Genomic DNA, 71,334 nt, shown 5'->3' with positions numbered 1-71,334 from the left:
AATGACTGACTGTACCAGCAAAAGCTTTGGCAGTGGGGACACACGGGCGCGAGTCCTAGCCCTTGCGTTCGTGAACCCAATGAACTTGCCTTCTGAGCTTCAGATGTCTTACTTGTAAAATAGGAATAACGAGGGTAATCTACCATCGTGTGGGAATTAAATGAGGTCACGCATGTTTGACACGAAGCACGGTCCCTGGTACACAGTAAATGCACAATAAACGTGAGTACTCATTAGTTAACGTCACGAGTCAACTTCCAACCCCAGAGCATGGATCTGCACACTTTTCTCCAAGAGGAGCAGAGATGAATCGTCCCAGCTGAAACACAGACGTGGGGCGGGGCACGGGGAGAGAAGGAGGCAGAAGCTTCCTCTCTGCACGGATCCCGATGTCAACTCCTTCACGAGGGAGTACGTGGCTCCAGATCTGGCAACATTACAAGGTAACATACATAGGTGCTTCTGATGGCAGCCTCCTCCAGCCGGGGACGCGGAAAACGGCACGCCTCTTCCGTTCTAGAACCATCCGGCCCCGCCTCAGTTAGCCTGGTTTATTCATGCAACAAAGAGGTACCAAGCCGGTGCCAGAATTTGAGTCGAGCGTGTAAAAAGACAAAGCTTACAGCGTCGAGAGCAGGAGGCGATACACGCTGGAGACAACCGAGATCCAGGAGGGGTTTTCTGAGAAGGTGATCGTGGAGCTCTTCCTTCAGGAAAAGAACAAGAGCTCCAGGCATGCTCAACACAAGACCCAGAGGCTGAAAAGGGCACTGGCAGGAAGCAGGAAAAGTCGATCGGCCACAGCGAAACACTTAGGGGTGGCTCACCCGGCATCCATGGTCAAGGGCACCTCCTTCCAGAATCTTCCATACGGAGATCATTATGTCACCCTTCCACAGAGCTCTGAGGGGCACAAGCAGCCAGCAACTTTCAGAAGCTTCTCGGCTCTTTATTGGTTTCATTAAGATACTCTCTGTAATTACACTTGAGGTAGATCAGACCCGAATCCTAAGAGGTCTCAGAAGTTTGCACAGCTGGCAAATTACCACCAGGGTGAGCTTCCTGTGCATCGGTTCAGAAAATGAGAAGCTGGTGGGGGGCCGGGGCCGGGGGGTTTCACGCACCTTTTTGCTTGCCCTGTCCCCAGCCCTTGTCCCTGTGCAGTTCTGCCCTTGGAATTCAAGCAGTAGGTGCCGAAAGTCTAAGTTGTACACTCATCACAGTGACGCAATAAAGAAATTTGATCCTAGTAATCCTTTTCACTTGGCATGGGTTAAGACCAAAACCAAAAAATGGTATCTTTAGCAAGCTACTGTTTATTCTGCCGACTGAGCCAGCCAGCACACGTCTGCGTCTCCATGCACAAGTCTGTCTGTCCTTCGGGCCGCCCTGTCCTCTCCATGAGGGAGCATATAGGGAGCACCTGTTCCTGCGGCATTTCCAGACCAGCAGGACAGGACACGCACGTCAATCATGTATGCAACTGGCAACGGCCACCAGGACTGCCATGGGCCAGCACGACCAGGATCTTGTCCAAGCGTTAGGCAAGGGGGCTTACAACTGATCTCTCCCTGAAACCATCCCCCTTCCGCTATGACTCCTCGCGCATCCGTTCTCTCTTCCCTGAGGCTGTAAGCTCCGGGAGAGGCTGCTCAGGGGAAAGACGGTGCGTTTGATTGCGGGTGCAGTTTGCCACCATCCCAGAGGCAATGCTCAGTGGCCACAGAGAGGGATGTAGATTTGGGGGGGGGGCGCTCCAAAAACAAGGCATTTTCTCAGAACCGTCCTTGCTTCCTGAGCTCTCCTGCTCGTCTTAAAGTCCATCCAAGACTTGACCGGGATTTCACTCCGGTTAGATTTTCCTGCAGCTAGTCCTCTTTCCCCTGGACACGTCTATCTTTCTTCCACTTCTTACCCCAAACCACTTCCTCTGAGATGCGTCAGCTCCAAGAATGTCATGAGCTGGGTTTTAATCTCCTTTCGTTTCCTTCTGCTTAATTTTTTTTTTTTTCTAGGAACTTTTTGCATCGGTAACCATCGGACTGACTCATGATCTTTCAAATCCCTCTAACGTAGATCTCTTCACTTGTGGACATGTCTGCTCTCTTCTCTAACAAGTGCTGACTGCTTGACCTAAATTCCGGACTGAGACCCTTCTGAGTTCCCGTCTCCCCAGTCAGCACGTCCCCCGCCCCCAGAAGTCGTTCACGTTACTGGCCTCAGTCTAACATTACTGACATTCCTCAGCTATCGTCTTAAACACCGGCACCCACTTTGTTGGTAGAAAGCAACGACTATAACCCACTCTCCATATCTAAAGTCAACGGGTACGTTGTGCAAATGAGAAAAAGACCCCCTGTCCTAGAGATGCTTTGCTGAAAAACTGTTAAGATAAATGTACGAAATCTACCATGTCCACAACACGAACAATGTTCTGGTGCAGTGCGCAACCTGCAGAACCATACGCAGCAGCACTGCCAAAGAAAGAAAGGGACTCCTCGCTAAAGGTGATGGGAAAGATCACCCTCAAGGTGTTAGGCCCTTTAGTTCGCCATTGACAGCAATTAGATGAGAAGGACATCCCTATTTCATGCTCAAGGTGTTAGGCCCTTTAGTTCGCCATTGACAGCAATTAGATGAGAAGGACATCCTATTTGGTTCACCACCATATCCTTAGCAGGACTGACTTGTAATCTGTACAATAACCCTCTTACCACCACTATAATTCAGGACTCCAGAGAGAGCGGCTGTATTTCAAAGAAGGTCTATTAAATTATTTTACAACGGGTATTTACACAGACTCAAAGTACGTCTCTACAGGGTATTTATTGTTTTCAAAGAGAAAATTTACGGTGGAGAAACCTGGCCGACACCACCGTAACCAACTGATCAAGACACAATATCGTGTGCCTTCTGATGTGATGATCTGAGTACAACTCGGCCTCACTTCTCGGGTTGTCCTATATTTAATCATGAGAAAACATCAGAGAAGCCCGTCTGGAAGAACATTCTACAAAACAACTGGCCTGGACCCACCCCAAATGTCAATGGCATGAAAAAATTTTAAAGGCGTTTCCAGGTTGAAGAACACCGAACAGTCATGACAACCAATGAGAAGGGTGATCCTCCATTGGATTCCACGCTGGGGGGCGGGGGGAATATTTTTAAAACCATATCGGGATAATTAGTGAACTTTGCATAGGAACGGAACATGCCAGAGCAGCGTTGTACTCCTGTTAACTTCCCTGAATTTGATCGTTGTCCTGTGAAAGTAAGAATTCATCGCACTAGCCTCGCAAATTTCCCATCAGTTTGAAAATGTTCAAAACAAATGCTTAAACCACGTTTTATGCTGCTTGAATAAGTCTATCTGGTAGGGAATAGCAATCATGGCCGACTTCTGCTTCAAGATGATGAACTTGCGGTTTCCATTGGAGAACAAAATAAGCAAACGCGTCTCCCACAGCGCCGTAGGCAAGAAAGGAGCCGTGGACAAATCAGACGTTAAAGGAAGCTCTGGATGATGGGGGGCAACTAGTTGAGAATGAACTCCAAAGATTTGCCCCTGTTTCCTAGAATCCCCTAAAGGTATTACAAAGCAATAAAAAGGGCGTAAGTGTAGACGGAAAAAGGGAATGGATGAAAACATGACTGCATAAAAGGCATCGAAACCATTTTAAAGGACATCACAACTTTTAGAAAGCAGAAATGGGTGAAGTCATAAACTGGCTTTATTATCTTTTTTTTAAATTTTTTTTAATATTTATTTATTTTTGAGACAGAGAGAGACAGAGCATGAGCGGGGGAGGGTCAGAGAGAGAGGGAGACACAGAATCCTTAGCAGGATCCAGGCTCTGAGCTGTCGGCACAGAGCCCGACGTGGGGCTCGATCTCACGAGCTGTGAGATCATGACCTGAGCCGAAGTCAGATGCTTAACCGATTGAGCCACCCAGGTGGCCCCATAAACTGGCTTTAAAGAGTAAAGGCAGCTAGAGGTGTCTGGGTGGCTCAGTCAGCGAAGCGTCCGACCCTTGATCTCGGCTTAGGTCGTGATCTCACGGTTTGTGAGTTTGAGCCCCCTGTTGGGCTCCGTGCTGATGATGCAGAGCCTGCCTGGGATTCTCTCTGCCCCTCCCGCTCTCTCTCTTTGTCTCTCTCCAAAGAAATAAACTTAAAGAAAAAAGATCAAAGGCAAAAGAAGCTAAATTTTGCAGAGGGGAGCAATAATGAGAAAGAATCCTGTGGCATGAAAAGGCTTAGGAACAGGAGGAACCAGGTATGGTGGGGGGTGGGGGTAGGGGCTGACAAGGAGCAAGGTCTGGAAGTCTGTGTATGCAGTGGTCAGGCTCCCAGATGTCCTCCTCTCTTCTGTGCATCCAGGCCAACTGTGTGGGGCAGGGGAAATTAAACGAGAGGCTCCAGACTTACACATACAAGGCTTACAGAAGGGCTAGATCAAGGCACGGGGCTTGGAAAGGAAGCACCCTGAATGAAGAACTCCCTGGCCCCTTCTTCCTCCCTGACTCCAGAATGCCACATCCAGAAGTTCAAGGGTGCCCCCATACCCAAGATTGGCTTGCCACTTGATCATCTGGAAGTGAAATTCATCCACCGACAAGCTCCCTAAATGTACACAGGGCTTCCAGTCTGCTTTTCAGTAACTTCATTTAAAGTATTATAGCTAATGACCACAAGACATTGGAGGAGATCCTCCAACATGGAAGAAAAATACCTATGTGAACAAAACTAGGATCTGGAGGAAACTGAGACCTGCGGAGAACAAAAGAAAATAGTATTTAAAATCAAATTATTAACACAAGTCAAAGGAATGAAAGCAGCCGCCAGAAGCTGGAAGAGGCGAGAACAGATTGTCCCCTGGAGCCTCGAAAAGAAACCATCCCGGGGCGCCTGGGTGGCTCAGGCAGTTAAGCGTCTGATTTTGGCTCAGGTCATGATCTCATGGTTCGTGGGTTCAAGCCCTGCGTCGGATTCTGGGCTGACAGCTCAGAGCCTGGATCCTGCTTCAGATTCTGTGCCTCCCTCTCTCTCTGTCCCTCCCCCATTTTCACTCTGTCTCTGTCTCTCTCAAAAACAAATAAACATTTAAAAAAAAAATTTTTTTTTTTAAAGAACTAATGTCATTCATGAGTTATCAGTTTCAAAAACTTCCCCAGCTGGCTAGAAAAAGAGAAAATCCTTCCTAATGACTCCCCAGATGTATTGGAAGGCAGGTAAAATGAGATGGCACTTGGTGACAGGCCTATATTCAAATTCTGGCTCTCCCAGAATTTGTCAAATTTGAAGTGTGGACAATAATAGTCATATATATTTGTTGTCAGGATTTATCCCAGATGCTACCAAATTAAAAATAAGGCAAAAAAATTCTATCAAATTATTAATAACCTCAGAGAAATAAGAGAAGTTTCTGTATCTATGAAACAAGAACAGGCTGTTACAAAACAGGAATCAACAGAGTATAAAATAGAGCTTTTGGAAAAGTGTGATACCTACAGTAAAAACACTTTCAGACAAAAATGTTTTACTTCCACACATATTTCCTTAGAAAGCTGTGGAAGGATGTGATCCATGAAAATGAGAAGCAAGAAAGAGGAGGCCATAGAACCAAGAAAACGGAGTCCAACACACAAAAAAGCACAAAGATAATCCTTGACTCATAGCCCCATTCTTTCAACTGCAGAGCCAGCAATCAGCAAAGCTCAGCTGAGTCTGTCTCATATTGTATCACCCTGACGCTGACCTTTCTGCCTCCCTTTTGCACATTTAAAGTCCTTTGGGATTACACCGGCCCACCTGGATAATCCAGGATAATCTCCCTATTTAAGGTCAGTTGATTAGTGATTTCATTCCATCTGCAACCTTAATTCCCCCTTTGCCATGTAATGGAACATAATCACAGGTTCTGAAAATTAGGGCATAGACATCTCTCTCTACCACAACTTTACACCTTTCGAAACTATTTGCATTGGTTAACATAAATCTGCACTGCCTTTATAATTTAAGATTAAGAGTATTTGATAGAGATGGGGACGCCTGGCTGATTGTCAACAGTGTGCAACTCTTGATCTTGGGGTGATGATTCCAAGCCCCGTGTTGGGTGTGAAACTTACGTTAAAAAGAGAAAAAGAGTGATGCGTATTTGATAGAGTTTTTTTTTTTTTTTTTTGTATTTTAAAAAGGATTTAGACTTTCTTTCATGTTCTAATGGTAAAAAGTGACGTGGCAGGATTAGACAAATGGAATATTCCAAAGAACTGGCAAACTGAAGACATATAGAGGTGGGATATAGCATTAGGCAAGTGTCATATATCAAACTATGGAGAAAAAAGAATGGACAGTTAAAAAAGGAACCTGTGGTCGTTACCAGGAGCAAAAGCTTTGATCTTTATCTCACACGACACACCCAAATAAATCCCACATGGGTTAAAGGTCAAAGCTTCAAAAAACTTACAAGTGGTAGAAGAAAATGCAGGAAACCGTACTTGTAATCTTGACGTATCGAAAGGCTCTCTTACACCTCAATCCATAAAGCGAAACTTGGTAATATTAAAATAAAACAAAGGAAAATACAAGCAACAGGCTTAGAAACAAAATTTAATGAAGTATAGCAAGGAGTCAATAGCCGTTCTCAATAGCGGTCATCTATAATTTGATAAGAAGACAACACTACAGGAAAACATGCAAAGGACATGAACAGGTCACCTCTCCAAAGGAGAAATGTAATGGCAATAAATACACGTAACTGCTTTCAAACACACTAACAAGGAAAGGCATGTTATAAGGAAAAAACACAAATTATTTCTGCAGGCACGTTGTATTGCTTAAGAACTCATACTCTGGTGTGCCAGACCTCCAGGGTTTAAAGCCTAGCTCTGCTGGTTACTGCACTGGCAGCCTTGGGCAACTTCCTAACCTCTCTGTGCCTCAGTTTCCCTCTATGTAAAATAGGGATAAGGATAACAATATATCTTTTTTTTTTTTTTAGTTTCTTTATTTTGATAGAAAGAGAGCACAAGCTGGGGAGGGGCAGAGAGAGGGAGAGACAGAATCCCAGTGTGGGACTCGAACTCAGAAACTGTGAGATCAGGACCTAAGCCAAGCTCAAAAGTCAGACACTTAACCGACTGCGCCACCCAGGGATAATTATGCATCTTAACACTTTATTATAAAGATGAAATGAGTTAATATATGTAAAGTGCTTTGAACAATGCCTGGCACAGAGTAATCACTCACTAAACATTAGTTCAATATTTTATCATGACACATCCACAAAGGTATACCCACATATGCCGCAAACATACACACAACTAGGCACACTCCAAAGTTCACTGTAACATCATTTTGCCCTAATAAAAATCTGGAGATGACTTTACTTTTTTTTTTTTTTTAATTTTTTTTTTTCCAACGTTTATTTATTTTTGCGACAGAGAGAGACAGAGCATGAATGGGGGAGGGGCAGAGAGAGAAGGAGACACAGAATCGGAAACAGGCTCCAGGCTCTGAGCCATCAGCCCAGAGCCTGACGCGGGGCTCGAACTCCCGGACCGCGAGATCGTGACCTGGCTGAAGTCGGACGCTTAACCGACTGCGCCACCCAGGCGCCCCTGGAGATGACTTTAAATGACATCAACAGGCAGTAGATAAATTTTCTACCTCCAGAATTTAGAATGGCGATTAGCGGTTAAAAAGAACAAGGAAGATCCAGGCACCAATATAAGCAGATGTCCATGATAAATTAAGTGGGAAAAAGCAAGTCACAGATGTATACAGAATGACCCAAATTGTGTTCTTTAAATATATTATATGTAGTGTCTACGCAAATACATACCTGTATGTGCACATGTATACTATGCGCAGAAAGTGTTACGAAGGCTTGATATGTTATCAGACTGTTAGCAAAGGTGACCATCAAGGAGGTGAGTAGGATCAGGGGTGAAGGTGAAAGGGAGAGCTTAGCAAATAACCTTCTACACTTTGCTTGTCTCCCTTTTGTGTTAAAACAGCATGTGCTTTTATCAAAATTACAAAAAATAAAATAGATAAACATCACGATCCGTGAGGGTACATTCTGACACAGAGACAATGGCACGCAAAAGAAAATTATGAAATCAAGTCATTTTGCAACCTTTTTTTTTCAAGAAAAGATAGAACGAGCGGCAGAAGAATTAGTCTGGTTGTGCTTCAGAGAGTGTCAGTTTCGCTGTGGTTTTGCAAATGCTTTGAATGTGGGCTAAACATGTCAAAGTCCTAGTCTTTCAAGGACAAAGACTCCACAACAAATAGCCTCCATTAATTGTTTCCACTGTCCGTACTATTTTGTGAGTTTCTCGTCGGGGGGGGGGGGGGGGGGGGGGGGGGGGGGGGGGGGGTGATGTTTGCAAAATTCAAACCGTGGGCCTTCAATATTACTTAGATGACACAAACAAATTAAAATAAGGCCAACCTAAGCCAGTTGTGTTTATCAACCTGATCCCCTCTGAAAATGAGAAATGAAGTCAAATACCCTTTAATGCTATTTATTAGTGGAGTAATATAATACATTTTGACAAGATGAACAGTTGTAACAGGCAGCTGTTAAAGTCTCTACAGGGCCTGTTTAGAATGAAAACAGGCGGGAGAGACAGCTCTATAACTGGGTTTTAAGAACAGCTCAGCCATCAACTATATCCTAACCAAGTACTTTTATCCAGTTAATTTACGGAAGGAATCCCTTAGGGTCTCCAGCCGTCTACCAGCACAGCTCATTAGAGCCCAGTATCCAACTTTTCTCATTGTAACACTGAAAGCATTTATGCTTAAAATGTAATTAAACTTAAAACAAACAAGATCTTGATTCCCTGACAGTCCTGCTATTTTGAAATCGACAAGAGGCACGAACTTATATAGGATTATTTAGAAAGCACTATACATTTCAGCCACTTATGGCAAGACATCTTGCCCAACTGTTCATCCTGCATGCAATTAGGAATCTAAATACTTGGGTAACGGGTTTCCACTGGGAATTAAACTTGCAGATCTCTTACAAACGGGTAATGTGGTAAGACTTGCTGTCCAATGAGGTGTCTTATTGAAATATCCCTGGCTGGTTTCACTTGTCGAGGCTGTCGTCTTAGCCGCTCGCACACACAGTGTATAGCTTTCATTACGAAAATAGAAATTTGTGTCCTAAGTGCTGTTACATTACTAATGCTAAATATTTAATTCCCTGGGGTTCCAATTATGGTTGAGCACCAGCAACACTGATTCTACTCTTTAATAACAACTGTAAAAGCAATTTGAGCATTTTTCAATTAATTAAATACATAGTGAACGAGTAACCTCTTGTCATTTTGCCCTCCAGGACCTGAGCTAATTGGTGTAGAATAAAATGTTTTGAAAATTAACTGATATTCCGGTCGGCACAGTTATACCATTAAATTACAGTTTGCAGAATGAAGTTTGTCTTCTCATAGTTACACTCAATAGAGTCTGCAGATGTGAGAAGAAAGCACCTACATTTTATGTACTTAACGGTGCCGCTAATTAGAGCAGAGCTGAAAGTCGAGTGTAGTTTCTCTAAACACCAGTCAGTATCAATAACGCTTTGCATTGTTCACAGATAAATGCAACAGATTTCAACAGAGGAAGGTTTCCCGGATTTCATTCCGTGTATTCACAATTTAGCTTAGCCATTTCAAAAGCTTGCCCAGAAGAATTCCTATTATTAATTGTAGTCGCACCAAAAAAAAAAAAAAAAAAAAAAAAGCCCCCAAAATAGATTCTGACAATTTCTGTCACAAGAGAAAGTTCCAAACCAAACGTCTGGGAAAGTCCTTCCTTTTTCAGCCCTCTGGTGTGGTTTCTCCTCGTGCCACAGAACAATGCCATAAAGTAAGTTCTAAATTGGTTTCTCAGCTTTAAAAGTTTGGCGGGGATGAATCATAAAAGCAGATGCTGTTTTACCCACATTTTTAAATGAACCTTTCTCTGAAGTGCAATGAAATCTGATTAAAGAGACCATCTCCTTGTAGAAAAACGTCTCTGACAGGTGTTCATCCAGCTCCGAGTCTTGATTGGCCATAATCTAAAATCCATGCTCAGAAATCGAATGCCTTTTCAGCAGCTGTCTTTCTAACGGAGATGATCCCCTAAACAGGTTTCACTGAATTAGGAATCTCAGCAAAAGCATTATGGCTCAAGGAATGAGACACGGAGAGTGAAATTAATCACTCTGGGAGAGAGGGGAAAAATAATAGGGAAGATGTAATCATTTCCATACCAATTTTTAGGGTTTAAGTCTTTAATATTTTGAAGATTTTTAGTAACATCTTGGAGAAATGAACTTTAATTACAGGATTAACTTGATAGTACCCATCTGTTAATATAAATGGATCAGCCCAAATTGCTGATTATTGGAACTAAAGTCGAGAATGAGAGTATTTTAGAGGCTGGGGGGGAGGGGGGCTGGGGTGACTCTTCACAAAGCATTTCCAGTCTGTCAGCAGATACCCGCCCACATGGAAAAAAGAAAAAGTACACATCGGCTTAAAGCTTATTTCAATATTATTCTACATAGAAGGGAACAGCTTCCTTTTGTAAGTTTATTTATTTATTTGGAAAGAGGGATGGAGAGTGAGTGGGGGGAGGGGTAGATAGAGGGAGAGAGAGAATCCCAAGCAGGCTCCGTGCTGTCCCTGCAGACCTGAGCCGAAGTCAGATTCTCAACCGACTGAGCCACCAGGGGTGCCCCTAGAAGGTAACATTGTATCAGACCTTCGAAAACGTTGGCTTACCATGGCCTGTCATCAACCGTGCTGAAAACAAAAAGCCACAGAATTTGTAAATGACATCTTCAATCCAGTATTGCAAATTATCTTATTTCCAGCCCAAAGAACCGCTTAAATTTTAAGACTTAAAAATAAATATAAAAATACAAGGGATAAAGATACTGGGTTGTTTTTTTCTTTTTAAGATTATTTATGCATAGGAAATTATTCTAAAATAATTTACTTAGCTCTGAAAAATAAGGATTTTATGAACAGACCAGACCACTAGTTTGTGTCTGAAACACAACTAAATAAAACAATATGTGGCTCCCTAAAACACTGCACAGTTATGTACATTAAGAACTAAAACTGCTACGTTTCACCCCAGGGTCCTTAAATTATCACACCCGGCTGACCAGTTGGCCCTCGGATCCCCAAAAGGCGGGAGCAGGATCACAGCCAGTTGAAGAGAGGGGACTTCTTCCCGCTCAGGATCACATGCCCCTTCTCTTGCTTTGGCTGATCTGACACTTCCTCTACCCGGAACGCTCAGCACCCCCACTCTGCACACGGAGAACTAAGTCCCACCTGGTATTCACCGACACAATCACTTAGGAGTTGGGGGTGGGGGAGCTCCCCGGTCTGGGAACCAGAGGATCCGGGCTCGGTCCCGAAAGCAGGGACACTAGTATGACCTTGGGCAAGTCACCGGCTGCCCCTACGCCTCTGGTCGCCCGGTTCTCCCAGGGGGGACAATATAAACCCTGGGCTCTTCTGAAGACTGCATAAGAAAGCACGTTGAAAACACTGGAGAGGCTGGAAAGTGCCTGGAAATGTACGATAACCAGGACTTCCGGTCGACGGTCACCTACCGGCACTTTCAACAAGGAGGTTTTCCTCCCGCTGTTGTGCAAAGAGCCTAAGGTTAAGCACGTATGTAAGGCATCCATAATCACGTGCATTTAAAAGTTAGAACAATTAAGGGCTCCACAGTTTTCACTAGAGATTGTCTTAGAATTAAGGCTTCAGCTTTAGTCCCGATAAATTACAAGCCTAAAGAACGGATGTTGAGCATCTTCCTAAAAAAAGAAAAAGAAGGGGCTCCTGGGTGGCTCAGGCGGTTGAGCGTCCGTCTTCGGCTCAGGTCCTGATCTCACGGTTTGTGAGTTCGAGCCCCGCGTGGGGCTCTGTGCTGACGGCTCAGAGCCTGGAGCCTGCTTGGGATTCTGTGTCTCCCTCTCTCTCTGAGCCTCCCGCACTCACGCTCTGTGTGCGTCTCTCTCTCAAAGATAAATAAACACTAAAAAAAGTTGTTTTTAAAGAAAAAGAAGCAATAGGGCAAAGATGAAAAGGAGAATTAGCAGGATGTTATCACAACACACGCCTCATGTAATTAACTATGAACTTAAAATGAGGTCCTCTTTAAACCTGATTTTCTTTTCTAAGGAGTGTTCAACTAGCTGCCTTACTTTGCAGACGCGAGGCCCAGGGCTCCTCCTACCCTGTAGGGGACAGTCAGCTTCTGCACAGCCCTGCCAGGGAGAGAAGCGTGTTGAGGGAAGGAGTTAGAGCAGACGCCCCCCCAGTTGGCTAAAACACACAGAAAACAGACATGTTAGGGAACAAGGGTTTTCACGGGGACAAGAGCTGCCTGCACGTGAATATACCGCTGTGGTATCTGAGCCGCCAGTGGGGCTAGAAATCCTTTCCCAGGTCTGCCTGTATTCTAACCAACGCCATCACCGGTCCCCAAGTCCACAGAAGCATCAGCGATCTCAAGGGCAGAGGAGGGACCACAGGCAGGCCTGGTGAAAACTACAGCAGCCTGCAAATAAAGAACCAGTTCTAACAAATGGCAAGGAGAACGGAAGAACAAGCCCAAACTCCCACGGCCTTTAGTGAGAGCGGAGTCTTCCGGTACGATCTGGAATGATGACCACGAGTTGCCGTCGGAGTTCACCAGACGCAGCTTTCAAAGCTTCATGGGAAAGGCATGATCCATTTGTAAGAGGTTTCCAACACAAATAGTTAATGTGAATTCTTACAACTTGGCCGTCTTGTGTAACCCACTCCGGGAGGGTTCCAGATTATCGTGGTTTCACTGTAGTTAGATAGTTTATGGTTAATGTACTGCGGTATAAATAAATATAGCTTAGCCTGAGCGTCTCCACTGAAAATGTGTATGTCATAAAAGGACAAATAAAATAGGTCAATAACCAAGACCATAGTGAATAATTGAAGCAATAAAGGACGTAACATTAGAATCAGCTAGAACTAATCCTTTTCAAACTTAACAGTACGTGTATTCCAAATTCACTTCAAAAGGTAAAACTACATGTCCAAAGATAAATGGTGAGAAAGGGGGTATAAAATCACTAACTTACACCATCTCGATAAAGTCTAAATAATTACAGCGCACCCCCCCATGAGAAGAGTCTATAGGAAAACAAACCCAACTGACGTATCTGTGTGATGAGCAAGTAACATTCTACACCGTCCTTATTTGATTTTCTATCATAAAGGTATACTAGGTGCTCAATAAATTGACGTTGAACTGAAATATCATTGACAAGTGGTTTGGATGTCCTATAAATAAGGTAGGAACGGCACCTAGATGGCTCAGTCGGTTAAGCGTCTGACTTCAGCTCAGGTCAGGAGCTCATGGTTCGTGAGTTCAAGCCCCACATCGGGCTCTGTGCTGACAGCTTGGAACCTGGAGCCTGCCACGGATTCTGTGTCTCTCTGCCCCTCCCCTGCTCATGCTCTGTCTGTCTGTCTGTCTGTCTCTCTTTCTAAAAAATAAGTAAACATTTTACATAAATAAATAAAATCGGGGCGCCTGGGTGGCTCAGTCAGTGGAGTGTCTGACTTCGGCTCGGGCCATGATCTCACGGCTCGTGAGTTCAAGCCCCGCGTCGGGCTCCGTGCTAACAGCTTGGAGCCTGGAGCCCACTTCGGATTCTGTGTCTCCCTCTCTCTGTGCCCCCCCCCACTTGTGCTCGGTCTCTCTCTCTCTCTCTCAAAAATAAATAAACATTAACAACAAATATAAAATAAAAGAAAGAAATAAACAAATAAATAAATACATAAATAAAAGATAGGAGTCATCAGGAAGATCATCCACGTTTCCTGGGTGTGGTTAGATAGCTACCACACAAGAAAACAGACCGAGAAAAGTCTTAGATCTTAAAGGACATTGATCCACTGACAGCTACAAAGGACACACTGACTTCAAAAGCTGCTGGGTGAACCATGTCCTGCTCTGGTTACCTTTCAGAGTAGGGGACTGCGGCCAATCTGAAGACGTCACAGTAGTGTCAGGAGATGATGAGGACAAAGTCAGGGTTCCAGCCACACAGCTCCCCCGGCACTAACATCGTTACTAGGCGGTCCTGTTCGGTCAGGATAACAAAACACGCCCCGATTTGTGACTTCGAGGGAAGAGGGAGGCAGGGGGACTTCCACAGAGCCCCTTTGGGGGCACAGAGCAGTGACAAAGGCCATACATGGTATTTCTGTAAGCTTCCTTCACACCCCTACCTGATCTGGCTATGTCAGGGTTTCAGTAACCTCATTGTTGTAGATTTTAATTGACGTAGCTATTTGGTTTGGGCATTTTACAGATTTTGCAACGGTGGAAACATACATGCTTGCCTTTAACGTCCACTGGCTTCATTTATGCGTTGCTCGACTGTCTCCCCCTCTATTAGCTCAAAGGATGAATTTTACAAACACTTAGACGGTGTTCGGTGCTTGCCAGGCCTCTTTCACTTTACCGGTAAAGGACGTTTCAAGCCTCTGCCACGGATCGGCAAGTCGAGGCAGATGACTCACTGTTTGTGCTATTTGGAAAGGAAAAAAAAACAAAAAACAAAACCCCAAAAAACAAAACTCCAGGGATTGGGAAACTCTAAAGGTCAACCCAGAGATGCCTCTGAATTGCTGTTTAGAGATGAGGCCGAAGAAGGGGGATACTGTCTCTCCTTCGAGCAGGGCTGGACAAACTACCACCGTGGGCTAACTCCAGCCTGCAGCCTGTTTTTGCAACTGTTGTCGGGACGTTTTTGGAAAAGTGTCGTTGGAACGCAGCCATACCCACTTATCCACGGCTGCGTTTGCTTTGCAGTGACAAAACGGTCATGACGGACGTTGCCTGGCCCACAAGCCTAAAGGATTCACTGTGTGGCTCCCCAGAGGAGACGTTCGCGAAGCCCTGCTTCATCGGGCCCGTCTCTTAGAAGGATGGGAATCCCGGAAAAGCTGCGCCCATCCTAGAAAGCTACTTCTCCTACCACCGACCTCAGCTGGCCTCATCCCTGCTCTCCCCCCGAGCTGTGAGATGTCCAGACGCTGGTTCCGGAGTTGTCTGGTAACTACTCCTACCTGATGGCCTAAAATTCGTTGCCCTCTCCGGTTGCGAGATGCCCAATGAAGAGCCTGGGCCATGGAGTTATCAGAGGTGTGGCTGAACTTGCAAGTCTCCTTCCCAGCCCCACGCTCTCTCAGTACCCCCTGAGCACCTGGGCCCGGCCTGTGCACTTGACATCGAGTACAGGAGAGCCTCAGAGAATCTGAAAGATGAAACGGGAAGGGGTGTGTGGGATTTCACCAGAAGAGAGGTGAGAGGAGGAAGGGCCTTGTGAACAGAAGAGGTGACAGGTGCATCGGCATGGAGGTGGCAGGGCCTGCTGGGGTCTCTACTCCAGGAAAGCCAGCCCCCCCTGGGAGGGGTGTAGAAGACCGTGCTAAAAAAGTCCACCGGTCAGGGGCGAGCAGCCTCGTGAATGGCGCTGAGGGGCTGAGGGGCATTAGGCAGGAGAGTGTCTGCCTTAAGGATTTAAGCAAGGATGTGACATGACCAGATCTCCATTTCTGGAGGATCACTGTGACAGCAGGGGTGATGTGGAAGGGGGGTGGGGATGTCCGGGTTCTCCCCGATGCTGCTGCACCATCCAAACCGTGTCCACTCTGCAATCCCCTAATCGTCCTTTTCTACATACTCCAGGCAGTTCGACCTTCTTCCCTGGGCACTCAGGGCACCTTCAGCTGCAAAAGTATATAGTTTCCACCCTAAATCATCATTTTTCTCATTTTGTCTGACTGTCCGGAAACAATTGCAAGGCATACCGAAAGGCAAAAAACACAACTTAGAGAGACAGTACAAGCATCAGAACCAGACAAGACAGAGATGTTGAAATTATCAGAATGGGAATTTAAAACAACTATAATAGGGGCGCCTGGGTGGCGCAGTCGGTTGAGCGTCCGACTTCAGCCAGGTCACGATCTCGCGGTCCGTGAGTTCGAGCCCTGCGTCGGGCTCTGGGCTGATGGCTCGGAGCCTGGAGCCTGTTTCCGATTCTGTGTCTCCCTCTCTCTCTGCCCCTCGCCCGTTCATGCTCTGTCTCTCTCTGTCCCAAAAATAAATAAACGTTGAAAAAAAAAATTAAAAAAAATAATAATAATAAATAAATAAATAAAACAACTATAATCAACATGCTAAGACTGCCAATGGATGAAGTAGATAGCACACAAGAACAGATGGGCAAGGTAAGCGCAAAGATGGAAATTCTATGAAAGAATCGAAAAGAAATGCTAGAAATATACAATACCGTAACAGACATGAAAAATGTCTTTGATGGGCTTACAAGTAGACTGGACATGTGCCTGAGGAAAGAATCTTGAGGATCTCTCAATAGAAAGCTCCAAAATTAAAGACAGAAAAATGACTGGAAAAAAAAAAAACACTGGAACAGAATATTCAGGAACTGTGGGACAACTATGAAAGGTGTACATGTGTTTACTGGGAATGCCAGAAGGAAAAGGAAGAAATAGGAGAAATATTTAAAGTAATAATAACTGGGGCACCTGGGTGACTCAGTCAATTAAGCGTCCAACTTTGGCTCAGGTCATGATCTCACGGCTTGTGAATTCGAGCCCCGTGTCGGGCTCTGTGCTGACAGCTCAGAGCCTGGAGCCTCTTCAGATTCTGTGTCTTTCTCCCTCTCTCTCTCTCTCTGCCCCTCCCTCGCTCACACTCTGTCTCTCTCTGTCTCTCAAAAATAAATAAACATTAAAAAAAAAGAGTTGACAGAAAAAAAAAACCCATCAACCTAGAATTCTGTACCCTAAGAAATTGTCCTTCAAAAGTAAAGAAGAAACAAAGACTTCCTTAGACACAAACTGAGGTAATTAGTTGCCAATAAACCTGCCTTGCAAGAAATGTTCTAAAGAACTTTAGCGAGAAGGAAACGATATAGTCAGAAACTCAGATCTACATAAAGAAAGAGCATTGGAAAAGGAATAAGTGAAGTAAAATAAAAACTTTAATTTTTCTATTCTTTTTTTAAATAAATGTTTATTTTTGAGGGGGGCGGAGAGGGAGAGAGAGGATGGACGGGGGAGGGGCAGAGAAAGAGGGAGACAGAGGATCTGAAGCAGGCTCCTCGCTGACAGCGGAGAGCCCGATGCGGGGCTCCAACTCACCAACAGCAAGATTATGACCTGAGCAGAAGTCAGACACCTAACCAACTGAGCCATCCAGGCGCCCCTATTTTCCTATTCTTACTTGACATAACAGATAACAGTTTGTTCAAAATAATAATAAAAATTATGTACGCACATATATGCTTATGTATGCATATGTATAAGTGAGCTGATACATATGCATACATAAGCATGCATGATACAAGCGACAAGAGGGGGGATTAGGATTATTTTGTTATAAGAAGATACTGGCACTACCTGTGAGGTGCTATAGTGTTATTTGAAAGTGGACTCGTATTAGTTGTAAATGTACTTTGCAGACTCTAAGGCAACCGCTAAAAAAATTTTTTTTAAAGAGGTATAACTGATACACTAAGAAAGGAGGGAAAAGGAAATAAAATAAAATGGTCGATTGAAACCATAAAAGGCAGGGGGAAAAAAGCAGAAGACAAAAACAGGGACGAAGACCAAAAGCAACAAATAGAAAACGGTGACGAGTACAGCAGATACGAATTCAACAATATCAAGAATTAGTCTCAACATCAAGGTCTAACTATACCAATTAAAAGGCAAATACAGTAGGCATGGATTAAAAAAATAGTAAATTGAAAAGAAAAAACACAAGACCTAAGCTTATATTGTCTATAAGAAACCCACTTTAAATGTAAAGATACATACAGATTAAAGGCAAAGAGATGGAGAAAGATATACCATGCAAACACTTCTTAAAAAAAAGCAGGAGTAGCTATATTAATTTCAGACACAGCAGATTTCAAAGCATGGGATGTTGTCAGAGATAAAGAGGGACATGACATAAAGATAAAGGGGTTAATCCTTCAAGAACGCATAATAATCCTTAAGATGTATGCATTTAACAATAGAGTCAAAACATGTGAGGCATAAACCGATAGAACTACAAAGAGAAATAAATAAATCCACTATTATTGTGGAAGACTTTACCTTCTATCATAAGTGAACAGACCCAGCAGGTAGAGAATCAGTAATGACATAGCTGAACTCCATCACCATCAACCAACTAGATATAATGGACATCTATTGATTATTTCATCCAACAACCACAGAATACTCATTCTTCTCAAGCTCACATGGAACAGTCACTAAAGTAGACCACATTCTGGGCCATTAAACACACCTTAACAAAATTAAAAGAATAAGACTCATACAATAGATGTGCCCAAACCACAATGGAATTAAACTAGGAACCAATAACAGAGAGTTGGAAAAATCAAATACTTCAATATTAAACAACACACTTCTTTTTTTTTTTTTTAATTTTTTTTCAACGTTTTTTATTTATTTTTGGGACAGAGAGAGACAGAGCATGAACGGGGGAGGGGCAGAGAGAGAGGGAGACACAGAATCGGAAACAGGCTCCAGGCTCCGAGCCATCAGCCCAGAGCCTGACGCGGGGCTCGAACCCACAGACCGCGAGATCATGACCTGGCTGAAGTTGGACGCTTAACCGACTGCGCCACTCAGGCGCCCCAACAACACACTTCTAAATAACACATGGGTCAAAGAAGAAATCACAGAGGAAATTTCAAAACATTTTTAACCAAAGGAAAATGAAAATACAACTTATCAAAATTTGTGGGGTGGAGGGAAAGTAGTGCTTAGAGGAAAATTCATAGCTTTTGAATACACATATTAGAAAAAACAAAAACTCTAAAATCAGTAGTCTAAGTTTTCAACTTGGGACATTAGAGAAAGAAGAGCAAATTAACTCCAAAGTAAACAAAAGAAAAGAAATAATAAAAATTAGAGCAGAATCAATGAAATTAAAACCAAGAAATCAATAGAGAAAATCAATGAAACCAAAAGCTGGTGCTGTGAAGAGATTAATGAAATGGATAATCGTCTAGCCAAGCTAATTATGAAAAAAACAGAGTGGATACAAATTACTAATATCATAAACGAAAAGGGGATATCCGTATAGATACATGACACTAAAAGGGTAATAAACATCATGAACGTCACGTTCACAGATTTAATAACCTAGAGGACACAGACCAATCCCTTAACAGATACAATCTGCCAAAATTTACAGAAGAATAAACAGACAATCTGAATAGTCCTATATCTATTCAAGAAATTGAATCAATAAATAATAATCTTCCAAAACAGAAAGCACTAGGGCCAGATGGGTTCATAGGTGAATTCTACCAAACATTTAAGAAAGAAATGATACCAGGGGTGCCTGGGTGGCTCAGTCGGTTGAGTGTCCAACTTCGGCTCAGGTCATGATCTCGCGGTTTGTGAGTTCGAGCCCGCGCCAGGCTCTGTGCTGACAGCTCGGGGCCTGGAGCCTGCTTTGGATTCTGTGTCTCCCTCTCTCTCTGCCCCTCCCCTGCTCATGCTCTGTCTCTCTCTGCCTCTCAATAATAAATAATCGTTAAAAAAATTATAAAAAAAACTGGAAGAAATGATACCAATTCTCTACAGTCTCTTTTGAAAGACAGAAGCAGACGGAAAACTTCCTAATTCATTCTATGAAATATTACCATAATACCCAAGGAAAAAAAGACCTTTAGACACTACAGAAAAAAATAATAAAAACAAAAACGAAAAAATTACAGAAAAAAATCTCTCTCATGAACACCGATGCAAAAATCCTCAACAAAATATTGGCAAATTGAATCTAACAATGTGTAAAAAGAATTACGTAACACGGGTGCAGAATTATACACCATGGCTGTATAAATGGAATTTATGCCAGGTGAGCAAGGCTGGTTCCACATCAGAAAATCAAGTAATGTAATCTGTTACATCAACAGGCTAAAAAAGAAAAAAATCGCATGATCCTATCGATATATGCGGAAAAAGCATTTGATGAAATCCAACTCATTCATGATAAAAACTCTCAGTAAACTGACAGAGTAGAATTTCCTCAACTTGAAAAAACATGTCAACAAAAACCCCTGCAGCTAACATCATACTTCGTGGTGAAAAAATAGAAGCTTTCCCACTGAGATTAGGAGAAGGCAAGGGTGTCCCTAATTGCCACTCCTTCTCAGCCTTGTACTAGAAGTCCTAACTAATGTAATAAGACAGGAAAAAATAAATACAAGGTATACAGACTGGGAAAGAAGAAATAAAACTGCGTATGCAGATAACATGATGGTCTATGTAGAAAACTGGAAAGAACCGACAACAAAAAAAAACTGGAATTAATATACAATTACAGCAAGATAGCAGGATATAAGTTCAATATGGAAAAGTTAATTGCTTTCTTATACACCAGCAACAAGTAAGTGGAATTTGAAACTATAATGAAATAGGTATAAATCTAACTTGTACGTATTGTACAAGTTCTATAAGAGGAAAACCACAAAATTCTAATGAGGGAAATAAAAGAAAAACTAAATAAATGAAGAGATAGTGCATGTTCATGGATAGGAAGACTCAATATTATCAAGATGTTAGTTCTTCTCAACCTGATCTATAGATTCCACGCAATCTCCAACAAAATCCAAGCAAGTTATTTGTGGGCACAGACAAACCAATTCTAGAATTTTTCTGGAGAAGCAGGAGACCAGCCTAGCCAACACAAGATTGAGAGAGAAGAGAGCAAAGTTGGAGGACTGACACAACCCAATTTCACGACTTACTAAAAAGGTACTAATCAAAGCGCTTGTAAACGACTAGATGAACAGATCAATGGAATAGAATAGAGAGCCCAGAAACAGACTCACGTAAATCTCGTCAACAAATCTTTGATAAAGGAGAAGAGGCCATACATAAAGCAAAGGGAGTCTTTTCAACAAGTGGTGCCAGAACAGATGGACATCCACATGCAAAAAAAAATGAATCTAGACACAGACCTTAAGCCCTTCACAGAAATTTATTCAAAATCGGTCACCGACTTCAATGTAAGACATAGGATTATAAACCTCCTAGAAGATAACATAGGAGAAAGCCTGTATGACATCGGATTTGATAATAACTTGTTACATACCACCAAAGGCACGATCCATGAGAGAAAGGATCCATAATGTTGGATTTCACTAAAATTAAAATTTTTTCCTGTGAAAGACACTGTCGAGAGAATGAAAAGACAAGCCACAGGCTTGGAGAAAACATTTGCGAAAAACACATCTGATAAAGGGCTGTTATCCAAAATAGACAAAGAACTCTTAAAAGTCGTCACTAAGGAAATGTGCAACCCAACTTAAAAAGTGGGCCAAAGGTGTAAACAGTGGCCTCCACAAAGATATACAGGTAGCAAGTAAGCATATGAAAAGAGCTATACGCCATACGTCATCAGTGAACTGCAAATGAAAACATTTATGAGCTCCCACTACGCACCTATTGGAACGGCCAAAATCCAAAGCACTGACACCACCAAATGCTGGTGATGATACGGAGCAACGGGAACTCTCATTCATTGTGGACGGGGATGGAAAATGGCACAAGCACTTTTGTGAGACAGTTTGGCAACTGAATGTAAAACTAAATACTCTTACTGTACAACCCAGCAAAGGAGCTCCTTGGTATTTACCCAAAGGACTTGGAAATGTATGTCTATGCAAACACCTGCACACAGCTGTTTATAGCAGCTTTGTTCATAATTGCCAAAACTTGGAAACAACCGAGATGTCCTGGATGAACTGGGCTCCATTCAGATAATGGAATATTACTCGGCCCTAAAAAGAAATGAGCTCTCAAACTCTAAAAACACATGGAAGAATCTTAAATGCATATTACTAAGTGAAAGAAGTCAATCGGAAAAGGCTACGTATTGGGTGATTCCAACTATGATATATGGAAAAGACAAAACTATGGAGATTGAAAAAAGGGCAGTGGTTGGCGAGAGTTAGTGAGGGGGGGGGGGCGTGAAAAGGTGGAGCACTAGATTTTTAGGGCAGTGCAACTATTCTGTAATGGGGGATACATTTGTCCAAACCCACAGAATGCACAACACCAAGGAGAACTGTACTGTAAACTATGCACTTTGGGTGACCATGGTGTATAAATGTGGGCTCATCGATCCTAACAGATGCCCCACTCTGGTGGGGAATGTTGGTTTTGGGGGAGGCTGTGCATGTGTGGGGCAGGCGGTACATGGGAAATCTCTGCCTCTTCCTAAAACTGCCCTGCAGTCTGTGGACCACACTTCGAGTTGTACTGTGTAGACTGTGGCCTTTCTAAGTACAGAGACCTTGATTCCTCTGCCCTGTGTCCCTAAGTACCTGATCGCGGGGACAGACTAAGGGGTGGGATTTAAGAGGTTTTGGAAGGTAAAATTGACCCGACCTGATAGAAGCATGAAGTAACACTGACCTGATTTGGTAACTAGGGCAAGAGCGATGTCATGAACCGATACAAAATGTTCAGGAGGGCATAGAAAGAAGGAAGCTCGGGACAGAGAGAACAGAGGAGGGGTGATCGGGAGCTGTCCCAGGAGACAGCTGAAAATCTGAGACCAGGGTTCCAGCAAGGGAGCCCGTCCTGAAGGGAAGGCAGCACCTCGGAGAGTGGTAAACTTTGTGTTTACTGTCACATCAAGGGAGGTGGCCTACAGAAGCAAAAGCGGCAGAAGCCAAATAACCCAGGGACAGCAGCATCTCAAAACCAGAGACACTGCTACATGCACAGCATGGTTGGGTCCAGTGAGATTGAAAACCATCAGATCCAGGCTTTTGAGTAACTAGAAAACCAGATCACGTGTGATGAATGGAGAGTGGAGGGAGAGTGAGAAAGCGAGAGTGGAGGGAGCGAACACAAAGCCCCGTTTCTACACACACATCTTTCTACGAGCTCGCCAGTTATGGAGGGGAATGTTCTGAGTGGGGGTTAGAGGGAGAGACCGAGTCTACAGGGAAGATTTTAGAACGGGAGCAATTGAGGGCAAGAAATTAAGCGACAAGGGAGATTTTTATGATCCACAAGACGGAAATCAGGAGAAAAGGGAAAAGAGAAAACAAGCGGTTAGCTAGACAGGAGACAAGCGACCCATTCTGGAAAATGAGGGACAGTGGCAAGTAAGGCTGGGCACAGAAGAGGCATAGAAATAACGTGCTGTGGTTTGCTCCAAAAAATGATCTCCTTTGGTTTTACAACCAAAACGTGCATTAATTCAGCTTCTCAGTGGATGTCAAGGTTTTCAAAGGCAAAAATTGGAGTAAGTACCAAGTTCTAATTCTCTTCTAACTCTAAAATCTGGGTATTCAAGCTCAACTATTTTTGTCCTCACCCTTCTGAGCAAACAAGTTATAGCTCTCTATTTCGTAACCACTCAGGAAGAGTCAGGAACGATGGTCCGTATCTGCTCCGGTCTCTGCTTCCCAGCAGCCCCACCTCATCAGGTAGAAAGTCAAGGTGGCACTGAACTCTCTTTTGTTTTCCTCCTGGGAACATGGCAGAGCCCTCCGGAGGTGTAAATGTTCGCTGTCATGGCTTTGTGAGTCCTGAGTTGTCCTCATGATGTAGGTCAACGATTACGTTAAGCTGATACATCATAAAAAGCTACCTTCAGGATTAACAATCCACCAGCTAGACTGGAAACTGTGAGGGAAGGACCATGGCCACTGTAGTCTCTACTCTGTGACCCCTGCTGTCCAGTCTCCAGTCCCCAGCAGGTGCTCAGTAAGCACCCGTGGCTCACACGCCCGAGGTGAGAAGAACCAGAGAAGAGTCCGTACTAATCACCGAAGCGTACGTTGCAATCGAAACTCATCACGCCTCCCAAAACAAGAATATTCTCCAGTGCCTTTTTTCTTGGAAATGTTTTGCCTCTCTCCACCTTAAAATTTCTACGCATAATTAAAATTTAGTACACTTCACGTTTCGAAGACAACTCCGGGACGCTCACGTCACTTCCTTGACCTATTCTGGAACCACGTCTTTTGCAAAACCAACATTTCCCAGTCATATTGAGCAGTTCATCTTGGACTTGATTTTCACAGCTGTATCTCCACCTTAAAATTTCTATGCATAATTGAAATTTAGTACAGTTCACGTTTCAGAGACAACTCTGGCCGGGAACGCTCACGTCACTTCCTTGACCTATTTTGGAACCCCGTCTTTTGCAAAACCAACATTTCCCAGTCATATTGAGCAGTTCATCTCGGACTTGATTTTCACAGCTGTATCACCTGCTTTTAAACACACACACACACACACACACACACACACACACACACACAATTTAATAGTGAAAGAAAACACACCTTTTGAGAAATTTTCTCATTAAGAGGGAAAAAAAATTGTACCACTGTTGGAAGAACAGATATGTTCCCTGCGTACTTACTAGATAGGGTGTGAGTTCCAAACCCCTGGGCTATTCTACTATTGCCTCGAAACTGACTGTCGGGACAACCCCGCGCCTTTTCTTCCTGACAGACCTACTCTCCTGGGATCTCGGTCTCAGAACACCAACACCACGACCTGATGGTTTAGGTCCTGTGGACACCCTCGTTGCCATGTTTTTCTTTGACCCTCGTAGGAGACCAGTCACCAAGCCCTTTGATTCCTGGCACCGCAGTCTTTCCCATCAATCCTTCAACACCTCCCCTCCCCTGGCCACTCTCCGAGCTCGGGCAACTGTTTCCTCTCGCCCGAACACATACCCACAACCGTCACCCAACTAGTCTCTCGCCACCCGATCTCACTGGCCCCCCAGCGCACTTTCCCCCCTCCAGCACCAAAGGCGAGATGTCTAAAATACACACCTGAACGGGGGGGACCTACGATGGAGCCCAAACTCCTCCTCGTCAGGCAGATGAAGCATCCCCTGAAGCCTCTCATCTCTCTTTCCCATCTCCACACACACCCTGCCTGCTCTTCTCAAACTTCTCACGCTCCCAAATGCACCCGGCTCTCCTGGTCTTTGCTCCCCACGCCTGGGGCTCTCTTCCTTTGGGGCTCAACCCTAATGCCCCTCTCCTCCAGGAGGCCTTCCTTGACCTTGTCCACCCTGGGGCAGGCTCGGTTAGGAATTGTACCCCTGTGGTCCCACGGCATCTGGCCTTCCCTGCCACCCCACTGCGCTGAAACGGTCTGTTTCTGCCCCGTCTCAACCGCAGAGGCCAAGCTCAAACAAAGCTCCAGAAGCAAGCACGATGTGCTGTCCACAGATTCGTCTCTAGGCCTGAGCCTGGTGCCCGCTTTGCTGAGTTCAGGGAATATGTCATATTCATATTTGGTTCCCTGGATTTATCACAACGCTTAAGTGCAGCAGGTATGTAGAAAGAGCCATGCAAGAATGCAATAGTCTATTGGCGAAAATTCAGTTCTGAGATTAACACACTTGACCTTGCGACTTATGCCCACAGTTGGCGCCCCACCGTCGGCATGACTTACACAGGCGGCATTTATCTCTGACATAGGTAGAATAAGATGCACCAAGAATAGGGCTGTGATACAAGCATCCTTAAATTGAATTTCCAGAAGCGGGGACAGGCATCTTCAAGAGGCCGCGTTTGCTTTGGATTCTAAAGATCCTCGTTATTACTTAGTAGCCGGTCATGTCATCTTCCTGGGACTCAAGTTTCTTCATAGGTAAAACAAGTCTTGTCCGGCTTCAAAAGCCTGCAAGAGGAAATGGCCTGCAATTTGTATGCATTGGGTTTGAAAGGTACTTTGAATAAGAAGGCTCCTGGAAAAAATAAAATACTCCACCAAAGTATCTGGCAACTCACACTTTAGTGAATTCATGCATAAGAGCTTAAAGATGGCGAGTGGGTTAAGGTAATCTAGCAGTAAGTCGCTCTAGAAACATTTTGCGGAGAATATACATATAAGCAATTATAGGCAGCATTACAAAGTGCCTGGCGTTTTAAACGACTGTACAGGGAATCAGGGCAGAGTCGGGAAGTCTAGTGGGAACCAACCTATGATTTGCAGTATTTGTAACAAATTTTTTAAGACACCGACTGAAATCGCACGGCTCTCTTTAGTTTTTAAACTGCTAAACAGTATTACCAGATGATTCTGCAATGCTTCCTCTTCATGCCTACTCAAGGCTCTGAAGTCGCTGACCTAGTGTAGCCCCTTTGCAAAACACGATTCGTTTTGGCCTCCTCATCGGCAACGCCACGCAGTTGGGTATATCGGGATCCATATCATTACCTGTAAAATCCCGAGTACCTTAATGCTGATGTCTTTTATGACCACTTGGCTCAAATCTACGATTTATATAAAGGTAGCGATCCTTAGGTCTCTTCTTTTTTTCAAGTTCCCCAGTTAAAGGGGCCTCAGTGCTAGCAGAACTTCCTATTTTAGCTTCCTAAAATCGGATGCATATTTAAAAAAATTTTTTTAACGTTTATTTATTTTTGAGACAGAGCATGAACGGGGGAGGGTCAGAGAGAGAGGGAGACACAGAATCTGAAACAGGCTCCAGGCTCTGAGCGGTCAGCACAGAGCCCGACGTGGGGCTCGAACTCACATACGGAGAGATCGTGACCTGAGCCAAAGTCGGACGCTCAATCAACCAAGCCACCCAGGCGCCCCTTGGATGCATACTTAGAAAAGGCTCTTGGGGCGCCTGGGTGGCGCAGTCGGTTAAGCGTCCGACTTCAGCCAGGTCACGATCTCGCGGTCCGTGAGTTCGAGCCCCGCGTCGGGCTCTGGGCTGATGGCTCAGAGCCTGGAGCCTGTTTCCGATTCTGTGTCTCCCTCTCTCTCTGCCCCTCGCCCGTTCATGCTCTGTCTCTCTCTGTCCCAAAAATAAAATAAACGTTGAAAAAAAAAAATTAAAAAAAAAAAAAAAAGAAAAGAAAAGGCTCTTAACTCTCTTACCACCAGGAGCACTTAAAAAAAAAAAAAAAAAATGATGCACGGAAAGACTTGTATTTGCTTAGCTTACTCAAAAGAGTCCCTGGGTAAAGCCGTCATTTCCCTCTCTGCGTTACAAATCTTTTCTTTAGGTAATGTTTTATCTATATGTGATCTTGCAGTTTTCATTTTGGAACTCTTCCAAAAGAACTTTAAGTTCTTCTGTTATTTGAAGCCTAAAACAAACTAATACTCTAAGAAGTAGGATAGTTTTATAGATTATGCACTTCAGGCACCGGAAAAGTATCAAACCTCTGATTCCTTATCAAACACAAAGGGAGGACAATAAAATATTGTTTTACACGTACACACCCACAAACAGATGGAGGCCTACACGCTAAAACGTAGGTCCAAGCCCATTTTAGGAGGAAGAGTATCCATTTGCTTTTCCCCTCAAACCCACATCTTTAAATTTAAATATTACTCTTTAAAAAAAAAAAAAAAAAAAAGCATGCCTCATTTCTGGCCAGTTCCGAAAACATAGGAAGCTGTTAAACAGACTTTTGGGCAGTGACGTACCCGTCCGATGCCCCGGGAAATTCTAGCCAGACCAGATTCCACCCCACGTTCAACAAACCACACAAGAGCTCATTTCCGTCTCCTTGCTGATACCCTCCTCCGCGTGTACAATACATGCTCCTTCGAAGTTCAAGTCCGCCATCTTCCGTGAGGCCCGCGCCAGCAGTTCCGGCGGTCTTGGGCCTTCTCCCGAGTTCCGAAGGTTCCGGATTTCTAGGCATGCGCGGTCATGTTGGTCTCTCGGTTTCTTTTTACTTTTTCCTCTGTCCCCACCCCCTAATCGATGCACTATGAGAACCAGACTAAGAGAAGCCGGGGGGGGGGGGGGGGGGGGGGGGGGCGTGGCGTTATATTGCCTTCTTTACTGTCAGGGTCCCAGCGCTAGAACGCGAGGCGTGTCAGTACCTGCTTGATGATGAGTGACTACTGGTATTTAAAGACTGCACGTGCGCATGCTCTCTTTTTTCCAGGCCTTTTTTTTTTTTTTTAATTTTTTTTTTAACATTTATTTATTTTTGAGACAGAGAGAGACAGAGCATGAATGGGGGGAGAGCCAGAGAGAGAGGGAGACACAGAATCTGAAGCAGGCTCCAGGCTCTGAGCTGTCAGCACAGAGCCTGATGCGGGGCTCGAACTCACGGACCGGGAGATCGTGACCTCAGCGAAGTCGGACGCTCAACCGACTGAGCCACCCAGGAGCCCCTCCAGGCCATTTTTAAGGGCAAGGACTACTTTATCGTCTTAGGTCATTTATATCACTGTGGTCATGAACATGAGGGCTGAAGAGAGAAACTGTATTTAGAAGCATTGAAAGATTGGGGTCCCCTGAGCCTAGTGCCTCACTCGAAAAAGCTAAAGATTTGCAATACTGACTTTTGTTAGCAGGATCATTGTAACCAGTGCGTGACCCCCAACGTTGCTACAAAAGGAAATGGAGCTCCGTCTTCGGTGACAGGTCTAAAGTCCACATGTATAATGGTGGCAAATCAGAGTAAGAATCGTCCTGGGAAACCTTTTCATTGGCTCACCCCCAAAATACAGCATCCGTGGTTTTGTACATGTCTCACTACTCAAGGTAAGTATAATAGAACAGTGTGATTTCCACCAGCGCTGAGACGAGGGCGGTTTCTTCCAGTCAGCCCGGTATAAAGTAGCTGGGATTTTTAGGGGTCGTGTATTAGGAAAGGGCACGTTTTGGTTTTCATTTCCTTCTTTTTCTTCCCACACCAGTCTTGGAGTTGAATTAAACGATCGTGAAACGCAATGCGAACGAATACAAGGGGTTAAGATGATGAATTGATTCTACAACTAAAAACTGCAGGCCAGGTCGCAGGGACAAAGGTCCAAGTGTATCAATTCGGAAGCTGTTAGGACACATCCTCGAGCGCCAAGTCTCTGCTAACACTTGGAAAATCCCCCACCCCCCAATTTCTCCAAATGACCCGTCAGCTTTGCGGCACCTTCTCTAGACTATATACCTATCTTCATCCCTTTACATATGAATTGTTCCCAAAAAAAAAAAAAAGGGGGGGGGGGGCAGCAACTTTTTTCGAAAGTATTTCTCTCAAAATAAGAGCAAAATCTAGGTTGTGGAAAAATGCTTTTGATATCTGGCTAAAGGTTATTCAGGAGAGTCTGCATATTTTTCAAGTCGGACGCAAATCCAGTTAAGGCAAAAACACCGCAAAAATGTCGATCTCCGCCTGGTCTCTCCTTCCACACACACACAAAATCAAGTCTAGTCACAAAAAGAAATGCTCTATGTAATTATCATATGACCCACAATTGCACTACTGGGCATTTATCCCAGGAAAAATGAAAACTGATGTTCACACAAAAACCTGTACACGAATGTTTATAGCGGTTTTATTCAAAAGGGTCACAAACCGGAAACCACCCCGAAGTCCTGACTGGTGGTTAGACAATGTGCGGGACTGCCGTACCACGGAACGCTACCCAGCAATAAAACAGAACTACTGATTCGTGCGAGTTGAATCTCTAGGAAAAATGTGCTGAGAGAAGCCAGGCCCAGAAGGTAACATACTATGTAATTCCACTTCTAGAACATTCTCGAACAGACAAAATTATAGAAACGGAGACCAGGTGAGCGGTTGCTAGGGTTGAGAGGGGCAGGAGACGAGGAGATTGGATATGAAATGGTACTATGGGGGCTCCCTGTACTGATGGAAATGTTAGGTACCTTGACTCTATCGATGTTAATGCCCACGTTGTGTGATGTGACACTGCATGTTATAAATGTCACTATTGGGGAAGACGGGGTGAAAAGTACAAGGAGCCCCTCCCTTAAGTAGGACACCTGCGTGTGACATCTATGATCTCATAAAATAAGATTCTATTAAAAATTTGAGAAAAAGAAATTGTTCTAGCCTAATAAATTTACTTTGCGCTATCGAGAGCTCTGATTCTTGGTAAAAACTATGGAGAGTGGATGAAGTACGAACTGGGTCAGTTGCAGGAGAGTAACTGCCCACATTTCCACGGGGGTCACCAGCATCCGTGAATCTCCCCAGTCCCCCCGCGGAGGACTCGTCTCTGATCAGACTACACCCTCCCACACCGCAGAGGCCAGAGGAATCCTCCCACTTTTCTACCACTGCCTCAGGCCACGACAAGGAATTTCCCAACGGCAAGGCCACCCGTCATTACTCGGTCCACGCAAATAACTCTGTGAAAGCACCGGATGGCACCTTTCTTTACGTAAATCAAATATTCAAACACTGTAACAAATGATCTGCCAGTTAAGGCGGCATCTTCCGGTATCCGAGTTGAGCTAATTTATTTTGGGGGAGAATGTTCCATTCCAGGGGGACTAATATAGAGCAGTGAAATATATGTATGGATACCCTGCAAGACTTTTTTTTTTTCCTCCCCTCAGCGTTAACAGAGTTATGTTAGAAACTGATGTCGGACTGCTGGGAGAGTCGTTATGATGGAGACAGGGATTTTTCTTGGAACCTTCTTTTTCAAGTAGAAACATCCATTCAATCCGAGAAAGACATTTTGGAAAAGAAGTCAACGTATAGAATTGATTTTATTCTTTCTATGCTTGGATGAAAACAGAAACTGTTTGGTGATACTCTACAATACTAAGCATTTCACGTAAACTGGATGGACCAAGAAGAGAATAACCTTCTTCTGCACGACAGCTGAGGGTCTTAACCGGAAAAATACTGCAGTCTATCAAGGGGAACATCCAAAACACGCTTGGACCTCTTGCGTACTTGATTGCTCCATGTCCTCTGCATCCAGGTTGAACAGACCACAGGAAATTTCAAAGACCAACAGCTGAATCTAAAAGAAAAAAAAAAAAAATCCATTTAGTTGTCATGATCATTGTCCCTGTCAATGTCTAGTATCCCAAACTTCACCCACCGCACTGAACTTTGCCATGCTGCTTTGTGCTTGGGAGAAGACAAGTCGCTCATCAATTACGTATACTAGTTAAAAAACGCTACCTTTGGGGCGCCTGGGTGGCTCAGTCGGTTAAGCGTCCGACATCGGCTCAGGGCATGATCTCACCGTCCGTGAGTTCTAGCCCCGCGTCGGGCTCTGAGCTGACGGCTCAGAGCCTGGAGCCTGCTTCCGATTCTGTGTCTCCCTCTCTCTCTGACCCTCCCCTGCTCGTGTTCTGTCTCTCTCTGTCTCAAAAATAAATAAAAACATTAAAAAAAAATTTTTTTTAAATATGCTACCTTTAGGAGGCGTTTTAATACCGTAGTAATAAGGGTGAGTATTTCCTCTAACTGCCAACTTTGCCATTTTCGATATCACGTTAGCCAGGACACGCTGGACATTTGCAAACACTTAATGCTACACTCCACGTATGCTATCGAATTGCCCTCCAAAAGTGGTGGTATGGTTCTGCAACTGGTTGAGGTCACATGGAAAATAGAATTATATGCTAATTTGTTCCTACATTAAGTTATCATAGAAGGTCAGACCAAACATGGCAAAATGAATTCTGGAAAAAAAAAAAATTAACTAAATAGATTGGTATGCACCGTAGCAAAGTAAACTGTTTATCTTAATAGATACAAATACGAGAAAGACTTTTTTTTTAAATCTTTCAAAAAATAAAGGTTTTAGCCAACCCCAGGCAATGACTTGCATGATTTAAAAACACTCTACGGAAATAATTTTTCCCTAAAGAAGAACAACGGCAGGGTATTTTTTTCAAGGGAAATAAACATGGAGAAGGGCCTAGTATCCAGAAGAGAGTCATTTCCCCAGAAAAAGCTCCACTCTATCTACATATTTATCAGAACTTCATTCACGTAAGTAGCTATACCCACACACTGTAAGATGAACACAACGTTTAAACTACACGATGGGGTCAAGAGGTGCTGAATACAATACCTTTATTATTTAATTCCAAAATAAACTAAACAACAATATAGATGTTTTCCTTAGCCTCGATTTGTCCGAAAAAAATACGCTTTCTTTAAAAAAAATTACTGAGGGAAAAATAAAACCTCCATTCATTTCTTTTTCTGGAAGGCATACCTTATAGACATCGCCTTGTCTACGGGTAAGGTGAACAGATGCTACATCAACTTCAAAAAAAAGTACAGAGCAAATTAGTGACTGAAGAATTTGGGCTGCCAGTTTCATATATGATGATGGTGTAGCCCTCACATTTCTATTTTCAAAGGTCTGTTTATAGAAAGAGGGAAAGAATTGGGGGGCGGGGATGGAGAAATCCAATCTCACAGCACCCGAAACCATGGGGTGAGTATTTTCTAAAGCATCGCGTCTGCTGTAGAGCAAACTGAGACAGATGACAAAGATCATCTCTTTTCCACACCCTTAGGTAAATTCTTGGGGCGGGGGGTGGGGGGGGAAGACGATAATTTTTTGTTCCAGAGTCTATCCTTTTTTCCATCGAAAGAGATGTTTCTATTTTTCCTTTTATTGTAACATTTCCAATGGCATCCTGCAAGAGAACTAGCACTCCCCAAGAGCCATCTGAATTTTCTGTCAATCGGAACTCATTTCTACTTTTTAAAGGGACTTTGCCTACTGCTTTTAATGAGATTCTATTACTATTAATTCTCCGAAAATACACTGGATTCCCATGAGTATCAGTTTGACGTCTTGTTCAAGTACTGACTTTTCCGCTATGTATTACCAGCAATGTTTACCCTATTTTCTCCTTACCAAGTTAGATACGAAGATACTTATTCAGGCACCCAGTCTTCAGGCTCCTTGATGGACTACAAGATACAGCTATATACTTCTCTACTATTATTGCTGGTTTGAAAGACCTCATGTAATGGGATCTTCATCCATAAAAAGTTGAGAATTCCATTTAAAAAAAGGGGGGGGGAGTCGGACAAAAACGAAAATATGCACTGATGCCTGAGTAAATTAATCTTCATTCCCACTGAAAGCAAGCTGATGTCCAGGGACTGGGAATTATTCTACCATAAAATACGGCACATTAAATACTACAATAACCCATTTGAAATGTCTTAAGATAATTATTATGTCATCCACGACTGACTGTACACATAGTTGTATTTTAATATTCGGTACTGGAGGTGCTAATGCAAAAGATGTCGCCACTGTGAAAATACGAAGTCGGGTAAAAGAGAAGATCAAGCAAATCAAATTCCATGACTGAAGGTAAGACTCCAAATAAGATGTGAAAAACGGATCGATAAGAGGAAGGGCAAAATATTTGGCCCCTGGTTGTTATCACAAACAAACACTATCACTCCTGAAGGTTGGCACAGAAAACTCCTTATCTCCACGAGCTCGTTGAAAAGAATGGAAAGCTTCTTACAACCAGCTAAAAAGAACGTCTTTACCAGGCTCCTGGAAAAAGCTCATTTTCACATTACTCAGGCTTCATTATGCTAAATCAATATTCGTTTAGTCACTGGGGTTATTGACATATTTTAAAATAAAAGTATACCCTTCAGCTACTGCATTCATTACAGGTAATTTGTCTTGTCAGAGAGCAGGGAATATTATCCCAGTCTTTCAAGGGCTGACAGCCCATGGAAATACCTCCCCATGGTTACAACTGTAAATAATTTTAAGGTAAAATATTGAAAAATCAATGACTGTTTCCTGCAATCTGTCACAAACAAATCAATCATAATCTGTACTGCCAGAGAGTATGATTTGAAGGAGATGGGAGCAGATGTAATTCTTGGCTGAAATCTCTCATTTCAAAATCACTTCACATAATGGTGTCATCATTTAAACACTTAACAGTCAGTGCAACTGCCACTGTAACATCTAGTTGGACAGAACCACAAGGAGGAGGAGGAGAAAACGCCATCACTGTTATGTTAACAAACATTTAATTTAAATGGTTGCTGCATTAGTAAATTTCAGCGGAAAACACTTTCACCTGCCCTCTTTCACAGGCCTACATTAATCAAGGCGGCTTTTCTCCGTACTAATGCTTAGTAAAAAATTAGCCTATGCCTCAAAATCTGACTCTCCCACCTACACCTTTTATTTCAAATGTCCGTTATGGAGAATAAAATTTAGCATTAATAAATAAGACATCTGGATTGTAGAACATCCATAATTCTACCCATATAACAAAGACAAAAAATAGTGTCATAGATGTCAAGATTATACTTTTAAAGTAGGTTTAGAGGTCTCCGTTGCCCGGATATTAAATTTTATATTTTCCTTCTATTAATACATATTACATTTCAACTTCGTAATACTGTAGCTGATTTTAAGACGACCAGCACGACCTAGTCAATTCGAAAATACCCTTGCATTCTGCACACCAGCCATAGACTGATATTTTAAAAACGGAAGTAATAACCCGAGTGTCTGAAGTGTAAAAGTTGGTCAAGGTCATAATAGTGAATCGTTTTGTAAATGTAAACTGCTTTCCAAGTAATCACTCTGATATCACCATTTTTTTCCAGGCGGCATTTTAACGGCTTCCTTGGCTTACAACCTCTACCTAGGCATCAATACAAGAATCTGAGATTGGTATACTTCCCTTTCTTGTTGTGTTAACCAAATACATCGTACGATTTAAAGATTAAAGAGCCTTCTTTCTGGGGCGCCTGGGTGGCGCAGTCGGTTAAGCGTCCGACTTCAGCCAGGTCACAATCTCGCGGTCCGTGAGTTCGAGCCCCGCGTCGGGCTCTGGGCTGATGGCTCAGAGCCTGGAGCCTGTTTCCGATTCTGTGTCTCCCTCTCTCTCTGCCCCTCCCCCGTTCATGCTCTGTCTCTCTCTGTCCCAAAAATAAATAAACGTTGAAAAAAAATTAAAAAAAAAAAAAAAGAGCCTTCTTTCTGCAGGGTTTTTTTTTTTTGTTGTTTTTTGTTTTTTTTTAATGCACACTAGCCCCTTTCATGGAAGAACTTGATTTCAGCTACCACACTGCTTACCGATTTCCTAATTATATAATCGGACGGACACCATGAAACCCCTTATTGTCCCATTAATATCCTTCCATAGGTATAATTCAGGAAGTAGATATTTTTGGTGACTAGAAAAGTGTATCGTTTGTCTTAAGAAGGAAAGAAAACAGATAGAAATACCATTCCACAACTTAAGCCTATATAAACATTCTCAGACACAGCCACTGGTCTTTTATAAAAGGGTTTCACCCCGTTTTTAATTTCACCTGCATATTCCACATGGCAACCCGGCTCGAGAAGACAGAAGCTTTTCTTATTGATACAAACCGAGCACGAATTTTGTTCTCCGAGGATCTTAGATTCGTCCTTTAACCCTAACATTGGATGTTTGAGAATGACAAAAAATAACACACGGGTCAATTATCAAAGATACCATCCAGAACACAACCCAGGCCTCCATTCCGTGTGAATTTCTGCAACAGCTGCAGAGGAAGCAGCAAGCCAACCTAGTGAGAGGAAAAGGAAAATGTGACCCGTAGCCCGGGATTACGAGGAAAATGCAAAGGGACAGAAAGGGGTGAACGAGGAACAGGACCCATGTGCGTGTGTGTGTGCGTGTGTGCGTGTGTGTGTGTGCGCGCACGCGCACCCCTGCACTGGAGCGGCCCAGGCTGGGCCCAGCTCGCTCCCTGGCAGAGCTCTGGAGCCACTTGTCAACCGCCAAGTCTCCCGCTCCGAGTTTGGTCGAGGCTGCCAGTATATCGCCCTGCAGAGAAGGCAACACGGAAGACGGCGAAGCAACACGCTGAACGCACGCACACCAGCCACAAACCAGAATGATGTCTGCTTGCGCTGGGGAGGCCACCATCACGGCTCTAATTCTCAGAAAGGAGCTATTTTAAGGGTGCTGAGTATGCCTGGCTGAGATTTCTCAGCTCTCCCGGCACAGACCGCAGCCCTGGGAGCGGCAGCTCACAACTCAGCACGGGCAAATCAGATCGTTCCATACCCCGCATTTAAAGACTTTGCTGTCTGGTAGATAAAGTTCTTATATGTAATAAAGGCTCAGGATTACAGAGGAAAGTATTCTCTTAAAAGAGATAATATTACCTCCCTATCTTCAGAATCTCCTCCTTCCGACAGCCAGTACAGTTAGCTCCATTATGAACTGCGGCTTCTTAAAAAGAAAAACAGCAATAGTTAGCTGCGTCTTTCCCGCCACTTCCTTCCTTCATGGAATTACAGTTTAATTACCAATACTTCAATTGATTTTGTTCCTGAATGACACATCTCTCAGAAAGCATACCCTCGCTATTTCCACTGGAGGTCACTTAGTACAACCTTCTCAATGAATCAACCAGAACTCATTACTGTTGAAAGGACGTGTTTTCTTTGTAGTTTTTTTTTTTAAACCGGGGACCCCCCCCCCCCCCCCCCCCGCCACACACACACCTATGTGATATAAAAGGGGTACGAGTTTCAGGACATCTGGACAGTGCTAATATACATGAAATACGAATCTTCATAATAAATCTTGGCTGACAACAGAAAACAAAACCAATGTGCATATATGTTTAGATTTTTCCTATTTTAGGTTGGGGGGGCGGGGACTCGCCCAATCTCTGGCTTTTAAATTCAACAACTTTACACGTGGATAAAAACAACAACACAAAAGTTTAGGCTTTAAAGGCAAACAGAGAGGAGGAATCAGGCTGCGCACTGCTTAACATTTTCCTTACATATGGGTTGTGTATTTTCGAATTTGTTGTGACGCGTCCCCTTTTGGTCATACCTGACACCTCGTCTCTGTAAGACCCAATCAGAGATAGGGGAATGCACTGTGTTATTTAAAAATAATTGTATAGTGCTTTATCTTCTGTTAAAAGTCACTTTACCCTCTCTGAAAGTTTTCAGAGAAGCATTTGTTGTACTAACTAGGGTTGCCTTCTGTTTAGTCTTTTTTTTCTTTGGTCATACAACCATTTTTCTTACTTAATTAACAAAATGTTCTTTATCACTGAATCCAGTCCCTTGCTCTCCCCAATAGATGACACAAATATTCTGCAAAACAATTTTTTCCCCTACTTTTCTCATCTGCTTGTATTCAGCAGCCCCTATTTTGATGAGAAATGACAAGTTTTACACACACCTCGCATTAAAGGGGTTTAGTATGCATGCCTGGAGCTGATACTCCCATTAAATTTATTCTTAAAAGAGCTGGGTAATGAAAATAATCAAAAAACTCTAATTTGGCATAAACAGATCATTTCCTTTAAATAACGATTCCATTTCTATCAAATAGAAGCCCAGTCTTGACTTTCAAGAAAAGCACCGAGTTTATAAATTTCCCCATCCAATGACATCATTAAAAATAAATTACTCAGTGTATTTCCACGAACCAAACATTTTTCTATTTTACTGAATGTTTAATGCATTTAGTAAAATTTTAATAATCAAAGGCCTCAAGTGACATTCTTTGTATTCTGACTTAGTTCCTATTACCAATATAAATACTCTGGTAAAACCAACACGGAGGCTATTTTGGGTTTACTTCACGCACACACTGTGTTGCAGACATTCACTTGCAGATGAGCTTGGGGATACGTAAGGAAAAAATTCAGCCAACATTTGGAGGAAACCCATAGTTCAGAAGTCAACTTGGCTGAAAACATCCGAATGTATTAGGGAAGCATCATACTTATAACCTGCACACAAAAATGGAAATGATTGTGTTTAAAGAAACACAGCAGGCTAGTTAAATACTTTGGGGATATTAGGTATGAATACCTAATCTAATTTCCTCCAAGGTATCACTCCATATTATGCCAAATAAACAAATAAAGGCTGTATCAAGGTGTGGAATATCATTAGCCCGAGAAAAGGCTGGAAAAAATGAATTACGTAAATGACAACTGCAGGAGAAAATTACATTTCCTTCTCCTGAACAAATGTTAAGTGCATCCTTACTAATAAAGATTTAAACTCAAACTACATTAGAATATACTGGTTTTCAATTTTGAAGCATCTAAGTTAATTTGCCAAGCTAAACTGGTGCTTAGGTATACTCTAGCTATAAAAATTCTGCACATTTATGTGGAAATAAGTTAGAAGTATCACACTTCAGAATTGTGTTGTGACAGCAAACCACAGTCATTACTGAACAAGAAAAAAACAATTCCGGGATCGTACATCTTCTTGGAGGTACATCGGTTGCATCTTTGAAGCATAATTATTCTCTACAAAACAGCTAATGATATACCAAAAAGGTGTTAGAAATAAAGGAGCCAATAAAATGTAGAAATTGTAGGGAAATACACACAGATAGTGAGCTATTAACACCACAAAAAAGGCCGTGCTATCTCAGAGTTGATTCGTATTTCTATTTTTAAAGGCTATGTTTAATTTAATTCACTTACGACTACGTGATTGCATTTACTTGCATGTTATCAACTTACATTTTTCCTAAGGTTTCTATAATGCAAAAACATGTGAACAAGTATTTGGTGTTGTTCATTACAACAGACAATAGGCAATCAGTTCACGATTGCACTTGACTTCTTTTAATACAGCATATAAAATTTGAAAAGAGTACACGGATAACAGCACAGGGATGCTGATCTGAGCTGCCAGAACACAAATCTTCAGGGGGAGAGTTGGGGGATGAGGAAAGCAATTATGTCAAAATTAATGCTCTTGTTTTAGTTTTAGCAAACACATCTAAATAAGCCTTTCTCTGATTTTAGTTTACCATGTAATTCTAGCCAGCTAATTATCCTTGGAGTCACGAAGGAGCTGTGACTCCACCTGGCTTCTCCGATCATATGCCTCTGGCCTCCTCCACTGTCATTGCCTCTTTCCACATTGAGTTTGAATATTAAACAAAAACACTCACACATCTTACATACACACTGATGGACAGCCAGCTTCCAGGAAATCATGAGCGACAAAGGGGGGGAGGGCGGGGATCTTAATGCAATACTTATGTTAAAGGGTATTAGGTGCTGGGTAAGCCAAGGGTAATATAATCAGCAGCATCCGTCTTGCTAGTGTTTTTGCATTCAGAAATTGGAAGTAAAGGAGAGTAATATTATTTTAGTGGTCACCCAGGTTATGGTTCAGATCCTTAAGCTAATAAGAGGCTAAATGCACTATTTCCACTGGCTCATAATTCGAATTTGCGGACAACATTTTGGAAGAAACAAAACAGTTGTTTGTTTGTTTTTTTCTATTTCTGGAAATTAAAAAAAAAAAAAGGCATTCCATAAGCAACTAAGGTAAGTACTTGATAATATGAAGAGAGAAACTCTTTTACACCATTAAAACATTCTAGGAGACGGTTTTCCCCAAATATAAAGTGGCATGAATTTCTCATATATTTACAATTCAATTGGATTCTTGATTCTGCACATTAAGCACACCTCCATCTATAGATTGATTCTGCACACTAATAAATGTGTGCTTCATACGAGGCTGTCCCATTTGTGCTTTTCTTTCTAAATTAGTAACCATCACTCCACAGAGATGAAGCACAAAGAAAGCTGACAAAGGCACTGGCCAAAAAGCCACAAGTAGCATTGCCACATGCCAGAGCACTTAACACGAACCTACCCTTTCTCTCTGAAACTTCTGTTGCCAAAGTGCTCACAAAATCTGGAAGCTCCAAGACGGGTTTCAAGTGCAATTAAATTCTCCCAAAGCAAAACTGTACCAAAACATGCCGCCCTTCTTATGTCACCATTTTATAGACGCCGTGTTCTCAGGATCTTAATGAAGATAACGATGCACACCTGTGTCAACATTCACTGGCAAGACAGCCTTATCAATCATAATCCTTTAAGTACACTCCAAAACAGCAAAGCGATATGACAGAAGCAATCTGTTGCCTTTCCTGGTGCCGGTGTTGTGTCTCTCCCCCACAAGAATGATGAGATCTTTAAAATACAGCAGACCTACTTTTAGGAGTCTTTAAAGTTTTAACTGTAAACAGCTATTACGCCAAATAAACAGGGATAACCTCTTTTGCACTTGATTTACACAACGACAACTGTATAGCCCAAACTGTATAGCCCAAACTGTATAGCCCAAAAACAAGGTCTGTGGCCATGTCTTAGCAATACAATTGTGGATCTTATTTTAAAAGCTTTAAATGTTAAGAGTGAGGCATAACTGGATCCGTGCGGACACGACAAACCAATAAACCTTTAGGAGTCTTAAGAGCAGAATTTCTTTTGAGCCCTACGTCAAAAAACAATCAGGGCATATCTACCCCTAGTGTGAGTTAAATGTTCAGGAAAGGTACAAACGCAAGAGTAATCCCCCCACGCCCCGCCCCGTAAGAAAAAGAGTCATCTTGGTCATCTGAAATAAGAGGGAGATAGCTCCCACCTCTGCTGGGGGAGAAAGCTTCAGTGACCAGAGACTAGTGAAACCACAGCTAACGAGTAAGCAGGTTCCCAAACGGGAGAAGAAAGGGAAGGGAGAGGGGACCTTAACCGTCACCACGGCCAAGATCAAAAGGTAAAAACCTCGTGTTTGTCAGCAAAAACGTGAAAACTTTCACATGAACTCCAAGAACACCCGCCAGATGCTATCTGAATCCCATCTGCCTGCTAATGATCAGTTCTTCTATTTCACGTATTAACACAAGTCTGAGACGCCGGGCCAGGCGGCTGTGGTCAGCCGAGCAGCAGAGCCATCAATGTGCAAATAAAGCAGAAAATAGAGACATCCTTAAAGAAATGAGTCTTAAATTTGACGCAGAGCGGAGGTGACAACCACAGCAACAGAACCATAAATTCCAAATGCTTCAAAATCTTTCAGGATTCTCTCCGGTCCTTGACACCAAAAACAAGACAGTAAAAAGAAAGGGGGGTGGGGGTGGGGGTGGGGGGGGCGGATAGCCTAGCAGCCAGAGTGGCAGAATGATGTAATGAGGTTGTCTGTGTGACAGACTCCGATTCTCGGTGGCACAAACCTCCATGGCTCCATTTCAGAAAACGGCATCCTGGACGAGAGCCGAGAAGGGTGAAGGGGCCGCGCGTGGGTGAAGGGGATACGCCCACGCGCGCCCGCCCGCGGACCGGGACCTCAGGAGAGGCCAGCCCGACACTCACCCGGCCCATGCCCGCCGGGGGCCCGGCGGCGCGCGGGGCGCCGCCGCGTCCATCCGGTCCACGAAGGGACGCGGACGCCGCTCGAGGGGCAGGAGTCCCGGCCGCGACCGGGGGCGGGCACTCGGCGGGATGGAGGACCCGGGACTCACCTCGCCTCCGCCGCGCGGGCGCGCGGGCCGCGGACGCTCCCTCGTGGCTGGCGCGAGCCCCCGGCGGGCGGCGCGCGCGGGCCGCTACCGACCGTTAGTTAGCGCGAGGGGCTGCGGCGGCGGCGGCGGCGGCGGCGGCGGCGGCGGCGGGCGGAGCCGGGGGCGGGCGCTAAGGAGCACCAGAGCCGCGAGAGGCGGGAGCGAAGGGAGCGGGGCGGGGACGCTCCCCGCGACCACCCGGCCTAGTTGGAGCCCGAGAGGACAGCTCCCTTGCCTGCCCGCAAAGCCACCACTGGCCAGCTGCGCGCTCCCTCCCGATCGAGCGGGCCCGGCCGCTCGGCCTCAGTCTCAGCCGGCTCGCAGGCAACCGAGCCCGGCTGCGCCCGCCTCCGCCGCCGTCGGCTTCTCGTCTCCATGACAATAGGGAGCCGACGCCCCGCCCAGCCCCACCCCCTCGGCGCTGTGACTCGGCGGGAAGCGGGACCTCGTCGCCGAGGGGAGGAGCCAATAGAGGCCAGCGTCCAATTAGAGATGGAGGCATGGAGGGATTGGGCGGGGCTGACCGAGAGATTCGCCGAATGTCCACTTGAGGGGCGGAGCCAGGGGGAGAGCTGACGGAGGGGAGGAGTTAGCGCGCGTGCGTGAAGTCCAGCCGCCAAGTGTGTCCGAGGGTACAGAGTGGGTTAGTGTGCGGGGACTGAAGCTCCGGAAATAAAGTGTATCCTACTTGTGAAAGTCATCGCGGGAAGCTGTGTAGTTGTGCTTCGGATTGCGTGTGGCCCAATTTTATAAAAGGCCACGAAGTCCCTGATATACTGAGTTCCAGTGGGGTGCCCAACACTGTGCCTGCCCCTGTTTTGGTTCACCAGCGCCCCTGTCTGTCCCAGAGTTCGAGTGCGTCTGTGGCTTGTGGAGGCGCGGGGTGGAGAGACAGGCAGGGGGTCTGTTTTGTATTCTGTGTGGCCCGTCGTGGGCAAGAATTCTGCCTGTGACTCAGTTGTGTGTGTTTGCCTTGCCAGCGCCTCGCTGAACAAACAGGGGTTGGGTTGGGCAATGCGGAGCGTTTACAATGGAGCGTGGGCGGGTGCTAAAGTGCGTGCTAAGAGTAAGGGGACCCGCACAGTCCACCACCACCACCGGCCTGGCAGGGGGAGTTGCGGATGGAAAGCCCGGAGAAAGAGGCGGCCATTCACGGCCAGGGGCGGGAAGGGGTGTAGTGGGGTCCGGAGACCGACTCCGGTATAGCTGCTTCTCCGTCTGGCAGCTCTTGCCCACTACCTCTGCTCTAGAGAAAGGCTACCCCCGTCGTCCCGCCTCCCCCTTCCCTCGCCGTTTGGCAGGGAGTTAGTTGGTGGCAGGGAGGCCGGGCCGGAGACGTGCAGATGTCCAAGGCCTGTCTCTCGCCCACCTGCTGCTGCTGGCGGAAAGGGACAATCATCTCGCACTCCCTGCGCCCTGGACGCGGGCATCCCTCCGTCTCTCCGGGGGACCTCCATTTCAGGTCTCCAAACTCGCTCTCTGGTTCCCTGGCCGGGGGGAGAAGCCAGGGGAGAGTAGGCGGCGATCCGCCTCGGAACCCAGCTTCTTGGCGAACAAGAAATCCGCTAACTTCGCGGCTTACTGTGGCAAGCACAGAGCAAAGCGTTCGCCGGCTCGCCTTCCGCCGCCTGGTCGCCTTTTGTGCTTCGGGGCGGCCGGACTGGCCCACCGGGGCCCGCCTTGTGTCGGAACTGCCACTCCACCCCGACTTAGCAGGGAAGGAAAGTTGGAAGAGATCGGCGCGCCTGGGATGTGATTGTCATCCTGGGGCCGGCGCTCGAGAGTCTGAGAAAGAGAGAGAGAGAGGGAGAGAGACCCGGGAGAGGAGGGGGGAGAAAAAGAGGAGGGGGGAGAGGAGGGCCGCGGTGGAGAGGCGGGCGCGAGGGAGGGGCGAGGGGAGCGCCAGCGAGCGGGAGAGGGAGCCGGGGAGGAAGAGGGAGAGGGCGAGGCGCGCCTGGCGGCCGGGTTGGCTGCGGCCGCCCAGAGGTTCCTGCCAGTCCTCCCACCGACTACACCCCGGGAAGGAGGAGCTTCAGGCGCGCACAAGGCGTCAGAATCCTCAATTTCCAACTTAGCATCTTGGCAGGACCTTTGCGAAGCCAAAAGCAGAGCCCCCCAGTGCAAAGAGCGAGGGGGAAAAAGAGAAAGCAGCAAGGGAGGGCGGGGGGGAAACCCAGCCGGGGCGAGCGAGGCGCGCAGAGGAGCGGGCTCGGCAGTCGCAGCCGGAGGCGCGCGGGAAGCCAGCGAGGAGGCGCCGCGGGCCGGAGCCCGGGAGCCGGGGCCCGAGAAGCGGCAGCCGGGGGCAGCCGGAGGCCAGGTGCCCGCCCGCTCGCCCTCGCAGGGCGCCGCCCGGCTCGTTGGCGGCCGCGGCGCGGCGCGCCCCATGCCCGTGTGTGGCCATGTCCTACCCGCAGGGCTACTTGTACCAGCCGTCCGCCTCGCTGGCGCTCTACTCGTGCCCGGCGTACAGCACCAGCGTCATCTCGGGGCCCCGCACGGATGAGCTCGGCCGCTCGTCGTCGGGCTCCGCGTTCTCGCCCTACGCCGGCTCCACCGCCTTCACGGCGCCCTCGCCGGGCTACAACTCGCACCTCCAGTACGGTGCCGACCCCGCGGCAGCCGCCGCCGCCGCCTTCTCTTCGTACGTGGTGAGTGAGCGCGAGCCGCGGCGGGCAAGGGCAGCTGGGGCCGCGCGGGGCGGGCGGGGGCTGCGGGGGACACGGGCCTCGGCGCCACCGCGGACCGCCCCCGCCAAGCTTCGCGGCCCCTGCAAACTTGGGAGAGACTGTCTCGGTCGGCTTCGCCCGGGCCTCCGGCTCAGGAGTTGCTCGGAGAGCAGAGCCGCCTCCTGCTTGGGTCGCTGAGCTGGCGACGAGGGTTTTTCGGGGGAGAGGTCGCTGCAATTAAAGAGCAGCATTTGGTTCAAACGTGAGCTCCAGGCCGTCCTGCACATTTTATTTCATTTTGTGTTTTTGGTTTTGCCGTTTTGGAAAAGTAGTTCAAAAGAAATGGACCAGAAATCTGAGCAGAAGCGTGCTAAGTCTATGTAAATGTGTTTGGCCTCGCCTTTAATTAGTCCTCCAAAATGTTGCAAATCCGTAATCCTATCTTCGCAATCCGATTTGGAGGTATTAAATTTCTGAAAAGTCGGCCGAGCTGCGGTGCATCCGGGATTTTTCGGCCGGGTGCACTTTCTGGAAAAGCGCCGTGGCTTCGGTTTGGGGTAACATTTTTGGAGGGGTGGGAGTGCCGGGGCAAGGCTTGGCTTTTCGTTTGCCTTTCTCTGTGGGGGTAAAAATACCCTGACTTCCCGTGCTCTCCCTCTCTGCGCCTAACGCGCAGCCACCCGGGCACGAAGTGGGGAGTCGCCACTGCTGCCCAGGCCTCTGGGTGGAGGGCCTGGCCGCGGCGGCCGGCTCTGCGCCTGGGGGGCGGACTTGCCCCCGCGGACGGGGGCCTACAGGGTGCCACTGAGGCCAGGACGGCTTCAAGGGCTCCCTAAGGACCGGAGTCAGGAGTTGGCGCCCCCGCTGCCTTCCGAGGAGGAGGAGTTGCCCCTGGGTCTGAGCCCGGCAGCCATACCCCAGGGAAAGCCCGGAGTTCGGGCCTCGCCGCTCGCGGACCCCTGGGCGCAGGGAGAGTGTGCTTCGGTCCTCTAGGTGGTACTGGGAACCAAGGCCCACTCTCTCTCACCTTCTCTCCGCCTGTTCCTCGCAGGGCTCTCCCTACGATCACACACCGGGCATGGCAGGCTCCTTGGGGTACCACCCATACGCGGCGCCGCTGGGCTCCTACCCGTACGGGGACCCCGCGTACCGGAAGAACGCCACGCGAGACGCCACCGCCACGCTCAAGGCCTGGCTGAACGAGCACCGCAAGAACCCCTACCCCACCAAGGGCGAGAAGATCATGCTGGCCATCATCACCAAGATGACCCTCACCCAGGTGTCCACCTGGTTCGCCAACGCGCGCCGGCGCCTCAAGAAGGAGAACAAGATGACGTGGACGCCGCGGAACCGCAGCGAGGACGAGGAGGAGGAGGAGAACATTGATCTGGAGAAGAACGACGAGGATGAGCCCCAGAAGCCGGAGGACAAGGGAGACTCCGAGGGCCCCGAAGCAGGTTGGTGGACGCGGGGAAGGATGTGTTGAGCTGGAGTAAGGAGGAAAGTGGGGGTGTGGGGGGGGGAGCCTGGAGGTGGGGGGCAAGGGTCTCTCTGCCTTTGCGGCCGGGGACCTGGGCCCCGCCGCTGGGCCTCCGCGCCCCTTGACGGCCTGGGGTTTCTCCCGCAGGAGGAGCGGAGCAGAAGGCGGCTTCGGGCTGCGAGCGGCTGCAGGGGCCGCCCACCCCCGCCGGCAAGGAGACTGAGGGCAGCCTCAGCGACTCGGATTTTAAGGAGCCGCCATCCGAGGGCCGTCTCGACGCCCTGCCTGGGCCCCCCCGCGCCGGCGGGCCCTCCCCGGCCGGGCCAGCGGCAGCGCGGCTGGCGGAGGACCCGGCCCCTCACTACCCCTCGGGCGCGCCGGCTCCGGGCCCGCACCCGGCCGCGGGAGAGCTGCCCCCCGGTCCCGGCGGGCCCTCGGTCATACACTCTCCGCCACCGCCGCCGCCGCAGGCGGTGCTCGCCAAGCCCAAACTGTGGTCTCTGGCAGAGATCGCCACCTCCTCGGACAAGGTCAAGGACGGGGGCGGCGGAAGCGAAGGCTCCCCATGCCCACCGTGCCCCGGGCCGGTAGCGGGGCAAGCCTTAGGAGGCAGCCGCGCGTCGCCGGCCCCGGCGCCATCGCGCTCCCCCTCGGCGCAGTGTCCCTTTCCAGGCGGGACGGTGCTGTCCCGGCCTCTCTACTACACGGCGCCCTTCTATCCCGGCTACACGAACTATGGCTCCTTCGGACACCTTCACGGCCACCCAGGGCCAGGGCCGGGCCCCACAACCGGTCCGGGCTCGCATTTCAATGGATTAAACCAGACCGTGTTGAACCGAGCGGACGCTTTGGCTAAAGACCCGAAAATGTTGCGGAGCCAGTCCCAGCTAGATCTGTGCAAAGACTCTCCCTATGAATTGAAGAAAGGTATGTCCGACATTTAACGCGGGCTGCGTCGGTCCCGGACTTTCCTAATTTATTAAGAAACATGGCCTTGGCAGTTATTTTTTTCCATCACCAAGAGAGAGAAACAAAACTACCCCTCCTATTAAAAAGTTTATAGTTCTCGGAGATGGGTAACATAAAAATGTAAACATCTCCACACACAAAAATGTCTTAACCAACCGAAAAGAAAAATTTAAAAAAGGATTTGTATTAAATCTTATTCTGTATATTTAATGTAGCATTTTTGTATTTAAATTGATAATTCAATATCTTTGAAGTAAATTATGAAATTAAGACACCTGTACAGGCATTTAATGTTTTTTTTTGTAATATAAATATATACATTTGTGTTTCCCCCGAAACTGTTTCATAGTTTAAAAATACAAGTTTAATTTAATTTTTTACACCTATTGATTTTTCTGGATATGAGCTAAAGTATTATTACAGAAAGGAAACAGGTTATACTCTTAGATTTAAAAAGTAAAAGAAACTGCAGCCGCCTTTGTAAAATGCAAAATATTTAATTAAAAGAGATTTTAACATAATCAGAGCCACTCATTACTTTTTAGAAGCCTCAATAAACTGTCCATCGCCTTGGACAAAAGGTGGAGACTGCAACTTTCCCCCCCACCCCCCAAGTGGGCAATGAAAGGTTCCATAGAACTTCGGCGTGCCAGGGGGGAAACCGTAATTAGGCGGCAAGCCCCGGGGACCCTGGCCCTGAGGGGAATGCAGATTTGGATCACTGATGCGGGCGGTTTGGGGGAGATTGGACCGTGGAGGAAGGAGGAGAGCGACCCAAGTGTGTGCCCAGAAGGGAGAAAGGATCGCAAAGCCTGCTAGAGACACGCACCATCCGAGGTCCGTCGCTTAACCTAATTACTTCCAATCAGTGTCGTGTTTTATGCAAAGCAATCAGCTGGTGAACTTTGCTAATGAGTTCGATTTTATGCCGGATTTAGCCCTTATTACTATTTCAAAGGTGCTATGGGCTAATGGCGGGAGGGGAGCGTAAGGGGATGCCAAGGAGAAGGCTTTCCCAAGTCACTCTTTTCCCTACCCCTTCAAGACTGGGCATTGATCTCTTCCTTGGATTTGATTAAATTAGTAAGTGTTCCAGCCGCGCCAGTGCGGGTGGGAGGCGGCCCCGTAGATCCCCGCGCAGCAGCGAGGCTGGGGCCGCGGGACCGTCTAGGGGACGGTTCCCCCCTTTCACAGGTAGGTGTCACACTTGTCCTGAATTACAAGCCTGCACTTTGCAGAGTCGGAGACTGGAAGAGAGTGGGCGGAGTGGGGGAGGGAGCACCGCAGTCGCTTGGGGGCAGTGAGGGGAGCCCCGAAGGGCCCGGAGGGCGTCCCTACTCCCCCCCTCCCCCGCTCCCGCACGAGCCCCCTTTTTGGACGAGTGGCCTTCAAAAGTTCGAGGACACTTGCCTAGATAATGAGGCTGTTGTGGACTCGATCGGGCTTGTCGCCTTAGCACTTTTCCTGTGGCTGATTCAAGAGTCCGAGTAGCTACAAAAGTATTTCTGAGGTTTTATTTTCTCGTTTGAATCCCGCATATTTCATCTCAAAATGAAACATCAGGATGAGTCTCAATCCCAAATGAGGAAGAGCCATCGCCCTGTGCCCGAGGCCCGCCAACACTGTCGGTGTTATGGTCTCCGTTTTGCGCGGGAGAGTTGGAACCGCGGGCGTGTTTTTACTTCGTGGGAAATTTTCGGTGGTCGGGGGAGGGGAGGGTTTATAGGAAAAACATACTCCAGCGAGGGGAATTAATTTGCTCTATTAAGCCCAAGCCTGAGTGTAGAGAATGTGTTTGCACATAACACCGGTTTAATTAGGCTAAATCAGAATGCACATATTTGCATTTCTGCTCAAGATTACTTGAACCCTGCTTGTTTTTTTTTTTTTTAACACACCCCAAACTTTCACCAGAGTTTTAACTTTTGCTATGTTTTTTTGTTTTGTTTTGTTTTAACCTGTGACGGGGCTCCATTAGCTTATTCGAATTTAAAACAAGTTTGAAAACTGCCTTGTCCAGATGTTTTTGCAAACAGCGGTCGACCTAAGAGTTTAAATTAGTGAGAAGATTCACGCAGGGAAAGCGGTTTCAAAGCTGGAAGTGTGAATGATTAAATATGCATGAGACGATCGTATTTTATTTTGTCCCTTTAATTATAAATGATTTTTTTAAACAATCGAATTCCAGAGATGACTAGCCCCACGACCGACCGCCACCCCCGCCCCCCGCGCCCCAGCCCCCTCCACCCACCCCGCCGACAGCCCGGTTCACAATCAGCTTTTTCCCCCCTGTTGAATATGCAGCCCCAGGAGCCACCTTGTCTTCTAAAAAAGTCAGAAGAATAGGCCAGTCCCCTTCTCTTAAGAGAGAGTTTAAGGACGACATCAACTCTGCGGGGTTTTGGAAGCGCCGGCCCTAAACCCTGCCCAACGATTTTAAAAAGAAAATTACAGGCCTCCTCGTGTTCCCGGGAATATGCAAATGGCGCGGCGCGGGCCTCCCAAGTCTGATCGCGGAGGCTCGGGGCTGGGAGCCGAATGCCCGCGGGGCTGCCTGGGAACGGGACCGCGCACCGGGGAGCCCGCGGCGTTTCTCCCCAACGAGGGGCGGTGCGAGGAGCCTCCCGGCCGGGGAGCGAAGCCACCAGGGGCCGGAAGGCTGGTGCCCGAGTCGCTGCCCCCGGTCCGTACCCCTCCTGCCCTTGGCCTCTGCAGGGTCCACGGGTGTCTTTGCGCCCTTCATCTTGAATACAAGCCTCCAATTAAAGTCTGGGGTTTTCTCCTTGCACAGCTGGGTTTCGTGGCCAGTGGTTTTTCTGGTGTCCGGAGACTTTCCAGGGTGGGGGAGCCTGCCTGGCAGCCCGAGGTTTAGGTATTTAGGGGCTGTCTCCCGCGCTTAATCCCCGAAGTAATTTCGTGTCTTTACTGTCCCAAGTGTCTCCTCGAGCCCCGCTTGGCCGTCTCAAAGGCACAGAGTCTTGGAGGCGCTGGGGCGAGGGGGGAATTTCCGGCGTTGCGGTGGGGTGGAGGTTTGTTCGCGGGCTTGGACTGGGGCGCGGAAGTTGCGCGAGGCCGCACCAAAGACACCTGGGCGCTGGGGCCGCGCGGGCGTTTGCCACCTGCGCGGGACTGCGCCGGTTCTGGCCCCCTCGAGGAGCGTTTAGCTTGGCACTTAGGGGCTAGGAGGGCTGAACCCCAGGCAGCGAGGGCAGCGGGATCACCGCGTGGGGTCTAGGCAGTCAGCCCCCTGAAGCAGCGCCAAACCGGAACGAGCTGGGTCCCTTTCCTTACCCCTCTATGGGGGCCAAATCAATTCATGGGACTTGGGGGTGGAAGAGACAACAGCCCAGTCAATCCCGGAGGGCGCATAAGCGCATACTGGGGAGAGACCGCAGAAAGGGGACCTTCTTGCTTCCCTTCCTGCTCCTCGGCTGGGGGTGCTAAGGGCCCGAAATGTTGTTCCCTGGCCTGGGTGTAGGGCCTGCGTCGAGGCCTTCTAGTTTGCAAGCTTTTCGGGGCCTGTCCTTCTGCGAGGGGTGCGCAACTCTTGGAGCCTGGAGGGTTGAGGGGAGGGTCGTACGTGCATGTTCAGAACCGGCCGTGCCTCCCAGCCCACTTGTCCCCCACGACTAGCTGCCAACGCCGGCAGAGTCAAGGAAGAGCGCTCTGCAAAGCGCCCAAAGTGAAAGGAATGTGATTGCGCTCCCGAGAGGGAGCCGGACGCGGATGCAGTTTAGGAAGGGCGCCGCCTACTGGTCCCCGGGCGCCACACGGTTCACAGAGAGGAGGAGTTAGGCAAGACCCGGCTGTGCCCCCCACCCCCAGCAGGGTCTTAGCTCTGAACCCCAAGCGGGTCAAACTGAAACTGTTCCTCCACTCCACTCTCTGCGGCGCGGGTCCCACGACCCAGTTAGCACTGGAGATCTGGAGAGCAGGGCCCGCAACCAGAACACTTTTAACCCTCCAGATGCCCGCCACGGTTTGGGCACAGTCCCGGAAACCAGGCAGCAGGCAATTGAGAAATATGCCGACGGCTGAAACAAGGGTGCGGGTGGGGGGGGGGGCCGCAGCAGTGCGCGGCCCAGGCAGTGAGCCAGTGTCCCCGCTCCGCTTCAGGTGCGCCCTTCCGCTTCTGCGGGCCTTTCCACGTCGGGGCTCTGCACCCCGCGCGGTTTTGTTTCACCTGCGGTTTGGCATACCTGGGGTCTACCCCGCAACCGCACCCCCCCCAAAACCGTTTCTGCCCTTTGACCTGGGGGTTGGACATCCATACGAAAAGGAAAAACAAACAAAACTACCTTCTCATTCTCAAAACCCTCCTATTTCGAAAGCATCTTTAATGAGGTCGGCGTGGCCAAGCAAGGGGCGCTGGCCTGGGCGTCCCCTGTCGCCCCTCCAGAAGCGCTAACCTGTAGTATTGACTGGTCTCACCCTGGTGCAGAGATCTTGGGGGAAAGCGGAGGCGCGTCCTCGGCCTGGCTCTTGGAATCCCTTTTCACTTCGGCCTCCGAATAGGAAAATCGGGCCTGAGTGAGACCTTGCCACCTGCCCGCCTTCCAAACTGGCCAAAGCTGCGGGACTGTCCCTAGACCTACTCCGCAGGTCACCCGCCGGGACCAGGCCAGAGTTGGTCTCCTTTTCGTTTTCGTTTAAATGCGACTTGAGTCCAGGGCCCGAGGCGGGGCCCAGGTTGTGGCCTAACGGAGGATCGCCTCTGGGGAGGGGTTGGAGCTCTGGCTGCACCCCCTGCCCAGGCCGACCCCTTCGGACCTTGAGCGGGTCTGTGGCCTCCTGTCGGCCGCAGGCCCCAGCTCCGGGTCCCCAAGGCCGTCCTCCGGGCTGCGCTCGATTCCCGCGCCCGGACGAGCCCAGCGCGCCCAGACGCCACTTTTCCCAGTGAAATCTGCTTTTATTTGCTCCGAGCAAACCCCGGGCTCTCAGCGCTCCCGCCTGATGGATGCAAATGTAAATGTGCACTTATTTAATTGGATCAGGCCCCAAGATAAAAGAGATAAACGGCTCCCCGTTTGCTAACTTATTTTCCGAGGCATGCAGCGCCGCGGAGGGGAAGCTAATGAAGGAGCTGCGCGTCGCTCGGCGCTCCAGCTCTCCACGGTCATAGTGCGGCGGCCGATAGGCTCCGCTTGGCCTGCGGCTCCTCGTCGACCTCCTTTCCACGGGCCCTGCCCGCCGGGTAGGGCGCCCGTGGGACCTTCTGTGCTCCAGGATCAGAAAGTGAGAAGGCGCGGCGCTGGCTTCGCGTTTCCAAATACCCCACTCCTCGCCACAATTTTCTCCGGCTCTTTCCCCTCTCCTCTCTTACCCTCCTCTCCGTGCTGGAGTCAAACCGGCCCGGCCCGCTCGATAGAAAAATCCTTTCTTGCTCTCCTCCCCTGGCGTTATCTTTCACTCCAGGAGGCGGTTTCGGAGAGAAAGACGCCAGGGCCACGCGAAAGGCTAGGCGCGCCCCACCCCCATCCCCGCCACCAGGGTCCGGCGGAGCCGCCCTTTATACAGAAGGACCCCCTTTTCTGTTCCCAGATGGCTCTCTTTTGGAGCCTGGAATTTCTTTCAGAATCGTCAGGAATGGATTGGAGCCATGGATTACCCCCGCCCGCCAATAACGTGCGCACGCAATACCCACAGCCCTTCAATAATTTCAAGGGGTCACGGGACCCCGACATCTAGACATTAGGCGGGGGGGGGGGGGGGGGGGGGAAGGGCCGTTTGGCTCTCCCCTCCCCGGGGCTGGAGTTCGGAACTTCAGCGCCAGCGCATCCTCCTCAGCCATCCTTGGTTCGTTACCCAATTTGGGGCCTGGGATTTTTTCCCTCCGCCAAATTTCTCTTCTGTTCAGAAGGGCTGGGGAGGAGATCGAGGTGGCTGAGGACTGGAGGCCGGACGCCTCAGCGTGCGGTGCATGGGTGTAAAGGAGCCAGGGAAAGGGGCGCCCTAGTCGGAGACCTTCGCCAGGTAGCCCCCGGAGGCGAGGCTGGGCAGGGCTGGGAGGCCGACGCAGGGGAGGCTGGCCGGGGCTGGGCCGGGTGAGGCTGGGCGGCCCGGCCGCGCCCCATCCCCGACGCGCTGATGGATTGGCTTGTCAGGAGGGCTCTGTGCGCGGAGCCCATCAGAAAGCACTTACCTCGCTATACTGAAATTACTGTCTTTTCAGGGGCTAATTTGTGTAACTCCCATGGAGGGGCTTGGAGGGGGTTTGATGAGGCATAAAATGATGATTAATGAATTTATTGGCCGCTGCTCATCAAACAAGGGCTGGAGAGCTCGCCTCCGCACTGGCGGCCTGGCGGCGGCGCTCGACACAGCTGGGGTTCGGCCTCGGGGGGCAGGTGGTGGAGGGGGGCGCTCAGCGCTGCAAGGGTTTTCCCGGGCGCCTGGCCCTGGCCCTGGGCGCCCTCCTTGACCTTAGCTGCTTTCTGCTGGCCAAGCCTGCATTCCAGGCGACTCCAGTCTTGCCACCATCGTCCCCAGCGGGCGGGCTTCTCAGGCCTTCGGGGAGGCCCGGCTCCTGTGGATGCAGGCCCAGAGAGGGTGTCGGCTTCTCCAGCCTCAGGCTCGTAATAGCTAGGAAGAGTGTGACCAGGGAGTCCCAGGCATCGTGGGGTTGGAGGGGTAGGCTGTTGCAGCTTCCTGGTTGGGTGCTTGGGCCTTAGTGGCTCAGTACTACCCTGCAACTTACTAAGTTGCATGTCTTAGATCAGATAACCTCTCTGAACCTCAGTGGCCTCATCCGTCAAAGGAGGCCTGCATCACCCCTGGTTTTGTGAGGATTCTAGTGAGTGGCACATAGATGTCCTTCAGTATGTCACCCCCCCCCCCCCCAGAGTCCGCTCTGCCTTTGGTTCCCCAGGACATCCTGCCCTGGGGAAATAGTGCAGGAGAGACCTTGGCATTGACCTCTTCAGTGGAATGCTTAGGTTAGCCTCCAGGTCAGTGTAGTTCTGCTTCAACTATTCTGTTCCCTTCCTCCGATGGATGCTAATTGAGCACCTACGATATTCCAAATGTCCTGTTCCAGGGGCTGATGATGCAGCTGTGAACAAAACAAAGCCCCTGCCGTCCTGGAGCATAGACCCTGGAGGGGGAGACAGGAAGTGAACAAATGCCTGTGATGCTGGCTTCTCACAGTGTCCCGGTGATGAGCATTAGCAGAAAAATTAAGTAAGGGGAGGACACAGAAGGGAGTGTGCTCTCCTAGCGAGGGCAGTCTGGGAAGCCTCCTTTGCAAGGCATGCTTGAGCAGACACGGAAAGAGGTTGGGGCATAGGCCATGACGATATTGGAGTGGGGGGGCGGATTTCTAGGCAGAAGGGATATAGCAAGTGCAAAGATCCTGAGGCAGGAACAGGCCTGAGCCACAGCCAGGAGATCTTTGTGGGAGATGATGAGGCCCAGGCAAAGCCGGGTTCAGGTTATATGGGGCTTTATTGGTCCTGGTGAGATCTTTGGGTTAGAAGCAAGGTCCAGCGAGGGGGCTGCTGGAGAATCCAAGGGGAGGTAGCACTGTCATGGACCATGTTGGTAGCCAGAGAAGTGGGGAGAAGTGATCAGGTTTAGGCTATTTTTTGTAAGTAGAGTCAACAGGCTTTGCTGATGGACTGAAGGCGAGGGGTGGTGAGCAGAAGGGAGTTCTGGATGCCTCCAGAGATTTGGGCCTGAGCCCCCAGAAGCTTGGGGATGCCATTTGCTGAGACGTCGTATACAAGAGAGGAACAGGGATTTTTTTTTTTTTTTTTTTTTTTAGAGAGGGGGAAAGTGGACACTATTCGATCTGACTTCCAAGCGTTTTGACCCAAAAGAACAGCTCTAGGGGACAGTGGCAAAGCGCAGAGTCAAGGGCAAATCCTAAAATGAACAGACCCTCCTTCCAGAAAGCAGACACTTCCGAGTTCTCTGACCACCACCTCTCCCCTTTTATTTCTGTCTTTTTTTCTTGTTCTTTTTTTTTTAAATCAGTGGAGACACTGAGGTTCGGAGAGTGAAAACGACTCGCCCAAGCTCACAAGGTGAGTTTCCAGGCAGCACCGAGCTGGAAATCCAGGTCGTTTCACGCGTAGGCGGTGTTCTGTCGGTGCCTCGCCCGAGCTAAATTCTCTGGGATATCTGTATTTTAACAGAGAACTGGAAACAAAATGCCTTAACAGAGAGGAATGAATTTATAATGGTGCAATCTCAGACACTGTGACAGGCTGTCAAGGGAGATATTTTTAGGCTGGGCCAGGAAACATCTTAGCCCTCCTCCGATGCTGCTGGAGGACGGCTGCCTCTTCAGGACTCCCTGTGTGAAGTAAGGATGAGGGAGAAGCTAGGCATGTGCTCGCTCTCCCAGACACTCAACGACAAGGAGGACCTAAGACTGCTGCCCCCCCCCCCCCCACCACCACCGAGGAAGGTTTTCTTCCCTAAATAATTGCTATCTGAAAAGATTTGCTCGTTTCTTCTGTTGGAAGTGACTCTGCCCGCCCACCCTTATCCAGATAATTCAAGCAAAAACGTATGTTCCCGTGCCCGTAGGTTTACAGACCAACTTCCATCAAATAGAGATTTTTGAGGGGGGGGCAAGGCCCTGAATCTCGTGGATCTTTCGCGTGTTTATTTTTGAATTCCTTCCTTCCTTCCTTCTCTCTTTCCTTATGTCTCAGCTTGACTGCCTCTTGTTTGTTTGTTTGTGTGTTTGTTTTCAATTCTTTTCTTGATTCCTTGTAGTAGATATATGGTCGTCAGCTGGGGCATTTTTTTTCTTTTTCTTTAAAACTACCAGTGGCTTTGTCCCCAAGGGAACCCACAGGCCCCTACGAACAGCGTCTTGACATCTTTCAAGCAGAGTGAGACATCTGTTAGCCCTAGATTCCAAATACCCTCACAGTTCCATAGCATCCTAGACACCTTCCCAGCTAACTCGGTTTGACATCAGACTTGCCACATAGTTGTCATTTCTGAGACTTTTTTTTTAGATCCCAAACCACAAGGTTTTTTTGTTTGTTTGTTAGTTTCGTTTGCTCTCTATTTGTATCCACCTTCTAAATCCCAACCCTGTGGTAATAGGTGACTCTTTCTCCAAATACTCAGACGTGCGAAGACGTTCATTGGCCGTCGAGGACCGATTTTCCTGGATCACATAAAAGCGTGGATTAGTGGCAACTTGGAGAAAAGGGCTCATTTAGAATAAACACCACCTCTCTGCTCTCCTGAAGAGTGTGGTAGAAAGATCATTGGCCTGGTTTATTTTGGTCGGTGGAGTTGTTTTTCTCTCCAGATTTTTTTTCCCCCTTCCTTTCTTTTTCCTTTTTAATTTTCCCTTCTAATCTGGTAAACACTTGACAGGTCCCAGACCAGGTAGAAGGGATGTCTGAGAAGGCTCCACAGGACTTGGGTCTGCAAGGAATGAGCCCTTGCTTTTGCCCAGTGCTCCTCAAAACCCTCGGGGCTCCCACCCTCCAGTCCTTGTCATAACCTCCGACACTTGCAGCTACTGTGAATGTAATGACTTCCTTTGGGTTCTGTCTCCACTGACTTATTTATTTTTTTTTTTTTTAAATTTTTTTTCAACGTTTATTTATTTTTGGGACAGAGAGAGACAGAGCATGAATGGGGGAGGGGCAGAGAGAGAGGGAGACACAGAATCGGAAACAGGCTCCAGGCTCCGAGCCATCAGCCCAGAGCCTGACGCGGGGCTCGAACTCACGGACCACGAGATCGTGACCTGGCTGAAGTCGGACGCTCAACCGACTGCGCCACCCAGGCGCCCCACCACTGACTTATTTTGAGAGGAATATTTATACCGCCGCTGTAATGGAAAAACAAGTATCATTTGCCATCGACAGAAGACAATTATAAAAAGCGAATTCGTTCAATGACGTCCTTGGTCCCCTGGGCTTTGAAGGTGACCAGCATCTCTCAGGCTCTCGGGCTGCTCCCAGGGGCTCCCCCAACCCCACGCCACTCCTTTGCGGGCTGCCTTCAAAGCGATGTGGGCCACACGAGCGTCGCGTCGCCCTGACTAACGTCATCTCGCGTGGCCCCAGAGATGGGCTTACCGCCCTTTGGAAGATTCTAAGTGTTCGTTTTGTAGAACGGAGGCCCTGACTTGTTCAGCGTGCTCGAGCTCACGAAGCTGGTTGGTGACAGAACCAGGGATGGCTACCTCCCCGTGCCCACCCTGCTCCCCCCTCTCCCCCCTCTCCCTCCCCGTGCTCCTTTCTAAATAAATCCCTTGGGCTGTCATCCACATCTCCACACCTGCTTTGGAGGAGGCGAGACCAAAACCTGGAGGATGTTTGCAAACCTGCTGAACCGTTTCCTTCTAAGCCACCGGAACTGCAAAGCCTCAGCCCCTTTTCTCTTGAGCGTGGGTCACTCTTTTGGGGGGGGGCGGTGAATGGCCAAGGCCAACAACCCACTATACCCTCCCATACCACAAAAGACTCTGGACCTTCTTTCCTTCTTCCGGGAAAGAAGAGGGGGCCGGGCCCTCCAGCTTTGAACAAAGTTGTGGGGGTCGGTGGACTTGACGGGGGTAGATGCCGCCCCTCTTTGACAGGTTCCTGCCCCTAGCCGTCCCAACGTGCCCTTTTTCTCCAGCTGCTCTCAAGTGGGAGGCTCCCATCCACTCTCCTCTTTCCTGAAGCCACCCACGGTGACACACGGTAAACCCCTTTACTGCTGCTAAGTGGGGGACTGTTGGGACCTCGCTGTACTGTCACTCAAAGGCGAGGCTCCCCACCACATTTTGCCCCTCCCCCTTTTTCTCTCGGTGGCCGGGGAGGACCCTCAGCACAGCTTGCTCACCGGGTCGACCCTCCCCTCTCCCCTTCCCTCCTTGGAAGGACTTACCCAACACACCTCTCTTTCCTCTTCTGCCCTCCCTCCCCAGGTCCAATAGATCCTTCCAGGGGATCTCATTCGACCGCCTCCTGTCTACTGCTCTGGTCTGAGCCTTCATCATCTGTTGCACGGACTATCACATATGATCCTGACGGTCCCCCCACCTCCCCTGCCCCGGCCCCAGTCCCCTTCATAGCACCCACCTAGAGCCTAAAGCCTCGTGTGTCCAGAGTATTCCATGTTAGTGGAAATGAAAACAGATGAGTGGATCCCATGCCCACGCGCTGGTTTGCACTTTCCCACACACATGGGAATTTGGAAACAGCTCTGGGGCCAGACAGATGTGAGCTCAGATCCTGGCGGTGCTCCGTTACCTTGAGTGTATCCGCGAGCCGGATTAAACGGCTGAGAAATCTAAACAGCGAAGCTCAGGAGGCGCGGTGGTGATTGAACGGGCGGGCTCCGGGGCCAGCCTGCCTGGCCTCCATCGCCTTCCGTGCCGTTTGCCTGCTGTGCAACCCTGTGAAACGTCCTGAACCTCTCTGAAATCCAGTGCCGTCGCCTCTAAAACAGGGATAACAACAGATCTACCTCAGAGGCGAGGGTTAAATGAGATCATGTGGGCCAAGCTCACCGAAGCGCATGGTTGACGCTCCATGAACGTAACCTTCACCTCACATTACTCAATAAATATGGTGTCTTTCTTTTAATGGCAAGTGACTCCACCTGGGAATTTCTAAAATCGCGGGGTGTGGTTTTCCCACGGCTTAACTGCTTCCCCTCTTTTTGCTGCCCAGCAATGGTTAAGATGTCTAGAGTTAAGGAGGAAAAAGAAAAAAAAAAAAAAAAAAAAAAAACCACCTTATTTTAAGAATCGCTCCTCGGAACATTATTTCATTACTTAAACTTTCTGCTGACTCATCTCGTCTTTGGTAACTGAGTCTTTCTTTACCAATAACCTTAATTACATCAATCACTCATTCCAAAAACCGCTGAGTAATGAAAAACTCCTAGAGGTGACACTGGACCTCTGTCACACAAGCAGAGGCTTGCGGAGGGGGAACCGGTTTTCTTTCTTCCTTCCTTCCTTCCTTCCTTCCTTCCTTCCTTCCTTCCTTCCTTTTTCTTTCTTTCTTTCCTTTTTTTATTTATTTTTATTTTTTTATTTTTTTCTCTCTGTAAACTTCCTTTTTTTTTTTTATAGCAATCAGTACTTCAAAGAGAGAAAGCATATTTAGCTTTCGTGATTCACTCTCTGTCCATCTATCTCCCCATCCATTTATAATTAGCAATCTCCACGGCAGGAAGAATGGCAGTTCATAGCTTCTTGAATGGAATGGAATGGAATGCGTTTCATCTTCTGACGTTTTTTTTTTTTTTTTTTTCTAAGTCGTAAGGCCCGTGCCCCCACCTTGCAGGGCAAGGGCTATAAAATACATGATGTTTGAGATTTTGACACCAACTCTTTGGCTGAAAGCCGCTAATCACATGGTTGAGAGGCTAACATATTCCCTAAACAATTATTTTCTTATCAACAATAATAGCTGCCTTACTGAGCTCCCAGTATACGCCAGTTATTATGCTAAAGGTTTTACATACGTGATCTCGGGGGAGCCTCATCAAACCTATGGAATGGGTACTATTATTATCCCCACTTTACAGATGAAGACACTAAGGCCCTGAAAGGTTTATTTGCCTGAGCAGGTGTCAAAGTGCGATACGAGCCCCCAGGAGTGCCTGACCCTTATTTTCTGTGGCTAGATGGAACCAGGAGGGAGTTGAGATGGAACCGGGGTGGGGGGGTTGAGATGGAACCTGGAACCGGAGGGGAGTTGAGATGGAACCGGGAGGGAGTAGGCACCTGCTCATCGCTAAACTTGAAACGTTGTCTGCTGCTGCAGGGAAGCAGTGACCCTTAATGTGATGAGGGTAGTAGGATGCCAGTGGGGGGGGGGGGTGTGGGTAGGGGACTTCACACAAAATCCTGTCCCAAAATGCACGTTCTTCCTTTCTCGTTCCCCTGCACACCGTGTGCCCTCCCTTCTGGACTGTGACGTCTAGTAGGTCTCTCTGTCTCCAGTCTTTCCCCACATCTGCATATTCTTCCCTTCTTAGCCAAGAGACCGTAGCCAGGGGAGCTACAGAAGGTTGTAGAGCAGGAGAGCGACTTCCAAAGTCTCATCTCCTCTCTGTCATTTGGGACTCTTCATCGGTCTGAACCCCCTCTTCTGTGTGGGCTCCGTCTCCCAAGACCCATCACGAGTATCCTGTGCCGTGGTCCCACTGGCTAAATGAACCCTCACTTCCCCCAAGCCCTTTTCCTGGGCTGGTTTCTTTGGCTCAGAACAATCCATCCCGGTCACCTGCCTAAATCCACTCATGCTTCAGAGATTGAGCTCCAGGGCTTCTAGAAGCTTCTAGGCTCTCTCAATGGCTCCAGCCCATACTACTTTCTCTCCACGTGAGGCTGTTGCTGAGGAAGAGACAGCAGAGCGTATTGGCTCTGGGCTTAGAGAAGGCTGGGTTGGCCTCCCACCTCTGCCACGCCCTAGCTGTGTGACCTTGGGCAAAGGTCTTAACTTCTCAGAGCCTGAGTTGCCCCACAGTAAAGTAACGATGATAGTATCTGTGTCCCGGAAGGAGTCTGGCTGTAATAAGTGGGAGCCTGTCTGCAGGGTGTTTTAGGAAGTCACTCATTCTAGCACTGCCTATAAGACCGACATGTTCGTTAGTCACCTACGCAGTGCCAATCTGTTGAAATGGAAACAACATGATTCCAGAAAGCCCACACTTCTGTGAGCTTTGAGCTGGCTTTTCATCTTGCACGTATGATTCCGTAAACACGGAGTGGTTCTAGTCTCTCGTGGTCTATTTGTCTTTTTTTTTAAATTTTTTTTTTTAATTTTTTTTTTTCAACATTTATTTATTTTTGGGACAGAGAGAGACAGAGCATGAACGGGGGAGGGGCAGAGAGAGAGGGAGACACAGAATCGGAAACAGGCTCCAGGCTCTGAGCCATCAGCCCAGAGCCCCACGCGGGGCTCGAACCCACGGACCGCGAGATCGTGACCTGGCTGAAGTCGGAGGCTTAACCGACTGCGCCACCCAGGCGCCCCTTAAATTTTTTTTTAACGTTTATTTATTTTTGAGACAGAGACAGAGCATGAAAGGGGGAGGGCCAGAGAGAGAGGGAGACGCAGAATCCGAAGCAGGCTCCAGGCTCTGAGCTGTCAGCACAGAGCCCGACGCGGGGCTCGAACTCACGGACCGCGAGGTCATGACCTGAGCCGAAGTCGGCTGCTTAACCGACTGAGCCACCCAGGCGCCCCTCGTGGTCTATTTGTTTTAAGCAAGTACTGTACCCTTTGTCTTACTATGGCTTTGCAGTGTGTCTTAGGACGGTCCTGACTCTTGGTTTTTCCTTTTTTGAAACCATCTGACGTAGCTATTTGGGGCCATTTATTCTTCAACAGAGGTTTTAAGATGAATTTGTCAAGTGTTTAAATCATTTATCCTCGTACCCTTTCCATACAATACTGTGCGGGGCGCAGAGGCTTAGCTTCAGGGTTATGGGGCTGAGAGCGGGCAAGTGAGATGCTGGGAATACAGACTGAGAAAGCAATAAAGTGCACACCAGAGTTCTATCAGGATCTCTATATATCAGACCCCCTGGTAATCTGTTCTGAGGCCAGCCTGAGGGCTCAGGTGCTTTACCTTGGGTGGAAGGGAGGGCCAAGGGCCCCTGGTGGCTCTGAAGCAGGGTCCAGAGCTGGCTGCGTGACGGCTTGGGAAGTCCAGCGTCCCCGTATCCAGTGAGAGAGGTTTCCTCACTTTGATCAGGGTTCCCTGAAGGCCCCTGGCCCAGTCCTGAGTCCCGAGGCCGGAGCACGTCGTGATTAAGAATGCGCGCCTTGGGGCGCCTGGGTGGCGCAGTCGGTTAAGCGTCCGACTTCAGCCAGGTCACGATCTCGCGCTCCGTGAGTTCGAGCCCCGCGTCGGGCTCTGGGCTGATGGCTCGGAGCCTGGAGCCTGCTTCCGATTCTGTGTCTCCCTCTCTCTCTGCCCCTCCCCCGTTCATGCTCTGTCTCTCTCTGTCCCAAAAATAAATAAAAAAGTTGAAAAAAAAATTAAAAAAAAAAAAAAAAAAAAAAAAAGAATGCGCGCCTGGGTTCCAGGCCGCCTGGGTTCCAGTCCTCCGTGTTTACCTCCCACCTGCCCCACCCGCGTAAATGGCACCACCATCTAGAAAGCTGTGACACAGCCTCAGCTTTTCCCAACTTCTCCAAATTGTCACCTCCAATTAGCAAATCTGGATTCAGATTTGGGATTCCACATCTCCGGTTGTTCCCTTGAATCTCTACTTCCCTTCATTTCTGCCACCAGCGCTGTGGTCCAGGCCACTGATCACTGCCACCTCCCAAAGGCCCCCCGGCTCTCGTCCTGGTCCTACAGTTAGTTGATTTTCCCCCACTGAAGATAGATTGCATATGGGATGATATAATTCCCCACCTAAAATATTTAGTGGCTCTCTATGGGCCTCACACGAGGCTCAAACTCCTAAGTACGACGCTCCTTCAGACTTTATACTCTAAACCTGTAAAACCGTTTTCCATTTCTATGCCCTGTTTGGCCACTGGGCCTTTGCACATGCTGTTCCTTCTGCCTGGCGTGCCCACATCCTCACTCTGTCCCCACCTTTCTATAGTCAATCCCTATGTAGTAAAAGGTCTGTGCTTGAAGCTCTCCCCTCCCTCAGCACTCTGGCTCTCTCTGTGCTAAAGGCATATGGCAAAGGGTCAGCAAAATATACTAGCTGTGTGACCTTGAGTATGCAATTCATTTCTACAGTTCAGTTTGTCCATCTGTAAGAGGGACGCAATCAGTGATAAGTCCATTGCAGGTGGACACTTTATTTATTTCTAATTTGTTAATTTTTTAAAAAGTTTATTTATTTATGTTGAGAGAGAGAGGGAGGGAGGGAGAGGGAGAGAGAGAATCCTAAGCAGGCTCTGTGCTGTCAGTGAGAGCCCGATGTGGGGCTCGAACTCACGAACCGTGAGATCACGACCTGAGCCGAAACCAAGAGTCAGTCGCTTAACCAATTGAGCCACCTAGATGCTCCTATTGCTTTTGTAAAGTCAAGTCTATTCCCAATGTGTGGCTCGAACTCACTACCCTGAGATCAAGAGCCCCACACCCTACTGGCTGAGCCAGCCGGGTGCCCCTGGGTGGACACTTTAAAAGTCAATGTATGATTCATTATCTCGTAGGATTGGGGGGGAGAAATGAAGGACACAATTGCAGGCAAATTTCATAGATCAGTGAAGGCATAAACAGAGGCACAAGGGTCAGCTGTAGCCTTAAGGAATTGTCAGTGAGATCAGGCTCATGCCTCCATAGCTGACAGCTCCTTGAGGGCCATTTCCTTCCTTCTTTTTTCCTGAAGGGACCCCAACTTTGTTTGGGGGTGGCAATGTGCCCAGCCTTAGGGGATGTGCTATTTATGACTAGGCCGGTTTCGGTCATCTCATTCCCCTTTCCTAGATGCTTACTTTCCCAGCATCCCTTGCGGCTAGGTGCCCATGTGACTAGTTCTGGCCAATGAGACATGAGGAGAAATCTAGTCTTTCTGAATCTCCGTCTCTTCTAAAATGAGGAGGTGGGATCAAAAAGCAGTGATGCTTCATCTCCTCTCCTCCCCCTCTTTTAAGCAGAAGCCCTCTCATTTTGGCTCTAAACACAGTTTTAGGTGGAATCCTAATATCTATAGCAAATAAAGCACAATTGCTTGGATTGAAAGGGAAATGAACAGAGCGCAGGAACCCCATCCTAGCCTTCACAGGCAGTGCGTGAAGCACGTCTACAAAACATTTGGAAAACCACCGGGTGGGGGCATCTCCACATCCTGCAGTGGGCGCGTATTGTTTCATTTGTTTATGTCTTTGAACACCCATTCTAGCCCAGCATCCTGAGTTTTCCTCAAGAACCACCCCACCCCTCCCCTCGGTCCATACAATTCTGACGAAGTGAATCCGAGTTCCGTTCCCGGGCTGGCCATAGGATGTGGGTCATTCCAAACATTCCATCCCCCGGGATACAGTGACTGGTTCAGCTGTGTGCCCATGACCCAGTGTGGTCCAATGAGATTGAGGTTTAGGATTAAATACTAAAATGGAAGCGAGGCAGAAGCTCTGTTTTCCCATTGGATTTGAACCCCGGTACCATGAAACCCGAGAATAGAGTCCACGTGGAAGGGAACGGAGCCGGGAGATGGAAAGCGAACAGACTTTAGAGACTGTGAACCCCTGGATTAAGCTTTGCCTGAAGGCAAACAGCCCAACTGCTGGATTTGGGGGTTTGTGACTTAAATTCCCTCCTATGTAGTTTGCATTTCGCCTTCAGTGCAACCCAAAGAAGTTGCCATATGGGACCCAACAACGCAACCCAACTGGTACACATCTTTTCCAGACTCAGACTCCCGGCAACCCTGAGAGCTACCCTTCAGAGGAGGCTGTTCACAGCCTCTCCAGTTTTCCTCCTGGGCAGGCGGTAGGATTGCGCCCGTTCCGGGAATTCTGAGCGAGGGGTGGTGCAAGATGGCCTTGGCCAACGAAACGTGCAGAGAAGCGATGCGTCTCACTTCTAGGTGGGGTTCCTTAAAAGTCAGTGCATGATTTACCATTCTCTCTCTCTTTCCTTCCCATGATGACGTCCCAGACGGCGGAGGCTCCATCAGCCTGGGTCCCAGACCGAGGACAATGTGGAGCAGAGAGCCCTGCTGAGCCTCGATGGATCTGTACCGTGAGCAAGAAATAAACCTTTGTTGATTCCACCCGTGGAGATTTGGGGGTCATTTGTTGTAACGGCGCACCTTAGCGTATCCCAGCCAGTATACTCAGAACTCTTCTCCTTCTCTTCCCCCTTCTTCCCCGCCCAGCTCCCTGCCTCTTTCTCTCTCCCTTCCACTGCCGCCCGGCTCTGCCCGGCAGTCTTACATAACTCTATTTCTTAACTTCTCTTCTGTCAACAGACCTGTAAAGGTTTCCATGATTGTTCGTCTACTGCCTTCCCGGTGACATCCAAGCGGACATTGGCGGGAGATAACCAGCCTGCCCCAACAAAGCCCTGCCCCCTGGCCTCAGTGCCAGCACCAATCAATTACAGCAGTCAGCCAGCCATCCTCCCTGGCGCTGGCCTCAGCAGGCCAGCCTCCTAATCACATTACCGGACTCACACGGCTCTGAAGCAGGCCTTCTCCATTCATTATATTATGAAAACTGACAAACCCCTGAAGTTTGCGCTGTGGTATTCATCGCATAACGCTCTGCCAAGATTTAAAACGTCAACAATTAAGAAAAAATTACATACGTTGGCCCTCGTTGTTTAATAAGCCATTTCTAGAGCCGATCGGTTAATTAGGCCAAGGCCCAAGATCCTGTAGCCGGGGTGGAGGAGGCTTGGCAATGCCTTCGTTCTTTGGGAAGCAGGAGAGTGGCAAGAAAACATTCCTGCAGCTCGAGCGTGATCATCGTCATCGGCACGCACCACGCTCGGATTGCTCAGGAGTCTCGAACTTACCTGCCAACAGGGGCCAGACAGGGTGGAAATGAGCAAAGCGGACCCCACAGGAGGGGTGGGGACTGTAGGATACTTCGCGGTGATGCCTCTTCAACATTCGGTTCTAGCCGATGGCCGCCATACACGAATCCCGCCCCCCCCCCCCACTCAGGGCAAGTTGAAATCCATGTACATTATCAACTCCATCACATTGTCCCTAGAACACTGTTACATCCAAACTTACTGGGCAACTGCAGGTGGAATGTTCGATAGCATCTGACACGGTCACGCTGACGATCCCTTCCCATTCTGCCTTAGCTCCATTTTACAGATTAGGAAACTGAGCCTCTCAGAGGTAAAAGGGTTCGCCCAAAAGGACACAGGCAGACTCTGAAAGCCAAATCTATACCTTCTGTCTCCAACTCAGCCTAGATCCCAGCCGTCTCCTCACAGCTCAAGGATGTGGCAGAGAGCTTGATTGTCCCCCTCCTCCCCCCCCCCCCCCCCCATCCACGCTTCCTGGTCTAGGCGGTCCGTGGCGGCAGCCACAAGCCGGAACTACATTTCCCAGCCCGGCCTCTAGGCGGCGTCACCTGCCGAGTTCTTGTTCACGGACACTGATAGGAAGTGATACCTCCGAGAGCTCGTTGTTAAGAAGTGACTGTGCCCTCCCCGCACTCTCTTTCTGCCTTCACAGCTTGTTACGGATGAACACAACCACCTTGGGAACCAAGAACCTTGGGAACCAAGAACCTTGGGAACCAAGAACCTTGGGAACCAAGAGCCTTGGAAACCAAGAACCTCAAGACAAGGAATCTGCGGATTCCTGAGTCATCTTTTGGAGGAAAAGCCACCTTCGACCAGAAGCATCCATTTTGGACGTGACGTCAGGAATAAATAAACTTCCATTGCATCTGAGCCGTTATACATTTCTGGTTTTATTTGTTACAGCAACTAGCATGGCCCTCACTGTACAGAAATGAATGGATTTTTCAAAAATCGATTCTTCTTTCTCCTTTCTATTCGGTGGGAGGAGTTTATAACGGACAGGGTCCCCCACTCCAATCCAGCGGGTCTTGGCGAGAAAGTGAGTTTGGTTTCTGGGGATGGGGGTGTAGTGGCCCCGAGTGTCACCGAATCTTGCCCACCCCTCCACCCCAACCTGTCTTTGAAGAGGGGCTTGTTCAGATTTCAGCTGGAGGTGAACATATTATCACGGAGCCCTCCTGGAGGAAAACGAAAGACAAAACAAGCATTTGGCCTGTCTGGGCCACACACCCTCCAACAAGATAGGAGTCAACATGTTTGGGAACATCAAAGACAGTGTGATATCTTAAGCATAAGGAGATTAACATTTACAAAGGTTTGCCCCTCGGCCTGTTCCCAGGAATCCAGCAGACAGAGCCAGAAGGGACAATTAACGTCACCCATCTGCATTGGGGTCTTCTGGCGTTTCGTATTCACGTTTTTCGGTTTTGGGGTTTTTTTTTTTGAGCCTCCTACTGGATGGGGTAGAGGCAGGAGGTGAAGTCTGGCGTCATCGTTGGGCAAGAACCCTTGGCATTCAGGGAAACGCTAACACAGACTGAAAAAAAAATGACAGCCCAGGCCCTGAGTCCTGGGGGAGAATTGTGCCCCGACAGGTACCAAGCCACTCACACTCAGGAGGAGAAGGAGAGAGAGAAATCTCTGCACATGTTCGTACAGTCGGGAGCAGTCAGGGCCTCCCAAGCCAGCCAGCCGGTACAAACCGGGGCTGAGACAGTCTGCAGGAATGGGGGAGGCGGGCGGAGTGGAGGGGGGGGGTGCGGTGAGGCACTGGTTCGCCTCTTTGAAGCCAGAGGCCAACAATATCTCAACACACTCCAAGTACAGCAACGGTAGGCAATGGATGGGGACCAAAATCCCTTACAGCTGTTGGAAACCATACCCTATTCAGAGATAATTGGCAATTAGTTAAACAACTCCTGTTTAAAACACTCCTCCTCCCCACCCTCAAAGACAGCTGTGTTTAAAAAGGGGCGGGGAGAGAGTCCTCCAGAAACGTGGAAACCTAATCTTCAAGTCAATAAAACAAAACAGGGCCCTGGGAGTAAATGGGTTAGAGGCTTTAAAAAATACGGGTAGGCGGCGGAAGGTCTTTTTGAAAATCCGTTGGCTCTCCGTTTCGCCCGCGGTGGAACCCGGGGGTCGGGCGCGCACGCCTTGGGGGCGGCGAGGCCTACGTGTGAGGAGCCCCTCTGCCATTTTCTGGCCATGGGAGCCTGGCACGGGTCTTCCACGTTCTCAGGCTTCAGTTTTCTCGTCTGCAGAATGGGGCAAGACAGTCGTTGCCCCGCGAAGATCCCGGGAGGGGGTGTCTGCAGCCTGGCACCCAGTGAGCGCCCCGAAGTGTTAGCTCTGGGGCATCCACGCTTATTTGGAGCCAGATTCCTTAGCCTGGCATTCAAGGCTCTCTGCAGCTTGTCCTCAACCTACCCCTCAGAACTCTTGCCCCTTGTCCCATTCCCTGTTAACTGGCAGCCCAAAGGAACCAGTCCCTTGGGCCTCGGCTTAATGATCTGAGAAATGAAATGGATTCCCTCTAGGGTCCCCGTTAAACCTGTCCTGACACGTCACACATCACTCTTACCACGTCCTCAAGGTCAGGCTCCCCCACCAACCGTGAAGCCTTCCCTGGGAAGGAGTTGATTTCTTCTTGCAAAGCTCAAAGCTTCTTGCAAAGCTCAGTTGCAGGGTTGCAAACTGGTTGCCCTTTTGTTTGGCTTGCGCTCTGTTTTTAAAAATCGGCAAAGATGGCAACAAAATCCGGATTTCCCGCTTCTCCAGAAAGAAGTCAGAAGGCCCGGTGATCCCGGCCCTACTACCATTCCCGAACAAAAGCAATTGCCCGGAGTATGGCTCACTGCTGCCCCCTGCAGGTGGGGCAGGCATTTCTAGATTTTTTTTCCACCTCTGATTGACTTTAACAGCCTGAGCCCTGAAGGCAACTGAGATCTCTCCTCCCCCCGCCTTATCCTCCCCTTCCTCCTCCTCTTCTGTCTATTTTTATCTTGCAAGGGCTATTTCTTGCTTTCCACCTTAGGCTGGAATTATTGATGTTTACAGACATCTTCATTTCCCCTGCTGCAGACTGTGAGATCCTTGGGAGGGGGCTCTTTTATTCATCTGGGAGGCCCAAAGGTCCTGGCCCAGTGTCAGGCTTCAGAAAGGGAAGGAGCGGGGCGCCTGGGTGGCTCAGTCGGTTGAGCCTCCGACTTGGGCTCAGGTCATGCATGATCTTGCGGTTTGTGAGTTAGAGTCCCACATTGGGCTCTGTACTGATGGCTCAGAGCCTGGAGCCTGCTTCCGATTCTGTGCCTCCCTCTCTATGCCCCTCCCCTGCTCATGCTCTCTCTCTCTGTCTCTCACATATAAAATAAAACATTAAAAAAAAATAAAAAAAAAAAAAAAGAAAGAGAATGAGCAAGGCCCCTGATACATATAAGGGTCATCCCCTGGTGTTGTGTAAACCAGTGCTGTGACTGAGTAGCGAGTGAGTCGAATGATGAATACACGATGCAGACGTGCACTTATATAGCACCTACTGTATGCCAGGCGCTGTGCCAAGTAATTTCCAGATACTGATTACTCGCGAAATGAGTGTGCCTGCGGATGAATATCAAATGCATGAGTGCCTGGGCTTGGTTCTCAGCTCCCGGCCGGAGACCCCTCCTCCCTGCGAGACGCGGACAGATATTGTCAGCTCTGAGCTTGGTAGGTCTGGGGACCGTGTCCATTAGACACACTACTCACAGCAGTGGAATGGGGATCGGGGCGACTGTGATTGTTCCCAGGCTGGAAACATTGTTCGTTGTCCAAGGAGCTGCCCCGGGCCTCAGTGGAACCCCGGGACCAGTAGGCAGGTGACTATCACCTAGCAGAGCCAGATTATCTTCCCAATTTCCTGTTTAGTGTCACCCAGAGCATCAGTTAGAGTCCTATTCCCCCGAGTGGGAATAAAACACTGCACGTTTGAAAATATTTGTAGCCATCTGTTTCGCGTGTCGGTGTTTTAGAGCTTCAAATTTTTCAAGCCCCTGGTTATCCACTTTGATCTTCAAGAATGACCCATTTCTCTCCCTCCTCATCGTGTCCATCAAGAGGCACATAAAACGTCCATGACTTCATACCCGTTTCACAGATGAGAAAACTGAGGTGAAAACGGAGGGAAGGACCTGCTCTGGGCCTGGATTTCTGGCTCAGATCCCTTTCTGTGTTTCATTGCCAAAATGTACTTAGGTGGGGAAAACAGACCAATCCATTGGGCGCCGTTGTCATACCAACGCATAACTCATGGTGGTTATGTAGATTGAAGTGGCGAGAAGGCCTAGGAAAGGGGGTCCTGATGGGACTGTAGCTGGGGAAGGCCCTGAGGGCAGGGAGCGGGGAAGGAAGGGCGCAGAGCCCATGGGAACAGATTCTAAGAGAATCAAAGAGGAGGAGAACAGGAAGGGGCCTTGGGACCCACAAGGGGAGCGGGACCGAGGGACCAAGAGCACAGTCTCTGGAGCTGGGCAGGTCTGGGTTTAGATCTCCCTCACTTCTAGCTGTGTGATCTTGGGCCACCGACTCAACCTCTCTGAACTCGGTTGGCTCCTCTGTAAACAGGGAGAGACTGGACCTCCTGCCTTCCAGCCCACTGCTCTTTTTTTTTTTTTTTTTTTTAAGTGTTATTTATTTTGAGATGGGGGGGTGGGGAGGGGGAGGGGGAGAGAGAGGGAACCCAGGCAGGCTCCACGCTGTCAGCGCGGAGCCTGACGCGGGGCTTGAACTCACGACCTGAGTTGAGATGGGACGTTTAACCCGCTGAGCCACCCGGGTTCCCCCGAGCCACTGCTGTTCTAACATAACCGGGCAGCACTCTGGGTGGCTTCTCCGGAGGCTCCTGAGCGAGGGGGGCCCACTGCCCAGCAAAGCGATGCTGTGCCCACTGTCTTCACTACTGACGCCTTTACCCCCCTCTCGGCACAATTTCCCGCTGGCATAAAAGCCAGGGCAGAAGACCCATTTCGCGTGACCCTCCGTTCCTTCCTGCTCCCCCAGAAATATGTTCCTTCTTCCCAGGTGGCGAAAATGGCCCCTGATGGCCCCCTGCCCCCTGGAAACACCCCAGGACAGCTCAGTACCCCCCTGAGCCCCAGCCCACGCCCTCCCCCCCCCATCCCTTCCGGCTGCCAGCGGCCGCGTCCCTCTCCTCCCATTACCGCCCCTCTTCCTGAGCCCGCTGCCCCGACCCACGTCCTCGCTGAAGTTCAACTGCACCCCTGCTTCTGAGGCTGGGAAGAGTCAACCGTCGCAGGGCCACGGACGCGTGCGATAGAAATTAGCCGGAGCCAGAGAGAGAGGCAGATACATAATTTATGGTCTGGCGGAGTGTGAGTGACAGGCCGCAGCGGGGGGCCTCAGCACCTTATCGATCCTTTCAAAAAACCTGAGAAAGGGCCCCGTGCTGAGGGCCAGGGGAGGCATGGAAGGTGCAGGCGGGGGCAAGGCCATTAAGGACGCACTGCGACCAGGCCGGCTGCCGGGGTGGGCGGGGGGCTCCGGCAGGTGGGGCACACACGCGTGCCTCCGATCGATGACACCATGTCAAAACATAAAATGTATGCTTCGGCTCTTAAGCCAAATGTGCGTGAGATTTTTTAAAAGCATTGATTCAGGGTGGATGAATGGAAATCGAGGCATATTTTTTTTTTTTTTTTCCTCGTGCAAAAAGGGGGTTTATAGCACTTTGCAGAGAGGCCCCCGCCAGGGCTGGCAAGAATAAATGTTCTGTGCGGAGTGCCTTCTTCTCCACTGGCCACCAGAGAGCTCCTGGGGGAAGGTCAAGGTGTTCTCTCCCACCGTGGAGGCGCCCGCCTAGCTAGGGGGGGAGGGCTTCCACTTCTGCACCCCCGGGTGGGGACCTGCCTGCCCTTCACCCAGCGCTCACTGGGTCACCTTTCAAAGATAATTCTAGGGGCGCCTGGGTGGCTCGGTCAGTTAAGCGCCAGACTCTTGGTTTGGGCTCAGGTCATGATCTTGGGGTTTGTGAGTTCGAGCCCTGCACGGGCTCTATGCTGACAGCTCAGAGCCTGCTTAGGATTTTTCTCTCCCCCCTTCCCTGCCCCTCCCGGGTTCTCTCTCTCTCTCTCTCTCCAAAACAAATGAACAAACATAAAAAAAGATAATTCTACTCTTTCTCTAATTTCTAAACAAATCTGACCAACTCTACTTTCAGAATCTACCCAGGCCCCCTCTTCCCCCGGTTTACCATTCGCAGCTGGTGCACGGCTCACCTGGGTCCTCTTCCCACCCAGCAGCCAAAGACCGTCACCCTGAGTCGCACTGGTCCCCCACAAACCTACCCTGCGTCTTGCCACCCCGACCTCACCTCCCACCCACCACCCCCCTCACGGACCCCCTCCGAGATGCCTTCCCTACTGCCCAGCCTTGTCGGGCACCAGCCCCCCCCGCCCCCCCCATGACCCCCCTTTTTAAATAAATAGCACCGAACACTATTTATGCTATTGTCTGTGGGTTTATTTATGGTCTGTCATTTCTTGCAG

At 48.4% G+C, this 71,334-nt stretch overlaps 1 protein-coding gene and 1 long non-coding RNA gene across 2 annotated transcripts; one reads left to right on the top strand and one right to left on the bottom strand.

The window, feature by feature from the left end:
• Positions 1-30,597: 30,597 nt before the first annotated feature.
• LOC147570835 (uncharacterized) lies at positions 30,598-41,599 on the bottom strand. The gene is made up of 3 exons (XR_015247987.1): positions 41,192-41,599; positions 36,040-36,106; positions 30,598-30,876 (listed from the first exon to the last, which is right to left on the bottom strand). It is a non-coding gene; the product is annotated as an uncharacterized LOC147570835 (long non-coding RNA).
• A 1,563-nt stretch (positions 41,600-43,162) lies between these two features.
• Positions 43,163-64,019, top strand: IRX5 (iroquois homeobox 5). The gene is made up of 4 exons (XM_086696753.1): positions 43,163-43,878; positions 44,948-45,353; positions 45,524-46,303; positions 63,905-64,019. Exons 1-4 carry the CDS (start codon positions 43,630-43,632, stop codon positions 63,967-63,969), a joined length of 1,500 nt encoding a protein of 499 aa, XP_086552879.1. The 5' UTR covers positions 43,163-43,629; the 3' UTR covers positions 63,970-64,019.
• Positions 64,020-71,334: the final 7,315 nt, after the last annotated feature.

Source organism: Puma concolor, unplaced genomic scaffold, assembly GCF_028749965.1.
Source record: "Puma concolor isolate L17-30 unplaced genomic scaffold, mPumCon1.1.hap2 unalloc_scaffold_81, whole genome shotgun sequence".
Taxonomy (NCBI): Eukaryota; Metazoa; Chordata; class Mammalia; order Carnivora; family Felidae; genus Puma; species Puma concolor.
This window is presented reverse-complemented; position numbering and strand designations above follow the sequence as displayed.

Bases quoted from the DNA above. Each gene is read 5' to 3' on its own strand.
- IRX5 (XM_086696753.1), top strand. From the start codon at position 43,630: ATGTCCTACCCGCAGGGCTACTTGTACCAGCCGTCCGCCTCGCTGGCG. The intron at 43,879-44,947 runs GTGAGTGAGCGC...TGTTCCTCGCAG, and splicing joins CCGCCTTCTCTTCGTACGTG to GGCTCTCCCTACGATCACAC. The intron at 45,354-45,523 runs GTTGGTGGACGC...TTTCTCCCGCAG, and splicing joins CTCCGAGGGCCCCGAAGCAG to GAGGAGCGGAGCAGAAGGCG.